Source organism: Thalassophryne amazonica, chromosome 2 (assembly GCF_902500255.1).
Source record: "Thalassophryne amazonica chromosome 2, fThaAma1.1, whole genome shotgun sequence".
Lineage (NCBI taxonomy): Eukaryota > Metazoa > Chordata > Actinopteri > Batrachoidiformes > Batrachoididae > Thalassophryne > Thalassophryne amazonica.
This window is the reverse complement of record NC_047104.1, coordinates 112429004-112501092: the sequence shown is the minus strand read 5'-3', so window position 1 is coordinate 112501092 and position 72089 is coordinate 112429004. Positions and strand designations below refer to the sequence as shown.

At 41.0% G+C, this 72089-nt stretch overlaps 1 protein-coding gene across 1 annotated transcript; it reads right to left on the bottom strand.

Moving 5' to 3' along the window:
• Positions 1-14617: 14617 nt before the first annotated feature.
• On the bottom strand, positions 14618-59149 carry dhodh (dihydroorotate dehydrogenase). The gene is made up of 9 exons (XM_034192050.1): positions 59110-59149; positions 48697-48909; positions 46121-46320; positions 43534-43616; positions 34850-35037; positions 23356-23469; positions 19934-20087; positions 19684-19843; positions 14618-15860 (listed from the first exon to the last, which is right to left on the bottom strand). The coding sequence occupies exons 1-9, from the start codon at positions 59125-59127 to the stop codon at positions 15797-15799; spliced, it is 1194 nt and encodes a 397-aa protein (XP_034047941.1). The 5' UTR covers positions 59128-59149; the 3' UTR covers positions 14618-15796.
• Positions 59150-72089: the final 12940 nt, after the last annotated feature.

Sequence of the window (72089 nt, the reverse complement as noted above, 5' to 3'; positions counted from 1 at the left end):
GAGGTCAGGGTAATGCCATCCAGAGTAAGGATCTGGTTAGACACCATGTTCTAAGATTTGTGGGGCCAAGTACAATAACTTCAGTTTTATCTGAGTTTAAAAGCAGGAAATTAGAGGTCATCCATGTCTTTATGTCTGTAAGACAGTCCTGCAGTTTAGCTAATTGGTGTGTGTCCTCTGGCTTCATGGATAGATAAAGCTGGGTATCATCTGCGTAACAATGAAATTTAAGCAATACCGTCTAATAATACTGCCTAAGGGAAGCATGTATGAAGTGAATAAAATTGGTCCTAGCACAGAACCTTGTGGAACTCCATAATTAACTTTAGTCTGTGAAGAAGATTCCCCATTTACATGAACAAATTGTAATCTATTAGACAAATATGATTCAAACCACCGCAGCGCAGTGCCTTTAATACCTATGGCATGCTCTAATCTCTGTAATAAATTTTATGGTCAACTGTAGCAAAAGCAGCACTGAGGTCTAACAGAACAAGCACCGAGATGAGTCCACTGTCCGAGGCCATAAGAAGCTCATTTGTAACCTTCACTAATGCTGTTTCTGTACTATGATGAATTCTAAAACCTGACTGAAACTCTTCAAATAGACCATTCCTCTGCAGATGATCAGTTAGCTGTTTTACAACTACCCTTTCAAGAATTTTTGAGAGAAAAGGAAGGTTGGAGATTGGCCTATAATTAGCTAAGATAGCTGGTCAAGTGATGGCTTTTTAAGTAATGGTTTAATTACTGCCACCTTAAAGCTGTGGTACATAGCCAACTAACAAAGACAGATTGATCATATTTAAGATCGAAGCATTAAATAATGGTAGGGCTTCCTTGAGCAGCCTGGTAGGAATGGGGTCTAATAAACATGTTGATGGTTTGGATGAAGTAACTAATGAAAATAACTCAGACAGAACAATCGGAGAGAAAGAGTCTAACCAAATACCGGCATCACTGAAAGCAGCCAAAGATAACGATACGTCTTTGGGATGGTTATGAGTAATTTTTTCTCTAATAGTTAAAATTTTATTAGCAAAGAAAGTCATGAAGTCATTACTAGTTAAAGTTAATGGAATACTCAGCTCAATAGAGCTCTGACTCTTTGTCAGCCTGGCTACAGTGCTGAAAAGAAACCTGGGGTTGTTCTTATTTTCTTCAATTAGTGATGAGTAGAAAGATGTCCTAGCTTTACGGAGGGCTTTTTTATAGAGCAACAGACTCTTTTTCCAGGCTAAGTGAAGATCTTCTAAATTAGTGAGACGCCATTTCCTCTCCAACTTACGGGTTATCTGCTTTAAGCTACGAGTTTGTGAGTTATACCACGGAGTCAGGCACTTCTGATTTAAAGCTCTCTTTTTTAGAGGAGCTACAGCATCCAAAGTTGTCTTCAATGAGGATGTAAAACTATTGACGAGATACTCTATCTCACTTACAGAGTTTAGTGCTACTCTGCACTGTGTTGGTATATAGCATTAGAGAACATAAAGAAGGAATCAATCCTTAAACCTAGTGATGAAAAGGGAGCTGACCCGAAAAGGCGAAGCTTTCGATCTATTGGTCAATTTTCATTCCTACTCTCACCTATGGTCATGAGTGTTGGGTCATGATCGAAAGAACTAAATCGCGGGTAACAAGCGGCCAAAATGGGCTTCCTCAGGAGGGTGGCTGGTGTCTCCCTTAGAGATAGGGTGAGAAGTTCGGTCCATCCGTGGGGGTGAGAGCTCGGCTCAGAGTCTCGCTGCCTCTTCGCGTTGAAATGGAGCCAGCTGAGGTGGTTCAGGCATCCTGGTAATGGATGCCTCCTGGATGCCTCCTCAAGGGAGGTTGTTCCAGGGCACGTCCATTCTGGGAGGAGACCCTGGGGAAAGACCTAGACATAGGTGGAGAGATTATATCTCAAACTGGCCTGGGAACGCCTCGGGATCCCCCAGTCAGAGGTAGTCAATGTGGCACGCAAAGGGAAGTCTGGGGTCCCCTGCTGGAGCCCCACGATCCGAACCTGGAAAGCAGTTGAAGATGAGTGAGTAATACTGATTATTTTATGGTGTTTGATTTTTACTGATTGATGATTTTATTATAGCGTTTGATGACTTTTACTATGTTATTTATGAGTTTATACCGTTAATATTTCTGAGTTTTACTATGATACTTTTTAAAATGATGAATGTGTGCTTTTATTGTATTTTTATGCGCGTTTTATAATTCATGATTATGACCATGATTTTCCGCCACAGTTGCTGACAGTCTGCATGCTCTTATCAATAATATTAGCAAGTTTTGTCCTCAATATGATATAAATCAACAAGAACTTCATTCAAGCTACACTTTGAACACACTTCAAGGGAATAACTTGTTGAAGCCATCGTAGAAAAAGCAAGAAAACACGCAGAAACTGTGCTTTAAAAGCACATCTGGTGTTATTGCTGGCAGACAACCATAAGTGAATTACCCCAGCTCTCGCGGCCAAGTGGCTGAAATCGTAGGGTCGCAAGCTCACCAACAGAAGTCAATGGAACGAGATCTTGAGTTGGCATTCCATCTTTCTACTTCTATGGTTAGAGGTTAGAGCCGCTGGCCGAATATCATTGTTCACTTGATTTCTTGGGACTGGAATAATAACTGATCTCTTCCAAAACTCAGGTACCGAATAAGTGTCAATAGAGAACTTGAAGAGTTCATGCCAAGCTGGAGTGAGCTCCTCTGCAAATGTTTTTAAAAGAAAGCAGACATATTATCTGGCCCTGTCGCTTTGTTAGTATGCATTGGTTTAAAAAACTTGAGTGTCTGATTGTGGGTTAATAAAAATTCTGTCCTTATGCACATTACCAACTAATCTCTTAAAATTTCCCTGTACTCTTCCTGGTTATCACTCTCAAAATGCAGATAAAAACTCATTAGTCATTGGCTTTGTAATTTCATCACTGGCAATTACAGGTTTCATTTTCCTATCTCGAGATACCAGCGCTTGAACAACTCCGGGCAGGACACGGCTAACAGCCTCAAGCAGATCAACAACACTGCCCTACCAGGGAAACCGAAGCTGTGGTGTTTCCAGTTTGCCTGCTACCAAAACTGTTGTGGCCTTTAACCATGTACAGGTCTCATTAAGCCATGCCAATTGTCTGGAAAGAATGGTGAGCTCACACCTGAGGAGTGGCTCGGGCTTCCCAAAGCCCTCAGCAGCACTGGACTCTACAGTGATGCAGCTCTGTCACTGCCAATTTCTAGTGTTGTTGAGGTAGAGTTCAAATGTGCCAAAGTGAGGTTGGACATGTCTCTCACTGACTCGCGGGATCCTGTGGTAAGAGCTGCCGCGCCAAACCCTTAGTGACAGGAAAGGCCTGGACCCAGCAACATCAGTGACACAGGCCAAATTGCTCTTCTAGACCGTGATGTGGTGGGTCCCATCCACAAGGGATAGGCGGCTCGGTCTGGGAACATTGACACTGCTCTAGGGAAAGCGTCTCCAGCAGAACATCGAACCTTGCTGGTAGATGAGGCGGCGCTGAGAGGAGGAAGTAACGAGATGGTCCAAGGCCATAGCACAAGCCACAACAGGACATTTGGACAAGGTGGGAGGAGGTCAAAAATGTGGACAACTTTGAAGGCATGGAAATTAACAGGCTGAGCTTTATTGTTTGGGCCACCTATGCTGCCCTCTCCTGCAAATCTGCATCTATGGCTTCGAAAGGACCCATCCTGCCCCCTGTGTGCTACCCCAGCAAACCTTAAGCACATCCTGGTGGCTATAGGACCAGTCTCCACTCAGGGCAGGTATTCATGGAGACACAACAGGTCCCTCAGGTGTTTAATGGAGACGATTGAGTACAAAGTGGGTAGCCATTAAACCCAACCCTGCCACAAACAGGATGCCCGCTGCTGGCAATTGTTTGTCCGGGAAGGGGACAAGCCGTTTGCTGGCCCCTCAACACCTGACTGGGTCCACTACAGGCAGCCAGAGACTGGCAGACATGGAGTCGATCTGGATCAAAAGCTTATTTTCCCCACTGAGATCACTACAACCACCTTGCGACCAGACCTTGTACTCTGGTCTGAGTCCTGCCGACTTGCCTACATCGTCGAACTAACAGGTTCCCTGGGAGGACGTCATCAAGGAAGCTTACGAGCGGAAGATGTTGCGATACTCTGACTTAGCAGCCAAGGCCGAAGACAGAGGCTGGAGGATAAAGTTGTGTCCAATAGAGATGGGATGCAGGGACTTCGTGCCAGCACCACATCAGAGTTCCTCAGGGAGACTGGAGTCAGGGGGCAGGCTCATAGACAGGCCATTAAAAAGCTGGCGATACTGCTGAGAGGACAAGCCACCATCTGTGCTGCTAAAACTAACAGCTAGCCACGGGACCACATCCATGCTTGATCAACCTGTGGTGGGCCTGCCTCAGCAGAGGGTGTCTTGTGATAATTGGCTGAAACACCAAATGATGCTGAAGTACGCAACTGATGATGTGTTCCGTTGGTAAAGCTTTGTACAGCCATCCCTGAAGGAAGTAGGTTTCAGAAGCAGCGAAAAAAGAGGGATATAGAACAGCTAGTCCTTGCAGTCGATCTTGTGTCCATGTTTGTCATGCCACGAGTGGAATTTCCATAGTCTCGTGTTGTCTGCCCCTGTAGAGGTCCCGTTCTGCACACTCCTTATGTTTCAGTCGAGAATCTCTCCTCCTCTGATTCAGGTCTTTTTGTGTGACCCTGGCCCCTATGGAGCTAAATCAAGGCCAAAAGTTTTGTAATATGAAAATAAAAAAAGATTGAAAAAATAAATTTTGAAGCTGAAAATTCAATGTTTGTTCTTGAATTTTAGAATCATTTTAAAAAGTATTATCAAAATCAAAATAAGTGTAAGATATATATTTTTCAGTTTAAATAAATTTTGATTCAGCTCTGTAATTTTTTTTGATCAAATAATTTATTTTCATTCATATTCTTTTTTTCACCTTCAGATTTTTTTTTTCACTTTCAGATCTTATTTTTTCAGTTTCAAACTTTTGGGCCCGTTCTGGTGTGGCTTCGATTGAGAGGGCGTGGAATTGTGAGTGAGAGGAGAGCAATCAGTCCTCACATGATGTTGCTTTCAGGAAATGTGGGTACTTTGATAGATAATGACAACACTTTCTCTCCACTGTATTGTCTTGATACCTGTAAATAAAGTGATGCTAAAGATGTCTATACAAGACATTCTAGACCACGTTTGGTCATTTTTGATGTTTAAAAACTGGAAAATATGCAAGATTGTAAAGTTTAACACCGATACCTAAAAAACCGATATGTCCCAAATCCACACAAGACCGTGAACGCAGCGCAGCATTGCCGCATGAAATGAGGCAGGTCGCTCATTTTACAGGCTGCATTGGAGTGTTATGAGCTTTCTAAGTGACACACAGAGAGACCAGGCTCAGCAGATCTGAAGAAAGCTTTAATATGGACAGAACCAAACAGACCGCCGGTAAATCCAAATCCAAAGCCACCCAGAAGAGCGCTCTGGCTACCGGCGGTGTGAAGAAGCCTCGCGGTACAGGCGCAGCACTGTGGCACTGAGAGAGATCCACCGCTAGAAATCCACTGAGCTGCTGATCCACAAACTGCCCTTCCAGCACCTGGTGAGAGAAATCACTCAGGACTCAAGACCGACCTCCGCTTTCAGAGCTCCGCTGTGATGCTCTGCAGCAGGCCGGCGAGGCTGACCTGGTCAGCAGCTTGTGGATCAGCAGCTTGGTGGATTTCTGGTAGCGGTGGATCTCTCAGAGCCATGGCATGGTGCCGGGCCTGTAACGGTGGGGCTTCACACCGACGGTAGCCGGAGCGCTCTTCCGGGCGGCTTTGGATTTATGGGCAGTCAACTTTGTTACATCGTCATTAAATTCACTATCCGGTACAACATACGGATCAACTGAACCAACTGCTACACATCGATCACAATAAACAGCTTTATCTCGAGGGTTTAAAGCCTCGTAATAAGCTTTCTTTCTCTCTATTTTCTTTCACGCGCCAGCGGCGTAGTAATCCACGATGGAGACGGGAGCAGAGTCATTATCTATCAAAGTACCCATGTTTCCTGAAAGCAACATCATGTGAGGACTGATTGCTCTCCTGTCACTCATAATTCCACGCCCCTCTCAATCGAAGCCACGCCCTCCCACACCAGAACGGGGCCAAAAGTTTGAAACTGAAAAAATAAGATCTGAAAGTGAAAAAAGATCTGAAGGTGAAAAAAAGAAATATGAATGAAAATAAATTATTTGATCAAAAAAATTACAGAGCTGAATCAAAAATTTATTTAAACTGAAAAATATATATCTTACACTTGTTTTTATTTTGATAATACTTTTTAAATGATTATAAAATTCAACATAGAATTTTCAGTTTCAAAATTTATTTTTTCAATCTTTTTTTATTTTCAGATTACAAAACTTTTGGCCTTGATTTAGCTCCATAGACCCTCCAGTGTCCCTTGATTTAAAAGCTGCTTTCTTCCTGTTAACACATTCCCATATTTCCCGTGTGATATACAATTTATTATTGGGGTATTTCTTAATGATTTTTTGGGGATTGATTTGAGTCAACACAGAAGGAGATGTAACTAGTAATTACTTCTGTGGCAGTGTTGATATCTGCATCTTGGAAAGAAATGTCCCAATCTGTACAAAAGAAACGTCCTTTCAGCTCCTCTGTCTTGTCAACAGACCACAGTTTGACAGAGTGGACCTCAGGTTTACTGGATTTAAACGCTGCTCGACAGGTGGGGAGAAGCTGGACTACATTGTGATTCGAATTGCCATGGGGGGGCTCTGGCTTGTATAGGCATCTCTTATGTTCCCATAGCACTTATCAAGAGTCTTATTGTTCCTGGTTCTACACTGAACATATCGATAGAAATCAGGCATAAATCAGGGACTTACTCAAACTGCAGTCATTTAGATCACCAAGAACAAACGTGAGCAGTCGGTTTGTTTTGAAGATGAAAGTGGACATGGTCTGAAACCTGGCTCGCTGCTCTGGTGGAATATAAACTACACACAAATATATTTGTGAATTCTCGAGGAAGGTAATAAAGTCGAAAGGTTACACACAAGAGCTCAAGGTAGGAGTTACATACGCTGTCTCTGACAGCAAAGTTTCTACACCAGCTGTCTTTAACATATAAACAAACTCCACCCCCTGTGTTTTGCCAGAGTTTTTATTCCTATCCAGGCAGATGTGTGTAAATCCATCCACTTGTATGAACCTGTCCGGTTAAAACCCATTAATCCAGACTCACAGAGCTCGTAACAGGCTCCAGCTTGTAAGCGCAACTCCTCCAGTTTGTTTTTAAGTGAGAGTGAATTGCAGAGCAGGATTACCACAGCTGTAATTCTACAGTGAGGTATCTTCCAGATGTTTTTAATCATTATTACATGGTATGGGATTTTGCCAACTTTTAATTGGCCCATTTGCCACTTTCTGAGCTGTACCACATGCCACGTTGACCGCTGGTGGAGCCGAGTAGACTGCGCGTGCGAAACAAGTACACCTCGCGTGCAGGGTTGGGTAGGATTACTTTGAAATGTAATCCAAAAGTAAGCAGATTACAAGTAATCCAAATGTATGTACATACATACATGTAATCCACATGTATTCTTTCAAAGTAATCCAACCCAACCTTGCTCGCGTGCAGCGTAGCGCTAGCTAATCGAGCAACGCCTTCTATCGATAATGACCAACCAGGTAATGCTTTACAATGCCTACTTTGGCTGTCAGTTTGTTGACAAGATGGCAGAAGACAGATTTGCGTATGTTAGCAACACCGACTTAAAACAATTTTTACACGAAAAAGATGCGAAGAACACCCACAGAAATACACAGTCAGCAGCCAACCTGTTTTGCAAGCACGTCACTGAAAAGGGACATGCGCCCAACTTTGAAACTTATGACAGACGGATACTTGATGGAGTGCTCGGTCGATTTTAAGCTAGACAGGTGAATGGAGAACTTTGTAACAAAACAACCCTGATGACTCTTCGTCACGGACTTAACAGGCATCTCCAGTCGATCGATGGGATGTCAGTTGATGCAGTATGACAGTAATAATAAAGAGTTGAAACTTGAGATTGATTTTTCAGTTTTAGTATGTTTGACAAACTCCCAATTTTCTTGTTTATGATATAATAAAGCAGTTATAGACTTTTGATGAGGTGTACCCGTGATGATGCTGACCATCCTGACCAGGTCTGCATCATCACGGGTACACCGAAATTAAAAGTCTATAATTGTATATAATAGGCTTTAAAACATTATTTGACATAGGATTCACATTCATTTCTTTGATTGTATAAATGTGGGGCAGTGTGAACGGAAATCACCAATAGTGGAAACATTGCAGAGGTTAGATGTTGGCTGGCTGATGCCTTTCAGCCTGTTTGTTTCACGCTGTCTTGGACTAATGAAAGCTGAAGTCACATATGGCTTTCCAGAGAGTGGATGTGTGTCTGCTTACGTTATTTCAAGTAGAAATTATATTTGGTCAGTGTCTGCAGTGGTTTCTTTTGAAATTTTGCTTTGCTTTTTGTGGGGACAGCTTTATGCAGCCAGTAAAATAACATTTCGCGACATCCCTACAGTAGCAGATGTTGGGCTTTAACATAGAAAGTACAGTACAGCAACTGGGAAATTTGTTGGAGTAGAATATATGTACACATTCAAGGTTCTGTTATTTGTAACAGATGTAAGCGCCATTTAAATCTACTTATTAAAAGCGAAGTGGCCTCTGTGTACATGTAACTTCGATCACCCAAAAACTGCCCTTTGGTATGCTTATGTATTTTGGGTAAAGGATGAATACCGCAAAAACGGAAAGTTGATATGACTAATTTAATTTTTTGAGAAATTAGGGATATTGGGTAACAACAGCAGTTTTGCCACAGTAACTTTGAAAAGTTACTTTGTTACTTTTTAGGTACTTTATTGGACACCGCAGTCTCATTTGAGGGCAGACGCTAAAGAGCTAAAATATGACGCATATAATTTCTCTACTTCTGCGGACAAAAACACTGCATTTTCTCTTGAGCTTTTGGGCAAATTACACAAAAACAAAGTGAAAATACGAGGAAAAAGTGACGACACGGTGGAAAGTGGACGTGTTACGATTTATTTACAGCCTGGAGCGCAAATGTGTCGAGGCAGTTTTGCAGCCGAGAGCACGTAGCTACTCTGGGTAGCTGTGTAGGCTAACACTTACCGACACGACAGCTCTCTTTTGCGTCTTCTCTTCTCCACAGGAAACTGAAAAAACTGTGCTTTTTGTGACTGTTTGTGATTGCAACTGAAAACAAAAGAATACATTTTTTTTTCCCCCGTGAGAAGTTATGCTGTGTATATATTACGCAATGGCAGCGGCTGTCCCCCTAATGGTCAAATCATGCGATATCACGCAGTGTTCAAACGAGACTGCACTGCCCTATTAGCAGTTGCCAACAGCTTGTCGCTAGCTGCTGAATGTAACTTGTAATCTAACTTGGTTCCTCTTAAGATTGACTACTCAGCAAAGTAACTAGTCAATAAAGTAACTAATAGTTACTTTAGATCACTAGTTACATTCAGCAGCTGCCAACAAGTTATCCACAGCTGCAACAGTGAACAAAAGACATTGGTTTCACCATTAATCAGTCTCAAGTAACCAGACAAGCTCTGAATAAAGGAAATATCTCAACCTTGCCAATTGTAAAACTAAATCAACTAAAAATACAATTATTCATAAATCTTTCTCATTTTAATTTCCTGGACTTTGTTAAAAACATTATAGAAACTTTGAATAATTTAGTACCACCCTTAAAATGCCAGCTATACCTATTTTATAAACACTACCCAATGTAAAATGGGTGTTATGGGGGCTTCCTCTCACAACAGCCAGAGAACACTGAAGGACATACAGGCTTTAAAACCATACTCTACCAAGCGCCAGTAGCTTATGGCAAGCTAAACGTGTACGCTCTCGTTTTGATCGAACAACCTATAGTTTTTGTAGATTCTATGTTAGTACATGCCCGCGGCAGACGTGCTTGATGAATGCTGTATTTGCAATGATAGTGTATTTTCATGAGTAACAAAAACATATGTATATTTGGCACAAGAACTTGTGTATCTCAAGTGTTTTTACACCTAAATGATCATAAGTCAGCATACTCACACTCATTCAGCAGCATCTTCTCATGTCGGCAAATTCAGCGCCGGGTCAGGTGAAAGTAGTCCGGCAAGCTATCCCACAATGCCAAAATAGCAGAGATGTCACTCCAATGAGAGCAAAACACTGAGCGGGGTGGATTTAAATGAGTCAGACACACCCCAAATGGACTTGCATTATGCCCAGTAAATTGTGCACTACTAATCGTTAAGATATGTCTTTTATTCCATTTAACTTCTGTGACGGAGCCACAGGATGTTCTTGTAAAACAATGTGGAATGTTCATCATTCAGCTAAAGGTAGATAGTAACAGAAGATACTTGTATCAGTTTTTCATGATTAGCACACTTCATCATACATTGACATTTAGAAATGTTTAATTACTTTTACAACATCTTTTACTCCTGTGCACCAGCATGGACTCCCAATATTTCCTGTATATTTGTATTGTTAATTGTGTCAGTAGCATGGCCCAAGCAGAGGGTCACCCCTTTGACTCTGGTCTGCTTGAGGTTTCTTCCTCAAATCATCATGAGTTTTTCCTTACCATTGTGTGATTGCTCTAGGGGTTGGTAAGGTTAGACCTTACTTGTGTGAAGCGCCTGATGGACTCTTGTTTTGTTTCACAGATCTAATGATGGTGCACAGAACGTAGTCACACATTTACCAAATTTGAATTAATAATAAATTTGGTTTTCTGTCTAACAGATGTCAAGGATGAATATTGTTTTCAATATGAATCAATATTTAACTGAATCATGCAAGACTGCCCTTTTTAGAAATGTCCCCATCACTTATATTGCACTTTAGCAATTCAAAAAAAAACAAAAACAAAAAAACACGTAACACAGTTGACAGGATTCACTAAAACAAAAAGAGAAACCTTTAAAATAGTTTATTTTGATGCAAATTATCAATTACTGTCAGAAATACAATAATTGTATTATGACACTTTTGTATTACCGTTATCACTGTTTCTTTATAAAGTAAACAAGACAAGCTATGCTGTTTCTGTGTAGGTGTATGAACACAAGAATTGGTGGTTAATTAGCTGTGATGTAGGGGCACCACATAAAAAATGATCTTGCCTCAGGCACCAGATTAGTCAGGGTCGGCTTTGGGAATGATGTCAACTCCCTGTCCACTGAGGGGAAATTCAAGCCATGTAAAACATTAATAATAATAATAAAAAAAAAAACAATCTAGCCCCAGTCTATTTGTTTTCTTATTTGTCATTTTTCATGAGCACTATTTTGGTTATGTTTTGCACTGATTTCACAAAGACAGAATGTACATTCTCATTTCCTATTCCATTCCCCCCAAATCTTTGTGTCTGAGTCAAGCATGGACTAATTCCTTCCTCTTCACTGGCTAAAACATCTGTGCTCCAGCAATACCAGATTAATATTGCAGTTTTTGCCACTCTTTAAATACAAGAATACAGTGTAAGAACCATACCAATTCTCTCAATATATTTAGGACATTAATGTAAATAAATGTACACTGCTCATTAATACATGATAGTACAGACCCTTTGTTTAAAATTACTTTTCACTTTTTGAAAGCACTAAAAAAAATAACTTTGTGGACAAGTTCTGCTTTCAAACTAAAAGGCTTATTATACAGGAAAAAGCAACATATACAACCCCTGGCAAGAATTATGGAATCACCGGCCTCAGAGGATGTTCATTCAGTTGTTTAATTTTGTAGAAAAAAAGCAGATCACAGACATGACACAAAACTAAAGTCATTTCAAATGGCAACTTTCTGGCTTTAAGAGACACTATAAGAAATCAAGAAAAAAATATTATGGCAGTCAGTAACAGTTACTTTTTTAGACCAAGCAAAGGAAAAAAATATGGAATCGCTCAATTCTGAGGAAAAAATTATGAAATCACCCTGTAAATTTTCAACCTCAAAACTAACACCTGCATCAAATCAGATCTCGTTGACATTGACCCTGTGCCATGACATTGACCCTACGTGTCTTCTTGCAAGGAATGTTTTCGCAGTTTTTGCTCTATGGCAAGATGCATTATCATCTTGAAAAATGATTTCATCATCCCCAAACATCCTTTCAATTGTCCAAAATATCAACGTAAACTTGTGCATTTATTGATGATGTAATGACAGTCATCTCCCCAGTGCCTTTACCTGACATGCAGCCCCATATCATCAATGACTGTGGAAATTTACATGTTCTCTTCAGGCAGTCATCTTTATAAATCTCATTGGAACGGCACCAAACAAAAGTTCCAGCATCATCACCTTGCCCAATGCAGATTCGAGATTCATCACTGAATATGACTTTCATCCAGTCATCCACAGTCCACGATTGCTTTTCCTTAGCCCATTGTAACCTTGTTTTTTTTTCTGTTTAGGTGTTAATGATGCCTTTCGTTTAGCTTTTCTGTATGTAAATCCCATTTCCATTAGGCGGTTTCTTACAGTTCGGTCACAGACGTTGACTCCAGTTTCCTCCCATTCGTTCCTCATTTGTTTTGTTGTGCATTTTTCGATTTTTGAGACATATTGCTTTGTTTTCTGTCTTGATGCTTTGATGTCTTCCTTGGTCTACCAGTATGTTTTCCTTTAACAACCTTCTCATGTTGTTTGTATTTGGTCCAGAGTTTAGACACAGCTGACTGAACAACCAACATCTTTTGCAGCATTGCATGATGATTTACTCTTTTTTAAGAGTTTGATAATCCTCTCCTTTGTTTCAATTGACATATCTCGTGTTGGAGCCATGATTCATGTCAGTCCACTTGGTGCAACAGCTCTCCAAGGTGTATTCACTCCTTTTTAGATGCAGACTAACGAGCAGATCTGATTTGATGCAGGTGTTAGTTTTGGGGATGAAAATTTACAGGGTGATTCCATAATTTTTTCCTCAGAATTGATTCCATATTTTTTTCCTCTGCTTGGTCTAACAAAGTAACCATTACTGACTGCCACAATCTTTTTTCTTGATTTCTTATAGTGTTTCTTAAAGCCAGAAAGTTGCCATTTGAAATGACTTTAGTTTTGTGTCATGTCTGTGATCTGCTTTTTTTCTACAAAATTAAACAACTGAATGAACATCCTCCGAGGCCGGTGATTCCATAATTTTTGCCAGGGGTTGTATACATTTAAACAACTGTCATGTTTAATGTTCTGTTTGTCTGCAAGCCGTGTCTCGCCCCTCTGCCCCCAGAGATACCATATATGGGACATTAGACAGTGTAGACTTTGCCTTAGGAGAGGGAGAAGGACACGCTCAGCACTTCACAGCTGATCCTCACGCTTTGCCTAATGACTGCCACGGGATTAGCAGGCACAGAACACGAAACAAGGAAAGCATCACATCTCTCCATATTCATGACATGTGAGTCTGGCTGACAAAGTGTGACTACATACACACACACACACACGTCTTGATTTCAGTGAGGAGCTCTACGAGTTAATTTGGGCTCGTGAACTTTGTTTTGTGTTATTTGGCCATAAGTTGTCATGATACTTGTTAACAGATGTACATACATCTATATATTAAAAGCCAAGTGGCCTCTGTGTTCGTGCGTGCGTGTAACTTTGACCACGGAGAAACTGTGGAGGGCTGACATTCACCATTTGGTATGCTTTTGTATTTTGGGCCGAGGACAAACACTGCCAAAACAGAACATTGATAGAACTAATATTTTTGGAGAAATTACAGATATTACATAATAACAGTGAACAATGGACATTGATAATTACATTTTGGACTCTCACGCCATTCCAAATCATTATAAATTCTGCAGAATTTATTACTACCACCCTTGAAAATATCAGCTACCTATTTTATAAACACTACCCAATCTAGAGCCTGTAGATCCCCACAGGCAATGCGCTAGTTTTTTTTTTTTTTTTTTTATACCTGCCAATACCAATCAAGCATCACTGGGGGTAGGGTGAGTGTTTATGTGGCACAATTCTCTGAACGCAATCCAGCACAGTAACTGGTAAAGGTCAACGGGATGCACACATTTCACATGACTGCGGCAGATTGATGGCTACTTTCATGAGGTGGAGCTGGAACAGTCTTCTGCCTCAGTGGTTGCCCTCCAGGACCTAAGGTGGTTACATAATGTGGTGGATGCGGATGCACAGGACCAGTGCATGCTCCCAGACCTAACCTGACCCATTGTCTCTAGTTTGTGGAAGAAGCGACAAAGTATTAAATGACCAAGGTAGATTTATTTATCCTGCCCTAAAACAAGTATTTCATTAAATATTACTCCGTATGCTCACCCTCTAAGTGTTGAACACATTTAGATTCACACTTGTGATTTGCATTCCAAAAGCATGAACCTATATGGCCGTTTGCACAAACTCAGTCAATATTATGTTTGTTGGACCGCCCATTTCAGTAATACGTCTGACTTCCTCCCAAATAAAGAGTAAATCACCTGTCTGAGTCTGTTTTTGTCATTTATTAAATGTGTTCCTTGTCACCTGATGTCTCTGGCTCTTAAAACTGCTTTTTCATCTCGGCAGAAAAAAAAAGTGACATGACGTGCACAGTCAGTTTTCAATATTAACCATGTGGACAATAATTTACTTCACTGAAACATTTTGCACAGCATTTATATTAAAGCAGAAAACTCTGGAACTCATGGAAGCTTCAAAAGCTCCTACCTGTTTAAATCCAGGTGACTCTGTAGAAATTAATCCATTTGTTGCTGTCCGTGATTCCTGCTTATTCAGATAAAATGTCCATAATGTTCCTGTAAGCCTTACTGAAAACAGTGGAACATCCAATCTGCCAACGTGTCAAAACTCTCTCACACTCAAAATGGCAAACAAACACCCAGACAGCAAGAAAGCTCTGTCTGGTCTCCCCTCCAAGTTTTGAACATGCACAAAACTTTCTGACAAACTCTGTGGACATCAGCTGACAAGGAATTCATTTTTCTTGATGGAAAAAGGACTTTTGTCACACAAAACAAACTAAAGATAGCTATTTCACTGTGTGACTGGGGCTTGTACAAAGCCACATTGTGACAGAACTCCTCCTGTTTCTTGACAAGAGTCTTTCACAATAAGAGCACAGGCCAAACAGATGACATCACAAGTCAGATACAGAAGAGATAAGATAAACAGTGAAAACTCCATTTTTGGAGTTGGTGAGGGTGTGCTGGGGGTCAGAGAATTAATTTATTTTAAGTGGGTGTTCAATTAAAAAAATATTTTGGGTGGGTGTTTAACAACTCTCTTCAAAAATATAGAGTGGGCTAATGCTCCGCCCTCAGACGTGCAAATACAGTATTTACAAGACAATACTGAGATTGCTTCCTATAGGCAGATTTGATTTTAGAAATCCCAAAATGTATTAACCCCTTCTAAGTCTGTATATCCCATCGATGGGAAATTTCACTTTTTATTTGTGAGATACTGACAAGCCAAAATGATCCGGGTGGTAGGGGATTAAAGGTTGTGCACAAAGTTCTTGGTAGATAGTTTTCTATTTAATCTGTGTGTTGAACAATCACTTTGCCCCAGAAAAAGAACAGTTCAAAGAAATCAATGAAATGAATCAAGGTGTAGAAATGCTGCTCAACACTGTGTTGACTTGTACTATCCTCCTTCAAAAACCTACGCTTATGAGTCTGCTCTTCTGTGATCTGCACCAACTGCCTCTGACACGCTGCTGAAGCCTTGATCTCTGTGAAAACAAGATTCACAGTGACACTTTATTTTTCTGTTAAGACGTAGAATATGTAGTATTTGTCACAGCTGAAATATGAAATATTGTATGAATAGAGTGAAATGAATGTTGTCTTTCAAGAAACTCCTAAATCAACCTTAACCTGCAATGATAAGACTGTTTATTCTACTCCTTTTTACCAAATCCACCCACCCACATTTAACAGCATCTTTTCCTGCCTGACCTTTTAACTAAATGTGATGTAATCCTGGTTGTTTCTGAGTAATCCTGGCAATGCGACAAGAGAGGAAATATGACCTTGTTGGCAGATGTAAAAATTTGCATTATTACATACAGCCACAGATAACAGACTCATCCATGCTACATCAAAGTCAAAGTCAGCTTTATTGTCAAATATGCTATACATGCTCGACATACAGCACAGATGAAATTTCAGTCATCTCAGACCCACGGTGCAGAGTATAGAATAAAAACTACTACTAAGCTAAGTAAAAAATTTACCTTAGATATTACTGATTTACAAAATAAAAATAATATACGAGTAAAACAGTGTAAATAGTGTAGGTCGTGTAAGTATAACAGTATGATGCCGTTGTGCAAATGGCAAAAGTGTACTATTGTAAACAGTATGACATTAAATACTATAGTGCAATGGATAACAGTGTAATACAGTATAACAGTGGTGCAAGTGGCAGTATGCTGATGATAGTGCAATGACTGTGTACTAATGTACCAGTATCAGTACAGGCGGCCCTGATGTGGATGCAATAGTGCAATGGGGGAGGATAAAGTGAGGTGTGTGTGGGCATGAGGGTTGGGGAGGGCAGAGAAGGGAGGGAGTTGAGCATCCCGACAGCCTGGTGGAGGAAACTGTCGTTGAGCCTGCTGGTTTTGGCCCAGAGATTCTGCAGTCTCCTCCCCAACGGCAGAAGGGTAAAAAGACTGAGTTGGGTGGGTGGGGTCACCTGCAATCCTGGTGGCTTTGCAGGTGAGGCGGGTGTGGTAGATGTCCAGCAGAGAGGGGAGAGGAACACCAATGATCTTCCCAGCTGCTTTCACAGTGCGCTGCAGGGTCTTGCGGCAGGATATGGTGCAGGCACCGTACCACACAGTGATGCTGCTGGTCAGGATGCTCTCCTGCTTTCCTCAGTTTCCACAGAAAGTAGAGTTGCTGTTGGGCTTTTTTTGGCCAGATATGTGGTGTTGATGTTCCAGGACAGGTCTTGGGAGATGTGTACACCCAGGAACTTTGTGCTGCTCACCCGCTCCACTTCAGTGCCATTGATGATTAGTGGAACATGCTGAGCGGGCTCTCTCCTGAAGTACAATCGCCTTCGTCTTCTCCACGTTCAGGTGGAGACTGTTGTCCGTGCACCACGTGGCCAGGCAGCTCACCTCACTCATGTAGCTTGTCTCATCGTTGTTGTTGATGAGACCCACCAGAGTCGTGTCGTCTGTGAACGTGATGAAGAGGTTGGAGCTGGATGTAGGTGTGCAGTCGTGGGTCAGCAGAGTGAAGAGGAGGGGGCTCAGCACACATCCTTGGGGGGCTCCTGTGTTCAGCGTGTGCTGCTGCCGACCTGAACTGCCTGTGGTCTCCCCGTCAGAAAGTCCAGCAGCCAGATGCACAGGGAGGTGTTGAGTCCCAAACGGACTAGTTTGTGGATGAGCTGCAGGGGGATGATTGTATTGAATGCTGAGCTGAAGTCGAACAGCATTCTGACGTGCGAGTCCTTGGTCTCCAGGTGAGTGAAGGCTGAGTGGACAGCGGTGGAGATAGCATCGTCAGTCGAGCAGTTGGACCGATATGCAAACTGGTAGGGGTCCAGCGCGGGGGGAGGGCAGATTTGATGTGGTCCATGACTAGCCACTCGAAGCACTTCATAATGATGGGAGTGAGTGCGTCCGGGCGGTAGTCACTGTAGCAGGAGGGAGACGACTTCTTCAGGACCAGGATGATGGTGGTGGATTTGAGGCACGTCGGGACAACAGCTTGTCTCAGCGAGATGTTGAAGATGTCCGTGAAGACATCCGTGAGCTCCTCAGCACAGTCTCTCAGGACCCTACCAGGAATATCGTCGGGACCAGGGGCTTTCCTCGCGTTGATCCCTCTGAGAGTTCGCCTCATGCTGTCCGGAAGTAGTGACAGCACCTGAACGTCAGAAGGCGGAGGGATTTTCTGTGCTGGAATGTTGTTTTCTGCCTCAAAGCGAGCGAAGAAGTTGTTCAGCTGATTCAGCAGAGAGGGGGAGTTGTCGCAGGTCTGTGGGGTGGGCTTATAGTCTGTGATGGTCTGAATACCCCGCCATAGATTCCTGGAGTCTCTGCTGTCCTTGAAGCGGTCAGCGATTCTCCTGGAGTACTGTCTCTTAGCCTCTCTGATTCCTTGTGACAGGTTGGCCCTGGCTGTTCTTAGGCCCACCTCATCCCCAGCTCTGAAGGGAGCGTTTCGAGCCTTCAGGAACCTGTGGACTTCCCCTGTCAACCAAGGTTTCTGATTGGCCCGAATGGTGATGGTTCTGGAGACCGTGATGTCATCCATGCACTTCCTCATGTAGGCAGTGACGGTCTCCATGTACTCCTGGAGGTCTGTGGTGTTGTTGTATGTGGCTGCCTGTCTGAACATGCTCCAGTCAGTAGTGGAAAAACAGTCTTGGAGCACTTCTGATGGCCCCTCTGGCCACACCCGAATCACCCTTTTGGCTGGTTTTGTGACTTTAACCAGCGGTCTGTATGCAGGCATTAGCATAACAGTGGAGTGGTCAGAGGACCCAAGATGGGGGAGGGAGGAAGCTTTGTAGGCTTCCTTGTGTGTGGTGTAAACATGTCCAAGATATTGGTGCCTCTAGTGGGAAAGTTGACATGTCCATGTAGTTGTGGAAACACGCTCTTGGGGTTGGCATGGTTGAAATCCCCAGCCAGGATGAGGAAGGCTGATGCCCTCATCAACTGTTCACTGATGTGCTGGTAGAGTTCGTTCAGTGCCTCACTCCTGTTGTTGTTGGAGCTGGGAGGGATGTATATAGCTGCCAGCAGAATAGCAGTATATTCCCTCAGCAGGTAGAATGGCCGGCATTTAATAATCATCAGCTCCACCAGTGGTGAGCAGTGCTTGCAAACAACAACAGCATTGCAGCATCAGGCATCGCTGATGTAAACACAGAGTCCTCTGCCACGGGACTTTCCCCCCTCGACGAGCGCTCTGTTCCCCCGATAGCATGTTAGCCGCACTAGCTGGATACCATGGTCCGGGACACTGTCGTTGAGCCATGTTTCCACAAAAACAAAGACACAGCACGCACCCACAGTCTTGGAAGATGTCTGGAGTAAGGGAATATGGTCCAGTTTATTGTCCAGCGAGCGTACGCTGGTCAAGGTGATGGAAGGGATAGCCGGCCAGTAAGGTCTGGCAGCTAACCTAGCCCGGATACCTCCGTGCTTGCCCCTCTTCTGCTTCCTCAGGTTCCGTCCATGGCGCCTCCACTGTGAGCTGGATGCAGGAGTGGGGGTCGGGGATTGAACAGGCCTCCGGAGTAATCCGTCCTCACGTAACTCGTCCGCTGTAGTTAGATCCATGATTCTGGCTGTATTTGTGCAGATGTCGAGCAGAAACTCCCGGGAATAAGTGCGCCTAGAGATGTGAGGGCGCGACGAGTATGATGACGAACAGACACGCTGTTTGTAAACACAAAAAACACGAAAACACTATTGTGTTGGGAGCGAGAGGAGCCGCTGCGTGTGCACGCGCCACCAATCAAAGCCAATGTAGAGTCCTCAATTTAGATCTATAAAAACAATTTCCTATAACAGTGATACTCACTTAAGAAGTTGTTCTAATTCCCGCTTTATCTTTGTCACAATAGGTGGACCCTGGTATGTGAAAGCTGTGTAAAGTTGAACCAGTGATGCACCCGCACGGATCTTATCCAGAGCATCTTGCCCATTGGCTACACCACCAATTCCAATAATCGGTATTTTACCTGCAGAAATTATCACAAGTATAAGTCTTCATGCTTATTTTTTTTGTTCAGGTCAGCAGGAATGGACAAAAACGTCTGGTGAATAAGTACCTCCGGTCAGGCAGTACATCTCTCTGACAGTCCGTGTGGCGAGGTCTTTGAGAGCTTGGCCGCTCAGGCCGCCAACTTCCGATCTCTGTGGGTCCTGTAGCATCTCTGGCCTGGACACAGTGGTGTTAGACACCATCAAACCATCCACGCCCAGCTGCAGACAGACATAAAAAGTGCATAGGAGAGGAATCTGTGTATGGCTCCAGCCATAGTGAACTGAAAATGTGCAAGCAAGCAAGCAAGCAACCAATTACATTTTCAGACCTAAGATTTCATGTACTGAAACAGAGGGAAGACAAGAGAGGCCGTTAAAATATTTGCCTTAGCTGTCTTCTGTCTGTTCTGTTAAAAGCAAAGTGTTTTACTGTGCATCCAGAAAGTATTCACAGCGCTTCATATTCTTCATCTTTTTACCCTCAGAGTTCTACACACAATACCCCATAATGACAATGTGAAAAGTTTTGAGATTTTTGCAAAGTTACTAAAAATACAAAAAAACTAAAAATCACATGTACATAAGTATTCATGGCCTTTGCCATGAAGCTCAAAATTGAGCTCAGGTGCATCCTGTTTCCACTGATCATTCTTTAGATGTTTCTATGGCTTAATTGAAGGGTTGACTGGACATGAATTGGAAAGGCACACACCTGTCTACATATAAAGTCCCACAGTTGACAGTGCGTGTCGGTGCACAAACCAAGCATGACGTCAAAGGAATTGTCTGTAGACCTGAGACAGGATTGTCTTGAGGTACAAATCTGGGGGAGGGTACAGAAACATTTCCGCTGCTTTGAAGGTCCCAATGAGCACAGTGGCCTCAATGATCTGTAAATGGAAGAAGCTCAGCTCCACCAGGACTCTTCCTAGAGCTGACCGCCCGTCTAAACTGAGCGATCTGGGGAGAAGGCCCTTAGTCAGGGAGGTGACAAAGAACCTGACGGTCACTCTGTCAGCGCTCCCACATTCCTCTGTGGAGAGGGGAGGAAGACAACCATCTCTGCAGCAATCCACCAATCAGGCTTGTATGGTAGAGCGGACAGACGGAAGCCATTCCTTAATTAAAGGCACATGGCAACCCGCCTGGAGTTTGCCAAAAGGCACCTGAAGGACTCTCAGACCATGAGATTCTCTGGTCTGACGAAAGAAACAGTGAAGTTTGGGCATGAATGCCAGGGATGATGTTTGGAGGAAACCAGGTTTCTCAGCAGCAGTAACTGGGAGACTAATCAGGACTGAGGGAAATGTGAATGCAAAAATGTAAAGACATCCTGGATGAAAACCTGCTCCAGAGCGCGCTTGGCCTCAAACTGGGGCAGCGGTTCATCATTAAGATGGACAGTGACCCTAAGCACACAGCCAAGATATCAAAGGAGTGGCTTCAGGACAACTCTGTGAATGTCCTTGAGTGGCCCAGCCAGAGCCCAGACCTGAATCTGATTTAACAACTCTGGAGAGATCTGAAAATGGCTGTGCACCGACGCTCCCCATCAAACCTGATGGAGCCTGAGAGGTGCTGTAAAGAGGAATGGGCAAAACTGCCCAAAGATACATGCGCCAAGCTTGTGGCATCATATTCCAGAAGACTTGAGACTGTAATTGCTGCCAAGGGTGCATCAACAAAGTATTGAGCATTTTATTTGTTTGTTTGTTTTTTAATAAATTTGCAAAAAAAAAAAAAACTTTTTCATGTTGTCATTATCAGTGTTGCCAGTTACTTTGAAAAAGTAACTTAGTTACTTTACTGATTACTCAATTGTAAAAGTAACTTAGTTACTTTACTGATTACTCAATTGTAAAAGTAACTAAGTTAGATTACTAGTTACTTTTTTAGTTACTTTTCCCAGCTGCCGACAACAACCCTCTGCCACCTCAACATGACAATGATACCTGTTTTGCCAAAACTCACTTTATAGTCACCCTTTCTTGACTTCAATGAAAATAAATACTTGTTTTATAAAAAGTAAAATAAAGACGTCTTTCTTGACCTCATATTTAACTGTTGACAGCACTGTAACAGTAAAACTTGCAATTTCGAGCCTACATTGTTTATAAAGGTAACTATTAAATTCTAACATTTTTCTAACATTTAAATTCTCTCTAAACATTTTACTTGTCGAAATTATTATTATTTTAAGCAATATTAGTTGTAGTAAAAAACGGCTTCAAAATTGCACCTTTAATCTAGGGGTGTTGTGAGGGGGGCACATCCCTCCCTCACGCCCCCATTCCATCTAGATTCGCCCCTGCTTTGGCGTTTGAGCACAAAGAATGGATAACATTTATTTATGCAGAAAACAGGACCAGATTTACAGGTAAGAAAGTTTTATTGCGTTTTCACATCATGTGGTCCTCAGAAAGAGAGTTTAGGTGCATTTGAGTGGAAAATAGTGTTAGTTGTTGACGCGTCGCGGAGGATCAGCTGTTTTTAACGAGACGATACAGAGCGGCTCAGCTCAGAATTCTAAATAAAGGAGGAAAAAAAGTATAAAAATGTCTTTGTAAAGCTCAGTGCAGGTGTGCTGATCACCGCCCTTTAAGAGGTGAGGACGAGTCGAGCAGCTGCAAAAAAACGCGGATTAAAAGCTCACAGCTCACTGAAAGTGGGCAGTTCAGTCGAACCCCGACCTCCTGCCCACAGACCAAGTTTAATGCTGCTATCGACCCACAATGAAAAATAATAGTAACGCACAGTGACATGGAGAAGTAACTTTAATCTGATTACTGATTTGGAAAGATTAACGCGTTAGATTACTCGTTACTAAAAAAAGTGGTCAGATTAGAGTAACGCGTTACTAAGTAACGCGTTACCGGCATCACTGGTCATTATGGGGTGTTGTGAGTAGAGTTCTGAGGAAGGAAAAAAAATTACTCCATTTTAGAATAATGCTGTAACACAAAATGTGGAAAAAGTGGTGTGAATACTTTCTGGATGCACCATATATTCTAGCTGGAGCAGAAGACATTATGCAATTCTTGAAACTGTTAGTAATCTGCTTTAAGAAGAAAAAAAATCATGCTATCAAAAATAAGCTTAGCAGGGTCAGCTTATTTTTGATAGCATGATTTTTGCTACAATTGTGGAAAAACCAAGATCAATAGCTTCTGATCCATTTTAAGCACAGTCACTGCTCAGCAGCCACTGGATGACCTCACAGAGGTCAATTCAGGTTAAATGTGAACTTACAATGTGAATTCAAAGTGTCCGTGAAATGGGTCAAAACACACCCACATATGCAAGAGTAGAAGCATGCCCAAAACACATTTTACTGGTCAAAGAAAATGTTTTTCAATAAATGCAATAACTTAGGAAATCAATCAAACTTGGAGGAGTGAAACCTTGACAGCAAAGAATACTGCAGGAAATTTCAAGGCACAGTTTGGAAATGATTTGCTGTTTGTTACAGTAAGAAATTGCTTCCAACCTCCATAACAACTTCAGCGATATCTTGTTTGTCCTGGGCAGAGAGATCTGGAGCAATTTTGACTAGCACTGGAGGTTTGCATTTTCCCTCCAGAGCATCACGCTGCTTCAGGACCTGAGAAGATCAGGTAGGTGGTAAGACGGCAGAGACTCTGAAGAGCCACTGAAAACAAAACTACAAAGAATGACATATGACAGAGACAACAATCATATAGAAAATAATAAGTAAATTCACATCATGTTTACTGTGCAACCCTGCAACTGCATCCAGTTATTTTGGTTTATTTTATTTGTTTATTGAATTGGGTTAAAAATTATTGTTAGTGTGACAAAGCAAAGCTAAAACCTGAGACAGAAATGCAAACTTTCTAGTTTGAAATTTGCATGAAATTACCATTTAAAGAATTTGCCAGCAGTTCTCTGCAAACTGCAGTGTCATTTTAGTTAATAAAGTTAAAACAAGATTTGGCCACCTTGTGCATCATTTTGCACAACAAAGTAAAAACATTGTCCGCAAATGACAGCTGATTTGATGTATTTGATTATGAGCACTATTTAACACCTGCACAAGTGTCATTGCTTGTTTCCAATAGATGCCGTGGTCATTTTTACACCCAGCGTGTTCTTGTATTTTTTTATTTTTATGGAAACAGTGCAGTCCTCTAATTATTTTGAACTATATATGAATTACTATTTTAGGTGACAAAATATAATAAATTACACTTTGCAGTGCCACAATAGACCATTCTTACATTGTTTGGCGCATGCTCACCGAGTACTCCACCAAGTCAATCATGTAGAACGATGCTGGGGGGGGCTTTTAATGCAGACATGCAGGCTCCGTGTAAATATACAGATATGACTGAATCTATGGATAACACTGTGGCAAATAACTTGCCCAAAGAAAGGTGGACAAAGTACCTTAAACATGTCCCAGACATGACAATCTAAATGATAAAACAATATCTAACAGAGAACACTTCCGCTGTAATCCTGCACACACATTTCTGTGATGATTCAATTTTACAACAATATAAACAGCTAGTGTGAAACTGAAATGTGCTTTGCACAAATGATAGTTGTTTGGGAGGAAAGCTGGAAAAACAGTGGACTTTTCAGTGTTCTCCGGCAGACTGTGGAATGCTATAACAACATTCCATTCATTCCTCAAAAAAATTCAACCGTACTGCTCCAGCCATCATGAAAGGAGGAAAAAAAAAAAAAAAAACACCACCAACTTAAGCCTCGGTCCCACCGAATAATGAAGGCTGAAGAAGGAGCCACGCATGAGTGTGGTGTGATTATTTGAAGAATGACCCACGTTTTCATCTATCACGTATCCACTATGAAGGTGCCTCTATGTGCCTCTCTGTACCCCGCATGTGCCACGTAGCAGCCTCTAGTGAGCCACGACCACCTGTCATTACAGCCTCGAATGGCTCGCATCAGCCACACTAAGCCACGTAGTGCCATGATAACGCCATGTTGGTGCACGTTTAGGCATGAGTTTGGTCCAAACCTCCAGCCCTCTCACACCTGGTCCCTTTAAAGTGTGGGTTTTCAATTCATAGATTCACAGCAGCATTTAAAGATGTCCCTTCTTTTTTTTTAAATGCAGTCCAAAAATAGACACTCCATCACAGTTCCGCAGTTGTGCGCTGTGCGCCAGGCTGCTGTCCACCTGTAATGCACCAGACCAGCTAGACCCGAACCACGGGTTCCTGGACAGCCGCCTCTGTGCTCCTCACTGGCTCCGCGGCTCTCTGGCTTTTTTTTTTTTTTTTTTTTGCGCCTTTAAACACACAAAACTTTATGTTTATCCAATTATTTCTGCAAAATTGCTCTTTGCGCACGCACTGCTGTTATCCTTTCATGGACAGCCGTCTCTGTGCTCTGGCTTCCTTTCCGTCTGTGGCTTGCTGGCTTTAAACACAATCATTTTTACAACGTGAATCCACTTTTGACTATGTTCGTCCGTTTATTTCTGCAAAAGCGCTCTTTTGCGCACGGTGCCGTTCTGCATACAGAATGAGGTGGCCGTTTTATTATATACACCTCTCTCTCTCTCTCTCTATATATATATATATATATATATTTCTTTATTTCTTCCACAGCTTACAAGTCACCATGATACAACTTTTAACTTTGTGTTATGTCTTCAAAATCGCTCTTTTGTGCGCTCTCCCCGTGTTGCCGCACAGCTCCTGCTCTTAGCTGCTCCACTGGAGTTATTATCTTCCATGGCTTTAAACACACATCCACTTTCACGCAGTCACCCAAATTTTAACTTTGTGTTCGTCCAATATTGACTGAAATATCACTCTTTTGTGAGCTGGCGTTCTGCCTAAATGCTCGTATGAAGCGTGATGATGAGTCACTGCCCCAGTGCGCACACACAGCGGAGTGATCCATTAATTCCAGAAGTGAGTAGAGGTATTTTCGGCATCCAAGGTTTGACAGAAAATGATTAATCCACTACAAAATAATTATTTTATATAGAGTCCAGCGCACAGAGCCGGTATAATTGTGTGCGCAAGAGCCGCTCCAAAAATAGCCTCTCAGGTCCTGCCTCAGTGCGCACACACAGCGGAGCTCATGTGATCCATTAACAAGATATTAAATTAACATACGTTTACATACAACAGACATCAACATACAGACATACTTTTACAGCTAGGAACTGTTTTATCAATCTATAAAAAACATTAAAAATAATTACCTTAAGCTGTTTAAAATACAACCCACATGGAGCAGGAAAGAAAGGAAAAAAGTGTCCAGAAGAAACAGTTCTCTGTGATGCCAGAAGTGATTAGAAGTGTTTTCAACATCCAAGGTTTGGCAGAAAATGATTAATCCACTACAAAATATACAGAGTCCAGCGCACAGAGCAGGTGCAATTGTGTGCACAAGAGGAGGAGCCGCTCCAAAAATAGCCTCTCAGGTCCTGCAAAGGTGCCAGGCGCACGGATAATGGACTTTTTGCAGACTTGTAAGCACCACGCAAATGCCTCTAAGCCGTCGCAGTAACTTGAACACAAACTGCGCCACGCTGTTGTTGCTAAATTTTGAACATCTTGAAATTAGCGCCACGCTCAGAGAGGAGCCTCGTTAACTGAAGATAATGCCTCTAAGAGCCACTCTGAGCCACTATAATGCCACGATAGCTCACGAAACAAAAAAAACAGGGTGCGTGGCTCCTTCTTCACTCGGTGGGACCGAGGCTTTAATATTTTTCGGGGTGTCTAGAAACAGGCGTATTCTACCCAGGTGAACTTGACCAGATTTTGGCCCTGTGCTCAGAGGTCTCAGGGTCACTCTGACTGTCTTTGTCTGTCCGCAGCAGCTCTCAGACAACTTCTGGATTTATGATAAACTAAAGTGTCTGTATCAGAGGGCTGTCAGGCTTGGATCTGAATTAAAGTTCAGCTCAAGCCTCATATTCCTGTTTTAATGTTTCTGTCAAAATCTGTTATTTCCATCTAATACAAATTCCTGCAAACAGGAATAATGCCAGTAGATCCTGTATTTTCTCTGTTTTTAATGAACAAAAACAGACATTTGCCTCATGTGAAGTGAACCAGACCTGTCAGCAGCACACAGAATAAATCAAGTCTTTGAATCTGATCTGTTATTGCCTCCTTTCATCCAGATCCATCATCACAGACACACTGGTGTCCAAAGAAGACATCCTTGTTTTGGAAATAATTTAATTCCTTATTGTAGGAACTTCTTGGGGAAAAAAAAAAAATCTGCATTTTTTAAGCAGTCTCTGTGTAATACGGTGCTCTGGGTGCAATTTCCGTCCTGCTGCCACTTTGTCACACCACTGACAAAAATCACCTTTTTTTTTTTAAAGCAAGAGATAAATGTGTATGGATTCAGAGAATCAGGTTTCACTTATCCTAAATCGAGCAATTATTAAAAAACAAACGAGTGCTTTGAGAGCACAATACTCCCCCCCCGCTGCCAAATGCTGCTTTGATACAAGGACTTGCTACATTCTAATAACATTTCAAGGAATCGTACCAAATTTCCTGAAATTCTTCTTAAAGCCCCTCTCATATTGGTGTATTCATAGAGCTACTCATTGTGGCGTATCATATACGCCGCGTTGAGCAGCTCTCCGCCCACTTTTCGTAGCTCTACATCAAGTTTTTGCTCCCTACGCAGCAGTATGTTGAGGGCTATGCGCATAGGACGGAAGAAATTAAACATGCTTAATTTTCTTCGGCACAGAGCGTTGGACACAGTTTTAAGCAGGTCTGTGCAGTACAACGTTACTGCATGCAAGTCTGTGTAACACGCCGCGCCTGTACAAACCAAAAAATAAGTGCGTGAATCCAGAGGAATCGGCTGAGAACATGATCACACAGCCCACAGCGCCTGTGTGTGCTGAGAACAGGGAATCGAACCTCAACTCAGAAATCCAGAAACAGCAGGTCGGTCGCTCGCTCTCCCTCGCGCGCGCTCTCCCTCACTCTCATTCTCTCTGTGTTTGTGTGTGTCCAATCAAACCTGTGACTTTAAAATAAAAGCACACTTGCTACACGTTGGTGCGTTCATCAAACACCCTGATCAATCAGGTTTGATCAAACCTGAAAAGAGCTGTGACTCTTTAAAATAAAAGCCTCACTGCTGCATGTCGGTACGCTCATCAGACAACCTGATCGGTCAGGTTTGATCAAATCAGCGGACCTGATCGGAGCAACCGGAGCTTTAAAAGTTTAACGAGTCACAGCGCTTCATTCACGGCAGCCTTTACCGCAGCCAGACTCAGCAGCATCTGTACACAATGAAAATGATCCACCAAGACAAATAATAATAATGATGTTTCTGAGCCGCACCACACTGTGCAGTAGAGAACAGAGCGCACTTCCACAGAGGCAGAAAATCGCAGCTTTGGCTACATATGTGGCTGTAATGAAACTGTAATACAGTCCACTGTTTTCCAAATGCAGTGATGTGTTCTGCACAGCTGACAGGAGGAAACTGGTTTTAAAAAGCGACTGTGTGCACACATTAAAAAGCGAACACACGCAGCTGCAAGCATATCTATATACCAGTCCCAGCAGAAGACTGCCCCTCCCTGAGCCTGGTTCTGCTGGAGGTTTCTTCCTGTTAAAAGGGAGTTTTTCCTTCCCACTGTTGCCAAGTGCTTGCTCACAGGCAGTCGTTTTGACCGTTGGGGTTTTTCTGTAATTACTGTATGACTTTTGCCTTGCAATATAAAGTGCCTTGGGGCAACTGTTGTGATTTGGCGCTATATAAATAAAATTGATTTGATATCTACAAACATGGAAAAAGGCTGAGTACGCACGCATTTCGGGCGTATTTAAATGAAACACAACGCTGCAATTTGCAGCTCTACGAATACACCAGTGTGAAAGAGGCTTAAAAGTATGAGGAGTTGATTTCACAATGCAGGCACCCAAACATGAAACTGATGGAATCTGCATTTGTTAATCAATGGCCATAACTCAGGTACAATCGAGCCCATGTGGAACAATATGAAAATCTGCGTATTACCAACCTATATGAACAAAGGATGGGCAGACAGACACAGCCGTGACATAATACCCCTTTGGGCCTTTGGCCAGCAAGAGATACTAAAAATGCCTATGCACCAGAATCATCACTGAAATATGCTGACTTTTGTCCAGATTTCTTGCTAAATGGGCCTGAAAATTAACTCACCTCATCAGGTGAACTAGAGGAATGGAGTAATAGTCAGATCACATCATTCACTCACCAATGTCAAATGGGCAAGCCTTAAGGTGCCTTGACACTTGCACGACTTTGATCCGCGCACTTGCACACAAGTCATCGTGACGATTAGAGCCCGACCAATATATTGGCCGATATAAGCCCTTTTCAAAGTACTCACCATTGACCGAAATTTTGCCGATAAAACGCCAATAAAAATGTACTTGCACCGTTTGTCCAGTAGATGGAGCTCTGACTCCATTCAACTGAGAGCTGCTTGCACCCCTGTGTTAATTACCGGCCCAGTAGTTCGCCGTCACACTGCACACTGTTTTACTGCTAAGAGGTTGAAACATTCAGATTCACTCGTCGTCTGGGAATTACTGCTGTTCACCTTGCGTTACGGTCCGTTACGATATAATTTTGGACCGTTACGCTTATTTTGGACCGTGTGATCAACCTTTTCTGCAGCGCGACTCCAGTTTGAAGTGTGACTCACTGAAGCAATGCTTCGATTCAATGGCTCGTGGCTCTTTGATTTGCTGCTTTTCAGAAGCGGTAAGTCCGCTTCTTAACCCCTCTCAAAGCCATTAAAATATCAGGAGTCATTTTTGTGTGTATTAAAGTCATTAACTGGAGCTCTTGTCTTGTTGCAGTCAACAAACGAGAATCGTCCTCCGTTCCGTTTGCACAGCTCTAAACGATGCGCGGCTCTCTGCTGAGATGGAGTCCGCTCGGAATTAATAATTTCAAAACGAATCGCCGCTTTAAATAAAATGACACCTCTTACAAACATTGCAATACAGACAATAAACTACAATCGACTAAAACATTTTTTCCTCCAAAAATGAGACGTCCGGCATTCTTTATAAATCTGACGTGGAGCGCAACGAGCTGTAGAGCTCAGCTCATAATGTCTGAAAGGAAATGCTTTTGACAAAAACTAACAGATTTTATTTCTGTTTATGTCCAGAGATCAAGGATCCACCATGTAGAGTTTATTATGTCCATAGTTTAAGGGTCCACTAACCAATTTCATATTTATTTACTTTAAGACTCAATAAAATGTTCAATTTCAATTTAATCAACTTATAAAGCGCCAAATTACAACAAAAGCCGTCTCAAGGTGCCTCACACAGAACAGTTCAACATAAAAAAATTAAAATAAATTAAAAAAAAAAAATTCAGATCCCTAATTAAAAACAGAAGTAAAAGAATAAAACATAAAATAAAAACTACTCATAAGAAAGTGAATATAGGTTTTTTTGTACTAGACAGTTCTTTGTTACTGTTCTTGAAAATTGCACAAACATACTACAGGGTCTTGTGAAAAGAATCTTATTTTACTGTTATGTGATAGTTTCCTCACATGTTATATCATGGTCCATGTTTTCTTGTTAAAATGTTCTACCAGCACTAAAACCAACCTCTGCTTGCATTAAGGTTGTTTGAAAGTTTTTTGTTCTTGAAAGTTGCAGAATAGAAAAATAAAGGAGTCTTGTGAAAATAATGTTTCCTTAGTGTTTGTGTTTCTTTCCTCTCACAATTACTTGTCTGCAACTGAAAAAGTTTTTCTACCTGTAATATAACCTATATCTAAGTTGCAGCAACAAGAGGTACAGGTTCAGATGTATTTCACAACTCTTTTACAGGATATGTATTTGCTAATTTCACAAAGGTTTAATTCTTGATTGCATTTTTTGAACTTGAAAATTCTTCTGTTATAAAGTTAATCAATATGAGGACAAAGCTTCAGCTTTTAGCTCATACCTTTTTTGTTAAGGGTCCAAAAAAACATTTTATTCATTAAAATAATAATAATAATATCGGCTGATTTATTGGCTATCGGCAATTAGCCGATTTATCGATTATCGGCATTTTTTTCATCTAAATATCGTTATCGGCATCGGCCTCAAAAAATCCATATCGGTCGGGCTCTAGTGACGATCCCATCCACTTTGGCTCCAGCTGGACGCCGTGCTTTGTTCCACCAGCTGCCACGCACTCTGCGCTGGACGCTGCATATATAAAATAATTATTTTGCAGCGAATTAATCATTTTCTCTGAAAGTTGGCTGCTGAAAACGGCTCTAATCGCTTCCTGAATCACAGAGGACGGCTCCAGCCAGAGCCATTCATGTGCACGCTAAATGAGCTGGAGAAAGCCTTTGGAGCCGTCTATAACCCCAATTCCAAAATGTAATTAAAAACAATACAATGATTTGCAAATCCTCTTCAACCTATATTCAATCAAATACACCACAAAGACAAGATATTTCATGTTTAAACTGATAAATTTTATTGTTTTTGTGCAAATATTTGCTCATTTTGAAATGGATTCCGGCAACACATTTCAAAAAAGCTGGGATGGGGCAACAAAAGACTTGGAAAGTTGATGAATGGTCAAAGAACACCTGTTTGGAACATTCCACAGGTGAACAGGTTAACTGGAAACAGGTGGGTGTCATGATTGGGTATAAAAGGAGCATCCCCAAAAGACTCAGCCATTCACAAGCAAAGATGGAGCGAGGATCACCACTTTGTGAATAACTGCTTGAAAAAAATAGTCAAACAGTTTAAGAACAATGTTTCTCAACGCTCAATTGCAAGGAATTTAGGGATTCCATCATCTACAGTCCATAATATAATCAGAAGATATAGAGAATCTGGAGAACTTTCTACACGTAAGCGGCAAGGCCGAAAACCAACACTGAATGCCTGTGAGCTTCGATCCCTCAGGCGACACTGCATTAAAAAACGACATCATTGTGTAAAGAACCTTACTGCGTGAGCTCAGGAACACTTCAGAAAACCATTGTCAGTTAACACAGTTCGTCGCTACATCTACAAGTGCAAGTTAAAACTCTACCATGCAAAGTGAAAGCCATGCATCAACAACATCCAGAAAAGCCGCTGCCTTCTCTGAGCTCGAGCTCATTTGAAATGGACAGATGCAAAGTGGAAAAGTGTGCTGTGGTCTGATGAGTCCACATTTCAAATTGTTTTTGGACATCATGGACGTCATGTGCTCCAGACAAAAGAAGAAAAAGACCATCCAGATTGTTACCAGCGCAAAGTTCAAAAGCCAGCATCTGTGATGGTATGGGGGTGTGTTAGTGGCCATGGCATGAGCAACTTAAACATCTGTGATGGCACCATCAATGCTGAAAGGTACATCCAGGTTTTGGAGCAACACATGCTGCCATCCAAGCAACGTCTTTTTTAGGGACATCCCTGCTTATTTCAGCAAGACAATGCCAAGCCACATTCTGCACGTTACAACAGTGTGGCTTCATAGTAAAAGAGTGCGGGTACTAGACTGGCCTGCCTGCAGTCCAGACCTGTCACCCACTGAAAATGTGTGGCACATTACGAAGCGCGAATTACGACAACGAAGACCCCGGACTGTTGAACAACTGAAGTCGTACATCAAGCAAGAATTGGAAAAAATTCCACCTACAAAGCTTCAACAATTAGTGTCCTCAGTTCCCAAACGCTTATTGAGTGTTGTTAGAAGGAAAGGTATGTTAACACAGTGGTAAACATACCGCTGTCCCAGCTTTTTTGAAATGTGTTGCAGGCATCCATTTCAAAATGAGCAAATATTTGCATAAAAACAATAAAGTTCATCAGTTTGAACATTAAATATCTTGTCTTTGTGGTGTATTCCATTGAATATAGGTTGAAGAGGATTTGCAAATAGTATTCTTTTTTTATTTACATTTTACACAACATCCCAAGTTCACTGGAGTTGGGGTTGTACAAAGTCATGTCAAGTTTACATTGTCATGGCTTGGTAAAACAGTTGCATGTTATTTCCTTCTTGTGTGCAGCTGTAAAAGTATGTTTATGACAGATTTAACATCTCCTTATAATCGTTCAGATGAGCTGCTCTCTAATGTGGTGCGCTGACGCAACCACTCGCTATGTTCACTTCTATACTCGACTTGATGAGCTGCACGTAGTGTTGGTAAGCAGATCGCGCCACATTGCACAACATTTATGCGTGAAAGATTTTTTTGAACATTGCGGTGCCCCTCTCACATTCAGTCTACAGCAGTTAAAACGAGTTTACTCTCCTGCATGACACAGGGCACGCAAGCGCGTGCATCAAAGTTGTGCAAGCGTCAGCGCACCTTTACTGTCATGCCCTGTCAATCAAAGTTAAGACCTAACAAAGCACAGTATTTATAGCATTAAAATAGTGGATAGACCAATACTGTATTGCAGTACTATACAGACTATCAATAGTGCAAGGAGGCATGTTAAAGTTGAAAGGTTAAATACAACGCAGGAGTACTGTTGAATGTCAGGCATATCCTAACTGAAACTCGGAATGGCCTTTATTGTCATTGTAATTTGCATTGCAACGAGATTTGAGTGCAACTCCTCCAAAAGGTGCTTTTCCGACGTGCGAGTAATTGTTAGCCAAATAGAAGATATTAAAATTTAACAATAAGTTTTTCAAAGTATATGTACAACTAAATAAAATAAAATGTGGACCACGTAAAATGTAAAACGAGAATTATATACAACTGTGGGATAATTTTGCACGGGAAATATCACACATGGTTTACAGATATTGCACAAGAAACTTGAAAAGTGTAGATAAAAGTGGCTTGTTATTGTTCAGTGCAGTGATTGCTCTGGGGAGAAAGCTGTCCCTGAGTCTGTTTGTCCTGGTTTTGATTGACCTATACTGTCGGCCGGAGGGTAGTAGGTCAAACAGGTGGTTGCTGGGGTGGGATGTGTCTTTGCTGATGCTGGCAGCTCTGCTGAGGTAGCGAGAGCTGGCAATGTCCTCCAGGCTGGGCAGAGAACAGCCAGTGATCCCCTGGGCCCTTTTGATCACCCTCTGCAGCGCTCCCCTGTCTGCTAGTGAGAACCCCCCGTACCACGCTGTGATGCAGTATGTTACGAAGTGGAGTCACTGCTGGGCTTTCTTCACCACCAATGTGGTGTTGGCAGTCCAGGAGAGGCTGTCAGACAGATGCACTCCCAGGAACCTGATGGAGCTGACCCTTTCCACACAGTCTCCATGGATGTAGAGTGGGGCTGGGTCCGCCCTGCCCTTCCTGAAGTCCAAGATTATTTCTTTTGTTTCTGTGGTGTTCAGTGGCAGGTTGTTAGCTGAATACCACACTGTCAGTCGATTGACCTCATTTCTGTAATCGGACTCATCCCCCCCTGAGATAAGCCCAACCACGGTTGGGCTTTATGATTGTGTTTGAGAGATGGGTCAGAGAGCAGTCGTGTGTGTAAAGGGTGAACAGGAGGGGGCTTAGTACACAGCCTTGAGGGGAGCCGGTGCTGAGTGTGATGGTGGAGGAAGGGTGGAGGCCAAGTTTCACGGCCTGTGGGCGGTTTGTGAGGAAGTCCTTGATCCACTGGCAGATGGGAGTGGAGATACCCAGATGCATCAGTTTCTGGACCAGCATCGGCTGAGCTGAAGTCCAGGAAGAGCATCCTCACATAGCTCCCCTGGTGCTCCAGGTGGCTTAATGAGGTGTGGAGAGCTGTGGCGATAGGCTAATGACCTGAGGATAAAAGCTCCTCTTGAGCCTTTCACTCCTGGTGAGATAAGATCAAAGATCTCTGTATTGCAAATGTTGGTCCTCAGTATGTGTATGTACATAAATGCCACCCAGACAGTTGTGTTTTATAGGTATTTGTAATATATTTGGTGAGTAATAAGACCAAATGAATTACTTATAAAATTGTGCTAGTCTGTCTACTACTGCAACATCACAATTAATGTAAAAGAAGTACATGTGTATGTCTGAACAACTGTACCCTTTGTAGGAGCAGACGGAGTGCTGTCTTCCCCTGTAGATCTCTGAGACCTGGTGTATTGGGACTGCTGATGTTGACCACTAGGTAGTCAGCCAATGGGCCCAATATTTTTACCCCCTCTGAATAATCTTCCCCTGCATCCTCAGATAGTTTGTTCTTCCCCAGATTGATACCAAGGGGAAGGCCAGCTATAAACAAAGACAGACAGACATATGCAAACACAAATACACAAATAGCAAAGTTCAGTCACAAACTCAATCAGACATCAGTGACAAAATCACTACATCAGTGAGTTCACTGATGCAGCGGCTGCAAACAAGGTAAAAGGAGTTAAGTGAAGTTATATGAAAGGTCAATTACAACAATAGCCAAGTGGCCTCTCTGTGCGTATGTGTATGGGTTCAATCACAGAGAAACTGTGGAGAGCAGACATTTGCCGTTTGGAAGGCTTATGTATTATGGGTCAAGGATGAACACTGCGAAAATGGAAAGTTGATACAGTTGTGCTCAAAAAGTTTACATAACCTGGTAGAATTTTTGTTTTTTTGCCCATTTTTCAGAGAATATGACTATAACACAAAACTTTTTTCCCCACTCATGGTTAGTGGTTGGGTGGAGTCATTTATTGTCAAACAACTATGTTTACTCTTTTTTTAAAATCATAATGTTAACAGAAACTACCCAAATAACCCTGATCAAAAGTTTACATACCCCTGTTCTTAATACAGTGTGTTGTCTCCTTTAACATCAGTGGCAGCTTGGAGTCTTTTGTGGTAGTTTTGGACGAGGCTCTCTAATGGTAAAGCTGCCAGAGAATATGTCTTGGACTTGATTTACATCAATTACGAAGAAATACAAACAGTATAGCACTCTAAGGTAAATCTGCATGGAGCAGACAGTTCTCAAAAACAGAGTGACTGTACAAGAAGGGGCAGAGTGAGGGAAGCCACCAAAACACGTGGAAGAAGTTATAGGCTTATGTGGCTGTGATTGGAAAAATTGTGAAATGTGCAAGCTTTGCATTTTATATCACCAGTTATGCAGCAGCTTCATGACGAAGTGTTACACAGAGGAGGATTTTCTTAAAAGACCCGAAAGTTTAGCTACAAATTTCCAGAAGGAAAATACAAAATAAATAAATTATTCGAACCTTTATGGTATTACCTGGTAAAATAAATAATACACTTAAAGACACTAAAAGACATGATAAGTATTGCCAATGAAAAGTCTTTTTCCCCATTGCTGAAGCTTATCTCTTCTTCTGCCATGTAGGGCAAATGAAGTTCCTTCAAGTGGCATCCCACTTCCTTGGTCATAAACTCCCACACTTCTGGCAAGTACTGATCATCAACCCTGTACATGTTCACCTCTCTCCAAAGAAATGGTGTGCGGATGGACGGCATGTGGCCGTAGGCCTTCTCCACATTGAGTAGGTCCACGATACCTACATACATCAGCACCTCAACCTGCAGTTCTACTGGCAGCAAGTCCATGGCTGTTATTACAACCCCTGGCAAAAATTATGGAATCACTGGCCGCGGAGGATGTTCATTCAGTTGTTTAATTTTGTAGAAAAAAAGCAGATCACCACATGACACAAAACTAAAGTCATTTCAAATGGCAACTTTCTGGCTTTAAGAAACACTATAAGAAATCAAGAAAAAAAGATTGTGGCAGTCAGTAACGGTTACTTTTTTTAGACCAAGCAGAGGAAAAAAATATGGAATCACTCAATTCTGAGGAAAAAATTATGGAATCACCCTGTAAATTTTCATCCCCAAAACTAACACCTGCATCATATCAGATCTGCTCGTTAGTCTGCATCTAAAAAGGAGTGATCACACCTTGGAGAGCTGTTGCACCAAGTGGACTGACATGAATCATGGCTCCAACACGAGAGATGTCAATTGAAACAAAGGAGAGGATTATCAAACTCTTAAAAGAGGGTAAATCATCACGCAATGTTGCAAAAGATGTTGGTTGTTCACAGTCAGCTGTGTCTAAACTCTGGACCAAATACAAACAACATGGGAAGGTTGTTAAAGGCAAACATACTGGTAGACCAAGGAAGACATCAAAGTGTCAAGACACAAAACTTAAAGCAATATGTCTCAAAAATCGAAAAATGCACAACAAAACAAATGAGGAACGAATGGGAGGAAACTGGAGTCAACGTCTGTGACTGAACTGTAAGAAACCGCCTAAAGGAAATGGGATTTACATACAGAAAAGCTAAACAAAAGCCATCATTAACACCTAAACAGAAAAAAAACCAAGGTTACACAATGGGCTAAGGAAAAGCAATCGTGGACTGTGGATGACTGGATGAAAGTCATATTCAGTGATGAATCTCGAATCTGCATTGGGCAAGGTGATGATGCTGGAACTTTTGTTTGGTGCCGTTCCAATGAGATTTATAAAGATGACTGCCTGAAGAGAACATGTAAATTTCCACAGTCATTGATGATATGGGGCTGCATGTCAGGTAAAGGCACTGGGGAGATGGCTGTCATTACATCATTAATAAATGCACAAGTTTACATTGATATTTTGGACAATTGAAAGGATGTTTGGGGATGATTAAATCATTTTTCAAGATGATAATGCATCTTGCCATAGAGCAAAAACTTAGGAAAACATTCCTTGCAAAAAGACACATAGGGTCAATGTCATGGCATAGGGTCAATGTCAACGAGCAGATCTGATTTGATGCAGGTGTTAGTTTGGGGGATGAAAATTTACAGGGTGATTTCATAATTTATTCCTCAGAATTGAGTGATTCCATATTTTTTTCCTCTGCTTGGTTTAAAAAAGTAACCGTTACTGACTGTCACAATCTTTTTTTCTTGATTTCTTATAGTGTTTCTTAAAGCCAGAAAGTTGCCATTTGAAATGACTTTAGTTTTGTGTCATGTCTGTGATCTGCGTTTTTTCTACAAAATTAAACAACTGAATGAACATCATCCGAGGCCAGTGATTCCATAATTTTTGCCAGGGGTTGTAGATAAAAAAAAAAATGGAAGTCTATGGTGGCATTCTGCATTCATGTTATCTGTGTGGCACTGCTGAGTTTTCTTTTTTAATGTTTTATTTAATTTGGAGATTACTTTTTGGGGGAAATTGTAAATATATTTAGGTATTGTAAATTAACTGCAGTTGTATTTACTGTCAATTAAGCAACCACTGAAGATATGTGCACTGGGGTGGGATTTTTACTTCTTCCCACTCCCTTTCGAACTTTCTTGTCATTTTTTGATTTGCTTCTTTTTTAATCTTGTTTATTTTTTCATATGAGTGTAGAGGTACAGAGAGTACAAAGAAGCTTTGTTCATTTGATTTGCTTATATTGTGAACTGCCATGATACTTGAACTGACAACTAAGTTCGAAATAAAAAAAAAAATTGATTGATTGAACCACCAGACCAACTGAATTTTAAATAAAGTCTTGTGAAATACTGTCACCACAATGATAAAAATCATAACCAATGAACACTTTTACAGTATTAGCATTTTATTTTACTTCAAAATATTTTATTTTACAAAATATATATTGTCATTTTTGAATCGATTAAAGAGTAAAAACTTAATAAAGCAGTTGTAAGTACTAAAAGAAGTTTATGTAGAAAGCAATTTAGCCAGAAGATCGAGAGGGGTAAGTGTTGACTTTTTAAGTACTTGAAAGACACTGGACTCATCGAGAGGATTTAGTACTGCTATAATGGACTGATGTAGCAGGTGGCAGCAGTGCGATGCCATTAAATGCCGTAGAAGAAGAGAGGAGTAAGTTAGATTTCATCACCGGGACACACGTTTGGAGAGGATTGCAACGGAAGAAAATCAATTCTAAGGCCTGAAAGGAGTTTCTGTAGGAAGTATTTTAGCAGTAAAGTCCAGTGAGAGGAGGAAGTGTTGCCTTTTTAAATACTTGAAAGACACGGGACTCAATGAAAGGATTTAGGGTTGCTTTAACGGCCTGGTACAGTAGGTGGCAGCAGTCCAACAATAAGGATGCCGGCTGCCATTAAACGCCGTAGAAGAAGAGAAGGGTGTTTGATTTTCTCATAGGGACACCCGGTTTGATAGGAGAGCGTTTTGTGTCGAAACAAAGCCATAAAATATATATTTTTTTAAGTTAGCAGTTTTATACGACAATATGTATGCACCACTCTGCATTTAATCATTAGTGATCGATCTCTGCTCCCCTCCACAGCATGTCTTTTTCCTGGTTCTCTCCCTCAGCCCCAACCAGTCCCAGCAGAAGACTGCCCCTCCCTGAGCCTGGTTCTGCTGGAGGTTTCTTCCTGTTAAAAGGGAGTTTTTCCTTCCCACTGTAGCCAAGTGCTTGCTCACAGGGGGTCGTTTTGACCGTTGGGGTTTTACATAATTATTGTATGGCCTTGCCTTACAATATAAGGCACCTTGGGGCAACTGTTTGTTGTGATTTGGCGCTATATAAAAAAAAATTGATTGAATTGATTGATATAAACGGAACATGGAAAAAAAAATTGGACGGAAATCCATAAACGGAGGTTTTGCTCACATGTTTACCTTCAGAAAGCAATGAGCGCGGTGACAGAGTCGCTGCCCAGAACACCACTGCGCACACATGACCGCTTCCTGTAATGGCGGCCTCCGTATGGAATACATTTTAAAGCAAATTCCGTCCTCTCCCGTTTTGTGTCGAAATGAAGCAATAAAATATTTTTTTCAGTTAGCGATTATAAATGACGGAATAAAGGGAACCAGAAAATAAAAATTGACGGACATCCGTATACAGACGGAGATTTTGCAGCCATGTTATTAAGTGATTAGTAACAGTGGTTTTAGAGATCCATCTAATCCATTGTTTATTAAGTATAGGGTACTTAAATTTCATGATTTAGTCGATTTGAAAATATTACAAACGATGTACCAAGTTAATAAAAATACTTTACCAACAAACATTTAAAATATGTTTGAAAAAAGAGTACGTAGTTATAAATTGAAAGGAATAGATGTCTTTAAAAAACCAAGATTTAGAACCAAAGTAAAGGAAAGGAGTATTGCAGTAAATGGTGTCAAATTATGGAACAATCTTAATAAAGAAATTAAAGAATTAAGGTCGCTTAAATTATTTAAAAAACATATTAAATTAGATATATTAAGTAAGTATGAAACTATGAAGTAAGTCAGTGGGCTGCAAGAAAGTCAAAAAAAAAAGTAAACTTAATAATGTTTGGAGTGTCTTAAGTTTAAATGTAACCTATCAGTGATGTAATCTATTAATTAATGGTCATAATTATGAAATGGGTCAGTGGTATGTGACAAGTTAAAGAAATGCAATTTGTTAAATAATGTTGACTATGATGCTGTATATTGAAAGATTGTATTGTTAAAAGGGGCAGAAATCATAAGACTTGTTCTTCTTTCTGCTCCTTTTCATTCTGGTATTGTGGTGCTTTTGTTTTTTGCTTTTCTGTTTTTCTTTTAAATGAATGAAATAAATATATTAAAAAAAAAAAAAAGTGCGCAGACGCACTTCCGGCTTGAATTCATCTGATTTTGACGTTCACTGGGGCAAAATACGCTATGTATTTCCCTCAAATTATGTATGTTCCCACGAATTAAAAATTCCCCCAAAATGTTTATGGGTTCTAAATATGATGTAGTTTATATATATTAAATTTCAGACTATATTTTATCTATTGAAGACTGCTGATATTCCAGCTTTAGGAGAAACATTGTAGAAAACAAGCAACCCTAGTTTCTAACCTCAGGAAGGTAGACAACAAACTACAACATTATGTTTATTTCAATTTCAATTTATTTTCATTTATATAGCACCAAATCACAACAAGGTTGCCTCAAGGCGCTTCACACAAGTCCATATGAATCATCCTCTGAGGTGCAAAATTGATCTGAGCAAGCACCTGAATTTACTGAAAATATTTCTGGTGTCTCTTCATTTTTGCACTTTGCAGACAGTCCCTACACTTCCGTTTCTCAGCCGCCTGTTCATTCAGATCAATATTATTTTTCAAAATAAGTTTGTAGCTCATCGACTACCTTGTTGAGGTTAGAAACTAGTGTTGTTTGTTTTTCTACAATGTTTCTCTTAAGGTTGTTGAGCTGTGAACATAGAATCTGTGAATAACTTTACCAGAGTCTCCAGCGGAGGTTTCTGTCCACCATGAGTTTGACGCCTTCGTTCCCGTTTGACAGGTGTACCGTCCAAGTCAAACTCCTCACCTGACACTGTCCCCGGAGCGGGACATGCCCAGTGGGGCCGGGTGCTTGACACCAGAAGTGAGAGCTGCTCGGATCACCTCCCCACCTCACAGGCTGTAGTGACCTCCCCCCACCCTAAGCCCCCCCAAAAAAAAACATTTTTGCGGTGATAGGGTTTGCAATCAAGATTTCCTACAGTAATTGATCTGTAGATTGAAATCTGCAAACTACTTAAACTGAAACATACATACAACCCCTGGCAAAAATTATGGAATCACTGGCCTCGGAGGATGTTCATTTAGTTGTTTAATTTTGTAGAAAAAAAGCAGATCACAGACATGACAAAACTATGCGTAAAGTCATTTCAAATGGCAACTTTCTGTCTTTAAGAAACACTATAAGAAATCAGGAAAAAAAATTGTGGCAGTCAGTAACGGTTACTTTTTTAGACCAAGCAGAGGGAAAAAAATATGGAATCACTCAATTCTGAGGAAAAAATTATGGAATCATGAAAAACAAAAGAACGCTCCAACACATCACTAGTATTCTGTTGCACCACCTCTGGCTTTTATAACAGCTTGCAGTCTCTGAGGCATGGACTTAATGAGTGACAAACAGTACTCTTCATCAATCTGGCTCCAACTTTCTCTGATTGCTGTTGCCAGATCAGCTTTGCAGGTTGAAGCCTTGTCATGGACCATTTTCTTCAACTTCCACCAAAGATTTTCAATTGGATTAAGATCCGGACTACATTTGCAGGCCATGACATTGACCCTATGTGTCTTTTTGCAAGGAATGTTTTCACAGTTTTTGCTCTATGGCAAGATGCATTATCATCTTGAAAAATGATTTCATCATCCCCAAACATCCTTTCAATTGATGGGATAAGAAAAGTGTCCAAAATATCAATGTAAACTTGTGCATTTATTGATGATGTAATGACAGCCATCTCCCCAGTGCCTTTACCTGAAATGCAGCCCCATATCATCAATGACTGTGGAAATTTACATGTTCTCTTCAGGCAGTCATCTTTATAAATCTCATTGGAACGGCACCAAACAAAAGTTCCAGCATCATCACCTTGCCCAATGCAGATTTGAGATTCATCACTGAATATGACTTTCATCCAGTCATCCACAGTCCACGACTGCTTTTCCTTAGCCCATTGTAACCTTGTTTTTTTCTGTTTAGGTGTTAATGATGCCTTTAGTTTAGCTTTTCTGTATGTAAATCCCATTTCCTTTAGGCGGTTTCTTACAGTTTGGTCACAGATGTTGACTCCAGTTTCCTCCCATTCATTACTCATTTGTTTTGTTGTGCATTTTCTGATTTTTGAGACATATTGCTTTAAGTTTTCTGTCTTGACGCTTTGATGTCTTCCTTGGTCTACCAGTATGTTTGCCTTTAACAACCTTCCCATGTTGTTTGTATTTGGTCCAGAGTTTAGACACAGCTGACTGTCAATCAATCAATCAATTTTATTTATATAGCGCCAAATCACAACAAACAGTTGCCCCAAGGCGCTTTATATTGTAAGGCAAGGCCATACGATAATTACGTAAAAACCCCAACGGTCAAAACGACCCCCTGTGAGCAAGCACTTGGCGACAGTGGGAAGGAAAAACTCACTTTTAACAGGAAGAAACCTCCAGCAGAACCAGGCTCAGGGAGGGGCAGTCTTCTGCTGGGACTGGATGGGGCTGAGGGAGAGAACCAGGAAAAAGACATGCTGTGGAGGGGAGCAGAGATCAATCACTAATGATTAAATGCAGAGTGATGCATACAGAGCAAAAAGATAAAGAAACACTCAGTGCATCATGGGAACCCCCCAGCAGTCTATAGCAACAACATCTTTTGCAACATTGTGTGATGATTTACCCTCTTTTAAGAGTTTGATAATCCTCTCGTTTGTTTCAATTGACATCTCTCGTGTTGGAGCCATGATTCATGTCAGTCCACTTGGTGCAACAGCTAAGGTGTGATCACTCCTTTTTAGATGCAGACTAACGAGCAGATCTGATTTGATGCAGGTGTTAGTTTTGGGGATGAAAATTTACAGGGTGATTCCATAATTTTTTCCTCAGAATTGAGTGAGTCCATATTTTTTTCCCTCTGCTTGGTCTAAAAAAGTAACCGTTACTGACTGCCACAATTTTTTTTTCTTGATTTCTTATAGTGTTTCTTAAAGCCAGAAAGTTGCCATTTGAAATGACTTTAGTTTTGTGTCATGTCTGTGATCCGCTTTTTTTCTACAAAATTAAAAAACTGAATGAACATCCTCCGAGGCCGGTGATTCCATAATTTTTGCCAGGGGTTGTATATTATGAATGATATTCATCGTTTGCGAGACCTGCGTTTACATTTTGGGAGATATTTTTTCAGTATTCACATTTTGCAATTAACGGTTTGCGGATAATTCATGATTTGCAGCGGATTCACGTTTTAACAAAGCAAATATTCAGAAACTTGACACTTGCCTTTACTTTGTGCTTGCTGTGTTTCTTCCCTGATTTTCAGCCTCTGCTGTGCAACTGCCAGACCACAGCTATTGAATCCATATCTACACAGGAAAAGAGTATATGAGTGGTTCCACATCAATTCAGATTGGGATGTTGCCAAACAATCTTAGCTGTAGAATTAAATACGAATTTTAAATATTTTAATTTGATGTTTGACAGTTTACTATATTCCCCACATGGGAATATTTGCATTTTCACTGACATGCATGTATTGTACCTGAGAAGACAATTGTAGCCCGCAACTCCTACAGACAAATTTGTGATTTCCCATCACAGATACAAATGAATGAAATGCTAATGTGTAGACCACATTTTGATCAATGAAAATTGGGGAACAATGCAAACTGCCAATTCATATTCATATTGTGATCTCAAATCAAACTGTCATGAGTATACCCCCCCCCCCCACACACACACACACACACACACACACACACACACACACACAAAAAAAAGAGTTCTGTGTGTAAGATCATTCCCCCCAGTGGTTGTACCAGTAAATATTTTCTGATTAAAATACCTAAAGTAACAAACAGGTTAAGTTGTATATGATTTAAAATAACACCAAGGCACCATGCTTATAGCGCACAAACCTCCACCAACACTAGTTTACAATTCCACAAATTTTACCTTGGAAAACGTTTAACCATCTGGAGCCGACGCCGTCATATACGACAGCTAAGACCAAGCTTTACTAAATTATAAATAACTTTTGAATGATATGAGATAGAAACTTACTCTTTTTTTGCTGAAAAGTTAACTCCGCGGACTTTCGAGCCAGCCCTCGGCCATCTTTGTACTCCTCATAGAAGCTGTGCGATGACGTGTGCAGTGTGAGTGTCCAATCAGAATTAGTTCACCGTCACATGGTTTTCCAAAATCCAATCGTAGGGCAGATTTACCTCACATGAAAAGCCAAAGATCGTTTTCAGGAGTGATGTGTTACTAGTTGGCCCGTTTGAATAGCCCCCTGGGTGCTCCAATGAGTACATACTATTAGTACATACTCAGTGCCCTGCACCATTACGCACAGCGATCAGTGAAAGTAGGAGCACACGGAGAGCCTCTGATGACAATCTCACGTGCTCAAACAAAGAGTGTGTAACTACCAGGATTGCTCCACTAGTTTGCATGTGAATGTTACTGGATAACTCTGTTGCTTTCTCTGCGTAAAGCACTGTTTACCATATCAATGGACAACAAAACGCAAAGACCATTTTGTATATATTGTTCAAAATGTGCATTTGTGTTTATTGTTTGAACCTTTTTGTTGTTCAGTCTTTCACACAAGACCTCAAATTACCTTTATAAAGTGGCAAAACAGTTGTTTATTATAATGTGTGTGGAAAATTATTTTTCGCTTTATTTTTTCCTTGCCTATTTTTGATTGTAAACCTTTATTACACTTATAAAACACAACAAAAACATATATATTCTGAAAGCACAGGTTGTCCTGAAAAAAAAGAGATATAAAACTTGATTGTGGGATGCAGGGAGAGCTGTTATAGAGAGAGCAATAATAAAACATTTATGCCAGGCGAGTGAACTGTCCAAAAATTGCCCTCGGACCCCAGAGGGTTAAGATCAAAGTCCTGTTAGAAGTGGCTTTTCAAAAGCTAAAATATAATACAAAATATAGATCAAAGGGGCTTTACATCAAATAGCCACTAAATCCGCAATGCGGATCAAACACTGAGTGCCAGTTTGCACCTCATTGTCACAAATGAGTGATTGAGGTACTTTTGATTGAGATATAATGCAAAATGTACATCAAATGGCCTTTTCAATATTAAATTAAAATGGCCGCAAAATCTGTAATCTGGATCCAATCCGGATCAAACTTTGTCAGTTGATAAAGCATAAAGCTTTCAAATATGAAAAAAATGATATTTTTTGACAATTATGAATTTCTGAAAGTTCATTCAATGTTAAAGACAGTGATTTTTCCTGACTATGACCTTTGACCTTGAAAATTGAATCAATTCTTGCCTATGAGGCTATAAATCTTCAGTAAAAATTTCATAATATATGAAAAATTGTGGGCTCCAGGCTGTTCACAATCAAATAAACAGGGACAAAAACATAACCTCTGTCCGACTTCATTAGTGGCGAAAAAGTCCAATTTCCTCCCCTTGAAGATGTTATACCAGAATTATTTTCTTTCATGCATATCTTCATATCGTGTGCTTCTATTTTGTCATGTTTAACTGAAATCCAACAAACGATATATGAGGAGCTGTGCTTACAAAACAGATAGTAGCGGTGGTGCATATACAGCTGATCATAGGCTTTTGATACATCAAAGACTTAAAATGTGTCTGACCATTCTAAATCCATTTCGCCATTCCTCTGGTAGGGTCTCCTGCCAACACATCTCTCACTGTATCCATCAGTAAGTCTCAAACATACAAGCACCACTGTGCATTTAGCAGTTATTTGGTTACAGTAATCTCCATGACTGATAAACAATTTTTCAATTACACACATCAAAGAATATTTTTAAACTGTAGTTGATACTGCTAACAGCACACAGGTTGATAATTACCTGTTAATAATTGTAAGATCTGAAGTGAGCCGAAACACACGTGGTTTGGGATTTCCCTCCTGAGGTTTCGGTGTGATTGTACCCACTTCAACAAAGCCAAAGCCCATTTTGTACAAGCCATCTATAGCCTCTGCATGTTTATCAAAGCCAGCTGCAATCCCAATAGGGTTTCTGAACTTTAACCCCAGAACATTCACTTCCTGTACATATATAAGGAGACAGAGAGAAAATTAGCCATGGTCTCACAGTTCACAGGATTATTTCGATGTTATGAAAAGCGATGCACACAGTAAAAGCTGGATTTTACCATTATGCTGCTGCACATTGGTGACATTTTGACATGCACAGACAACTGCAGTACTACATGCAGTACCAGGAAGACCAACACATAGGATGTCTTGCATGGAAACAGTTTTCAGTTGAGAGGGGTGCATGGCAGCCTATCAGAAAGCTACTGCACCACTGGCTCCTCAGTCAGCCAGAAGTAATGTAATTGTGTGGCAGCACAGTGGTAAAAATCAGCCTTAAGACAATGCACTTACCAAGAGTGGTGGGCAGCATACCAACTGAACTGCTATACCACTTCAACATTTACATTCAGTTCACAATTTGTAAATACTGTTATGAGTTTAAAGCAGCCAACCAGAAGTTACATTTAACAACTTCGCACTTTCCCTTCATTCAATTTTCATTCACCTATTGACATTTGAAACCAGACCAAAACTTCATGTTCTAGAGTACAGCATCAGGAACAAGCTAACTGAAGTGTTAATATCACAGTGCCTCTTTCCTACAGTCCAGTGAAAGTCAGTGAGGTGTGGCGTCTTAGACACCAGTTTGGTGGACTCAGGGTCTCATCACTGCTTTTTGCAGATGATATGGTCCTGTTGGCTTCATTGGCCGATGACCTCCAACACTCACTGGATCGGTTTGCAGCCGAGTGTGAAGTGGCTGGGATGAGGATCAGCACCACTAATCTGAGGCCATCGTTCTCAGCAGTAATCTGATGGATTGCCTACTCCGGGTAGGGAATGCGGCCTTGCCACAAGTGAAGGAGTTCAAGTACCTTGGGATCTTTTTCATGAGGGTACGATGGAGCATGAGATTGGCCAGAGAATTGGCGCAGCAGGGGCGGTATTGCATTCGCTCTGCCGTACTGTTGTGACGAAAAAGGAGCTGACCCAAAAGGCGAAGCTCTTGATCTACTGGTCAATCTTCATTCCTACTCTCACCTATGGTCATGAGTGTTGGGTCATGACCGAAAGAACTAGATTGCGGGTACAAGCGGCCAAAATGGGCTTCTTCAGGAGGGTGGCTGGTGTCTCTCTTAGAGATAGGGTGAGAAGTTCGGTCATCCGTGGGGAGCTCGGTGTAGAGCTCCTTCATGTTGAAAGGAGTCAGCTGAGGTGGTTCGGGCATCTGGTAAGGATGACCCCTGGGCACCTCCAAGGGAGGTGTTCCAGGCATGGCCATCTGGGAGGAGACCCTGGGGAAGACCCAGGACTAGGTGGAGAGATTATCTCCACACTGGCCTGGGAACACCTCGAGATCCCCCAGTCAGAGGTGGTCAATGTGGCACGGGAAAGGGAAGTTTGGGGTCCCCTGCTGGAGCTGTTACCCCGCGACCCGAACCCGGAAAAGCGGCTGAAGATGAGTGAGTGAGTGAGCATTATTAGCGTTTTAGAAAACAAATTCCATTGTATGTATGTACAATGACAAATAAAGGAAATTATGAATGATCAAATTATTAATTAATTAATTATGAATTGGCTAAGAGATACAAGTCAGGAAACTACATATGTGGTGAGATGGAGCAGGAGATACAGTCACTGGGCAAATCTTTCTCTCAATCTGCCCAGGCTATCTGCAGAAAGTCTGCACTGGAGAGGACCCACTCCAGACACCACTTCTGCAGATGTCCATCTTTCAAAGAATCAAGCATGGCAAAGACAAAGTGAAAGTCACTCTGTAAGTAGTGAACACTTTTAAATTATATTTTTGTGATTATTATCATCTGTGGAGTGTCACAGACATCTGAAAAATATAACTGAGGCACACTTGCATTTTATGTCAAGAGGTGACTCATTTGACAGTGTGTTCTCACAGAAAATCAAACTATATAATGTGCGGAATTAACATTTGGTTCAGATATTTGGCCCGTGGACCCAAAAAAACATGATACACTTGAAACTGGACTAAGCAGTCGGTCTGCTCTGTGTTAGTCTGATCCCATCAGATCTCAGAAGCTAAGCAATGCGGCATCTGGTTAGTATTTGGATGGGAGACCTCTTTGGAACACCAGCAGCTGTGTGTGTTTCTCCAGCTAAAACTGGAGTTGCATCCGGCGCAAAACTTGTGCCAAATATCAATGCGGATCTGGCTCTGCGGATCTGTGGCGACCCCAAACAAAAAGGAAGCAGCCGAATGGACAACAACTTGAAACTGGACCAAGTGTCACCTTATCAAATTCAACTTGGCAAGGTTTAAATTTTTTACATAAATACAGATTTACCTACCACCAAGTGTTTAAAATACTGTGATATAGGTTTGTGATCATACCACCCACTACTACTTACCAGTGCTGCAGGGTCCTGGTAGCGGTTCAGAGGAACCAGACCAAGACCAATCATCTTCACAGCTAAAACATGGGCCATCTCTGGCGCCACAATCTTCTGCAGGACAGGCATTAAATGGTTGGCATAGAAACGCTCATCTCCAACCACAGTGAGGTAGGAGGCAAATAGAAAGCCACCAGAAGTGATGACCTTCACTGCATCCTTTAACTGCTTCTGTTAAAATATATATATAGAAAAAAAACAAAGTATAACATTATTACTGTGACTCAGTTATTGCAACAGTGAGTTCAAGCATCTGTACTCAGCTGAGTTCCCCAAAGTTTTTTTTAAATTAGGTTAATATGAAGAAACACATTCGAAACCGCAAAGTGTCCTTGATGAACTCAGGAATCTACATTGTTTATAATGTGTACATTTAAGTAGCTGATAGCAGGAGTCGTGGCCAAGTGGTTAGTGCGCTTGCTTTCAGTGCAGAAGGTTCCCGGTTCACACCCCAACCCTGACACATTTCTGTGGCAGTTGTGTCAGGAAGGGCACCCGACGTAAATCATAAACATGCAGATCCACCTGGGACCTACTGTGGCGACCCTGAATCGCCAAAGGGACTTACTTTACATTGGATAGCTGGTAGAACTAATGATGAATAATTGAGTAACACAAAAATAATTGTTAGGTACTATGATAACTGACACATTAAGTAATTCTTCCATAAGAAAAGCTAGCATAGACTGGCGTCTGTCCAGGGTGTACCTTGCCTCTCACCACTGGGACCACTGGGATAGGCTCCAGCCCCCCTGCCCATGACCCATGATTAAATGAATGAATGAATGAAAGAATAATTACAGTTAAACACAATCCAAACACTAGAACCAGTGGGCTGCCACAGTCCAGGTGCACGGGGGCCAACTCCAGACAGACAGATATAGATTTTTAAGGGCCGATATGATTATTGGCAAGGTTTGGAGGCTGATACCAATATTTATGGCCGATATTTGCTTGCAGCAAAAAATGCCAGAAAGGTGTCAAAATTTCGTATACAGTGGTCCCTCGCTATAACGCGGTTCACCTTTCGCTGCCTCGCAGTTTTGCAGATTTTTTTTTTTTTTGTGCAATTTTGCATGCTTTTTTTTTTGTTTGTTTTTTTTTTTTTTTTTTTAACAGCGCATTGTGTTCTGCGTCCTTATCAGGCAGGCCAGTCGCGGCACTGGTCGGCATCACCGCGATTGCTCTCACTGCCTCAGCAGGCCACTCACACCGCCCTCCTCTCTGCTGTGCGGAGCTGCGCCAAATCTGGCAACAGGTCCAGAGACTACGCTCGCTGTTTTGATGCGGATGCTGACCACAGCCGCAGAGCTCCGTGGCCACCGAGGGAGGACTTGGATTCTTTGCGGGTCCCGGATCCGTACCTCCGGAGGCAGTGAGTGAAGGGAGAGCACGCGCATTGTGTTTTGCGTGTGTCTGTTTATAATCTTCTCGCCCAGAAGAAAAAAGAGTTTTTACACAGGAGAGAAAAGTGAGAAAATGTCAATGCCTGTTTGAGAAAAGTGTATAAAGTGTGTAGTGAGGGGTTTTACAGCCTTAAAACATCTATAATAACTACAAAAAATAGCGCTGACTACTTCGCGAATTTTGCTTATCGCGGGTTATTTTTAGAACGTAACTCCCGCGATAAATGAGGGACCACTGTAACGCAGTAATAACACAAAACTTTCTTTAAATGTTTTGTAGCACGTTTAATTGACAGAACCTTTCATCGTGATCTTCACAAAAAGTGCAAGGAGGAGCTATAAATAACGTTACGAACTTGAACAAATAAATAAATACAGCTGACACAGCTCCACTCTGCACACTGCTACCCTCTTCTATGCCAGTCTGTGGGTCAGCGGCCTTCAGCACTGACAAGCTGAACTTCTCTAACAAATCAAGTAGTGTTGTGGGCAGGACTTTGCTACAAACCAGAAAGCAATGATTCATATTTTAAGAGAGAGGTATGGGCTAATGGCCCATCAGTGCCTGAAGTAAGTAATTTGCTCCATATTATGGGTACTTCTCAGACATCAACTGGTACATGTGAAGCAGAATAAATTAAAGAAAGATTTATAATGTTTTGTAATCTACTGTAAGAGCCACAAATTGAGGCAATTTAACTTAAATGATGTAAATTTCATATTTCTATTATTTCACATCTATAATTTGTCAAAACTCTTTTATTTTCATGTGATGAGTGACCCCCCTCACACTCTTACCCATCCCCTCTCCTCTCCTTGATTCAAACACTGTCTCTACGTTTTCTCCTGTTGAGGAAACACTGAGCTTTTTAGAAACACAAAGCCTTCAATCTGTAAATAAACCGTTGATTGCTGAACCTAACAACAACTGCGGACGACGGAAAAACTGTGGAGTATTTAATGAAGGATTTTGATGAAGTTTTTTCTTTTATTCAGATGAAGAGAGATATTTTCAGCTGTGCAGCTCGAGTGAAGCTGTAGCACACAAAGGCGTAACTTGGCAACCACTGAGTCGCTACATGCAGCACTGCAAAAATAAACTGCCACATCGGCCAGTATAAAGGCCAATACTGATATCTGCAAAAATTCTGAATATCAGCACAGATAATCAGTCGATCAAATCAAATCAATTTTATTTATATAGCGCCAAATCACAACAAACAGTTGCCCCAAGGCGCTTTATATTGTAAGGCAAAGCCATACAATAATTACAGAAAAACCCCAACGGTCAAAACGACCCCCTGTAAGCAAGCACTTGGCGACAGTGGGAAGGAAAAACTCCCTTTTAACAGGAAGAAACCTCCAGCAGAACCAGGCTCAAGGAGGGGCAGTCTTCTGCTGGGACTGGTTGGGGCTGAGGGAGAGAATCAGGAAAAAGACATGCTGTGGAGGGGAGCAGAGATCAATTACTAATGATTAAATGCAGAGTGGTGCATACAGAGCAAAAAGAGAAACACTCAGTGCATCATGGGAACCCCCCAGCAGTCTAAGTCTATAGCAGCATAACTAAGGGATGGTTCAGGGTCACCTGATCCAGCCCTAACTATAAGCTTTAGCAAAAAGGAAAGTTTTAAGCCTAATCTTAAAAGTAGAGAGGGTGTCTGTCTCCCTGATCTGAATTGGGAGTTGGTTCCACAGGAGAGGAGCCTGAAAGCTGAAGGCTCTGCCTCCCATTCTACTCTTAAAAACCCTAGGAAGTACAAGTAAGCCTGCAGTCAGAGCGAAGCGCTCTATTGGGGTGATATGGTACTATGAGGTCCCTAAGATAAGATGGGACCTGATTATTCAAAACCTTATAAGTAAGAAGAATTTTAAATTCTATTCTAGAATTAACAGGAAGCCAATGAAGAGAAGCCAATATGGGTGAAATATGCTCTCTCCTTCTAGTCCCTGTCAGTACTCTAGCTGCAGCATTTTGAATTAACTGAAGGCTTTTCAGGGAACTTTTAGGACAACCTGATAATAATGAATTACAATAGTCCAACCTAGAGGAAATAAATGCATGAATTAGTTTTTCAGCATCACGCTGAGACAAGACCTTTCTAATTTTAGAGATATTGTGCAAATGCAAAAAAGCAGTCCTACATATTTGTTTAATATGCGCATTGAATGACATATTATGATCAAAAATGACTCCAAGATTTCTCACAGTATTACTAGAGGTCAGGGTAATGCCATCCAGAGTAAGGATCTGGTTAGACACCATGTTTCTAAGATTTGTGGGGCCAAGTACAATAACTTCAGTTTTATCTGAGTTTAAAAGCAGGAAATTAGAGGTCATCCATGTCTTTATGTCTGTAAGACAATCCTGCAGTTTAGCTAATTGGTGTGTGTCCTCTGGCTTCATGGATAGATAAAGCTGGGTATCATCTGCGTAATAATGAAAATTTAAGCAATGCTGTCTAATAATACTTCCTAAGGGAAGCATGTATAAAGTGAATAAAATTGGTCCTAGCACAGAACCTTGTGGAACTCCATAATTAACCTTAGTCTGTGAAGAAGATTCCCCATTTACATGAACAAATTGTAATCTATTAGATAAATATGATTCAAACCACTGCAGCGCAGTGCCTTTAATACCTATGGCATGCTCTAATCTCTTTAATAAAATTTTATGGTCAACAGTATCAAAAGCAGCACTGAGGTCTAACAGAACAAGCACAGAGATGAGTCCACTGTCTGAGGCCATAAGAAGATCATCTGTAACCTTCACTAATGCTGTTTCTGTACTATGATGAATTCTAAACCCTGACTGAAACTCTTCAAATAGACCATTCCTCTGCAGATGATCAGTTAGCTGTTTTACAACTACCCTTTCAAGAATTTCTGAGAGAAAAGGAAGGTTGGAGACTGGCCTATAATTAGCTAAGATAGCTGGGTCAAGTGATGGCTTTTTAAGTAATGGTTTAATTACTGCCACCTTAAAAGCCTGTGGTAAATAGCCAACTAATAAAGATAGACTGATCATATTTAAAACCGAAGCATTAATTAATGGTAGGGCTTCCTTGAGCAGCCTGGTAGGAATGGGGTCTAATAGACATGTTGATGGTTTGGAGGAAGTAACTAATGAAACTAATGATGACCACTCGAAGAGACGCTGCCTTAAAGCAGGTGATGATCAAATAATTAAAACGGTGGGCTTGCGACCAGAAAATCATCTGTTCAAAACACCGTCAGACTGGAAAATCACGCCAGGCTCTTGGGCAAGGTCCTTCATCCCAAAGTTGCTCCCAGTGTGTAGTAAGCCCCTGCATGGCAGTACTCTGACATCAGTGTGTGTGAATTTGAGGCTTCACTGTAAAGTGCTTTGGCCATGAATGCACTTGATAAATGCAGTTCATTTATTTACCATTTATTTACTGGGTCAGGGGCAGAGAAAGGAGCAGACCTTAATAACAGACTTGGTGCCAAATACAAAAGTATTTGTATTTGAAAATACTTAAGTACATTTTTCATAGTATTTGTATTTTCTGATTTTGAATTCAAAGTATTTGTATTTCAAATACATCGCCGATCCCAAGTTTTTCCAAATACTTTTCCAAATACTTTTCAAACTTGGGAATCTCTGTGACACCGTGTTGAGGCACACCAGAAAACTATAAGCTCCGCGTTATTGTGATTGAGATACAATAATACAATATGCTGAGACGAGAAGATATGACATTTTATATTGTTCTGTGATATGGTGGATACAAAAGGATGCAATATTGATGGAAACAGAATATATATTGTGATAGTTTGATTATTGCCTGTGATATTATAATAGTGAATTTGTGATAAAACATTCAATCCTTTACTTAATAGTATTTGGTCATGCTATTTTCACAATAAATTGTCACCGGTTTATCAGTTTTTGTGTTGATTTGTTGTTTATAGTTCATAGAAAATATTTGTATTTGAAATACTCAAAATATAAAGTATTTGTATTTGGAATTCGAAAATCTAAAGTATTTGTATTTAAATACAATGCAAAGTATTTGACCCCATGTCTGCTTAATAAGCATGTTTTAGATAGTGGGAGGGAACCGGAGTGTCCAGAGGAAACTCACACAGGCACGGAGAGAACATGCAAACTCTGCACACTAAAGAACTGGGCATGAGAGGAATTGAACCCCAGGCTTTCTTGCTGTGAGGCAAGAAAGAGGAGGGAGAAGGGAAAAAAAAAAAACACTTGTATACCTTTGTACCCCAAAGACAGATTGGATCAAAGTAATGGTTGACTGATGTGTTTTTCCAATGTCAGATGCCAATATTTAGAGAGCAGAATACAACAACGTAATAACAAAAAATGAAACAATACTGCTAAAGTTGTGTTGACATTTATTTAACGGATATTGTCTGCACTGCAGGGCATCACAGTGGTTACCACTGCTGCCTTATGACAAGAAGGTAGTGCATGGGTTAAAGCAATAAATTTTCATCTGACTGAATTTTTTTCCTGGCAAAAATCAATGCCAGCAATTCCCTAAAATGTGGTGTAGTGGGGGCACACACTCTTTTTTCCTCAATAAAAATAATAAATACATTATACAGTATACAAATCTATTCTAAATAGCCTCTAAGGAGAGACAGATAAAGCATAAAAAGAGGGTGGGGGGGGGGCATGTAGTCTTGATTCTGAGGGGTCTAGGGGTGCTCCCCCAGAACATTTTTAAAAGAGCAAGTCAAATTTTGTGTATTGTGGTGAATTTCAATGGGTATTGAATGGGTAACACTGTCACCTGTTTTGAAAACGCATGCGCACTGAGAAATTCAAAACTGGCTTATTCACATTTAATCAGTAAAATGCTCTCACTCGTAAAACAAACTAGGGCTGCAACTAACGATTATTTTAGTTAACGATTAATCTGTCAATTTTTTTTTTTTGATCATTTTTTGTTTTTTACTTACATGTGAGTTTTGCCATTATTTATTTAAGTTAGTTGTTAAAAGGCCTTTATCACGCAACATCAATGTTTGACCTTGTAACAAAGTTATGAAGCAAGATGTCATGAAACAGTAAGGCACCGTTATGTATGTTTAATAATAAATGTTTCAGGCGGATCATGGAAATTTTGACTATATTTTTCTTTAAATACATTAATAACATACTTGTAGTAAAATAGTTTAAAATAGCTTTCACAAACATCTTAATATCTATTGCTTGGATTTAAACAATAATAATGAGACAGCTTCTCATGGGGCTGTGCATATTGTAATGGGATTTTAATTTAATTTAATCTTTATTTAATCAGGTTAGTCCCATTGAAATAAAGACCTCTTTTGCAAGGGAGAACTGGACAATTATAAAGTTTCCATTTCACATAACCAGCATGTCTTTAAATGTGGGAGGAAACCAGAGCACCCGGAGGAAATCCACGCCAACACAGGGAGAACATGCAAACTCCACATAGCAAAGCCACAGGTGGGAGTTGAACACGACCTTCTTGCTGTGAGGCAACAGTGTTAACTATGAATCCACAGAGCCGCCCAAAAAATCCTTTAAAAATCCTTTTCTGACACTTCCTCGAATTACCTATTAATCATAAAAATAATAAATTAATTGATAATAAAAATGATTGTTAGTTGCAGCATTACCAGGTGGCTTATTGTGAAGGAAAATATTTATTGTTTGAGCACTGTGTGATTACTGCATTAACAGAAAATGCAAATAACGGAAATGAGCAAATTTACACTCAACAAAAATATAAACGCAACACTTTTGGTTTTGCTCCCATTTTGTATGAGATGAACTCAAAAGATCTAAAACTTTTTCCACATACACAATATCACCATTTCCCTCACATATTGTTCACAAACCAGTCTAAATCTGTGATAGTGAGCACGTCTTTGCTGAGATAATCCATCCCACCTCAGAGGTGTGCCATAACAAGATGCTGATTAGACACCATGATTAGTGCACAGGTGTGCCTTAGACTGTCCACAATAAAAGGCCACTCTGAAAGGTGCAGTTTTGTTTTATTGGAGGGGATACCAGTCAGTATCTGGTGTGACCACCATTTGCCTCATGCAGTGCAACACATCTCCTTCGCATAGTTAATCAGGTTGTCAATTGTGGCCTGTGGCCTGTTGGTCCACTCCTCTTCAATGGCTGTGCGAAGTTGCTGGATATTGGCAGGAACTGGTACACACTGTCGTATACGCCGGTCCAGAGCATCCCAAACATGCTCAATGGGTGACATGTCCGGTGAGTATGCCGGCCATGCAAGAACTGGGACATTTTCAGCTTCCAAGAATTGTGTACAGATCCATGCAACATGGGGCCGTGCATTATCCTGCTGCAACATGAGGTGATGTTCTTGGATGTATGGCACAACAATGGGCCTCAGGATCTCGTCACGGTATCTCTGTGCATTCAAAATGCCATCAATAAAATGCACCTGTGTTCTTCGTCCATAACAGACGCCTGCCCATACCATAACCCCACCGCCATCATGGGCCACTCGATCCACAACATTGACATCAGAAAACCGTTCACCCACACGACGCCACACACGCTGTCTGCCATCTGCCCTGGACAGTGTGAACCGGGATTCATCCGTGAAGAGAACACCTCTCCAACGTGCCAAACGCCAGCGAATGTGAGCATTTGCCCACTCAAGTCGGTTACGACGATGAACTGGAGTCAGGTCGAGACCCCGATAAGGACGACGAGCATGAGCTTCCCTGAGACGGTTTCTGACAGTTTGTGCAGAAATTCTTTGGTTATGCAAACCGATTGTTTCAGCAGCTGTCCGAGTGGCTGGTCTCAGACGATCTTGGAGGTGAACATGCTGGATGTGGAGGTCCTGGGCTGGTGTGGTTACACGTGGTCTGCGGTTGTGAGGCTGGTTGGATGTACTGCCAAATTCTCTGAAACGCCTTTGGAGACGGCTTATGGTAGAGAAATGAACATTCAATACACGAGCAACAGCTCTGGTTGACATTCCTGCTGTCAGCATACCAATTGCACGCTCCCTCAAATCTTGCGACATCTGTGGCATTGTGCTGTGTGATAAAACTGCACCTTTCAGAGTGGCCTTTTATTGTGGGCAGTCTAAGGCACACCTGTGCACTAATCATGGTGTCTAATCAGCATCTTGTTATGGCACACCTCTGAGGTGGGATGGATTATTTCAGCAAAGACATGCTCACTATCACAGATTTAGACTGGTTTGTGAACAATATTTGAGGGAAATGGTGATATTGTGTATGTGGAAAAAGTTTTAGATCTTTGAGTTCATCTCATACAAAATGGGAGCAAAACCAAAAGTGTTGCGTTTATATTTTTGTTGAGTGTATTTTAAAATAAATTTGCCTAAGGAAACCAACAATATTTGAGAAGTTATAACCATCAACGCTTGTATTTTCTCTCACACACACACACACACACATGGGTGATTCTTAGACTACGGGCACTTATTATGTCCTTTGATCATATTGTATGAAAAACAGAAAAAAGGGGAAATTTCACACTTTTATAGTTATCATTACAATGAAAGTGTGTTAAGAAATTTGTTCTAGTAGTCTATGATGACTTTTTCACCTTTTTTCAGCATCATTATATGCAAATATTGCCATTTTGTGCTTGTCCCACACCAACACTTTTGATCTTCAATGATAAAAATGAATGGTAAAGAAATGTTTTTTCTAATGTTTTTAAATATCTCTGAATAAAATACCAGTAAAATAATCAAAACATAATTGGGGTATTCAATGTCATACAACTGTTGTGATTTTTTTTAAACAAAATGTAGTTGTCCCACACAATTGCCGTAATTTCCACCACAACACTGTAATGTCCCTTTAAACAGTTTGTATGAAAGATTGTTTGGGTAGTTTCTATGGAGATAAACAGTGACATCAGAGTACATGTATATAGCACCAAATCACAAGAAACAGTTGCCCCAAGGCGCTTTATATTGTAAGGCAATGGTGTGGTGGAAATTACATTTACAAGGCCAATAGTGCCCGTAGTTAAAGAATCACCCACCTACAATTTAATTCCATAGTATGTGGTGAGTAGCCTACTGCCTCCTTACGGATTTGGTTAATTCAATAGCAATTGAATGAAAATGTGCTGCTTTGAATCCGTACTGAGGCAGTAGGCTACTCATAATTGTAGGTTATGTTCAAGTGTTCTGGGGTACCTCAACTCCTAAAAACCTGAGCTTACTGCCCACAGCATTTCCACCAAAAACTGAGGCACAACGTGCGTCATCTGTACTGCTGGTGAATCCGCAGCCTGACCGCAGCGAAAGTTCTGCATGCAGTAAAACCTCTACCTGCGTGCTCCTAAATTCGTGCTGACGCAGTACTTACGACGTACGCATCTCCAAATTTAACACACGTTTTTGCAAGTAGACTACACGCACGTGCAAGTACGGCGGGTTGTGACCACGGCTTGCTACTTCTTAGAGATCGTCACTTTCTCACTTGCAGTGAGAAAAAGCGCGCACACCACCGAGAAGGAATGTTTTGATTCCTCAGCTGATCACAAGGATTTCTGGATCCGGTCGAGTTTGTGGTCGTTTATAGATAAAACATCAGTCCTTTCATTGGTACCAAGTATTAGCTTATTCGCGCTGATTACGAGAAACGGCGGCGCAAATACTACAGCAGTGGTCCGGAACTGGGCAAGTGACTGTACATTAAATTTATTTTATTGACGAGTCTGACACCTTTGAAAAGTGACCAAATTACATGTATTTGTATTGAGCTCGGCGATATTTTCATCGGCCAAAAATGGCCACCAAGGGGCGCTCGGTGTAAAGTCCGCGGCAACCGCTTTAATTCTTTAAAGTTGTTTGATACCAGCGTCGACAAACATGTCCTCTTCTACGGCGTTAATTTTCGACAGAGCTACGAAACAGAAACACACGTTTAACGCGAGTTATTATATTAATTAGTTTGGATAAAAGACTACCTTCAGATGTACCGCCATGACACGCGGGGCCGCCCATAGACTTTTTTTTTCTTTTTTTTTTTTTTGCTGCCCATATTACTTCCTGTGTATCATCTCGCGATACTTCCGTCTTTAAGAGGGAACGTCGTCTTCTTCTTCTTTATATTTCCGGCAGACTAGACGCCTCCAGGCGTGTTGCTGCCTTTCACAGATTGCTGAGAGTACTACGCTGATTTAGATGGATATTTGTGCCATACTGTAAATAAACGATACAACAGCGGCCACAACTTCATCTCTGTGGTTTTCTGGGCCAAGAAGAGTCGTCAGAGAGATTTTTTTTCAATGCCTATTCTTTTATAGAGGCGCCTTCTCTCCACTTTATAGGTGACACACTCCAACCACACGAGCAGAGTGCATCAGTCCTTTTTCCAATCAAACACAGGTCAGGAGCCAGGCCACAATGTCCCAGCCTTAATGTTAGCAGAGGGTAGTTATGGGGCAGCGTTCACTTTATCTTCGTATCGCGCCCATGAGAAGTGGCACGTCCACACTTTATTAGATTCACGTGTGTCAAATTAGACACGTCACATGAACAGCAAGCCGTGTGATTGGCTGCACAACAAGCCAACAGAAAACTGGATTACAATGATAAATGTGAGCACCCCCCAACACAGCACCCCCCAACACAACAACACCCAACACTTGCTCACATTTGAATGAGTCTCTTATCATGGATTTGACATAAACAGTTCATACACCAAACATAAACATTTCATATTTTTTCAACTTCAGCTTCGTTGCTGCTTTGGTTAGTATATCTGCAACCATATTTATTGTTAGTCGAACAATATTCCAGGCTAATTCTGCCTTCATTTACCACAGATCTCACAAAATGATATTTAATGTCTACATGTTTACACCTTTGTCTATACACAGGATTTTTGGCTAAGGCTATGGCACTCTGATCTTCATAGACCTTAGATACATATTTGACACCATCAGTGTTAAATAACAACTGTTCCAAATACAAGCATTCCTGTATACAACCCCTGGCAAAAATTATGGAATCACCGGCCTTGGAGGATGTTCATTCAGTTGTTTAATTTTCTAGAAAAAAAGCAGATCACAGACATGACACAAAACTAAAGTCATTTCAAATGGCAACTTTCTGGCTTTAAGAAACACTATAAGAAATCAGGAAAAAAAAATTGTGGCAGTCAGAAACGGTTACTTTTTTAGACCAAGCAGAGGGAAAAAAATATGGAATCACTCAATTCTGAGGAAAAAATTATGGAATCATGAAAAACAAAAGAACGCTCCAACACATCACTAGTATTTTGTTGCACCACCTCTGGCTTTTATAACAGCTTGCAGTCTCTGAGGCATGGACTTAATGAGTGACAAACAGTACTCTTCATCAATCTGGCTCCAACTTTCTCTGATTGCTGTTGCCAGATCAGCTTTGCAGGTTGGAGCCTTGTCATGGACCATTTTCTTCAACTTCCACCAAAAGATTTTCAATTGGATTAAGATCTGGACTATTGCAGGCCATGACATTGACCCTATGTGTCTTTTTGCAAGGAATGTTTTCACAGTTTTTGCTCTATGGCAAGATGCATTATCATCTTGAAAAATGATTTCATCATCCCCAAACATCCTTTCAATTGATGGGATAAGAAAAGTGTCCAAAATATCAACGTAAACTTGTGCATTTATTGATGATGTAATGACAGCCATCTCCCCAGTGCCTTTACCTGACATGCAGCCCCATATCATCGACTGTGGAAATGTACATGTTCTCTTCAGGCAGTCATCTTTATAAATCTCATTGGAACGGCACCAAACAAAAGTTCCAGCATCATCACCTTGCCCAATGCAGATTCGAGATTCATCAGTGAATATGACTTTCATCCAGTCATCCACAGTCCACAATTGCATTTCCTTAGCCCATTGTAACCTTGTTTTTTCTGTTTAGGTGTTAATGATGGCTTTTGTTTAGCTTTTCTGTATGTAAATCCCATTTCCTTTAGGCGGTTTCTTACAGTTCGGTCACAGACGTTGACTCCAGTTTCCTCCCATTCGTTCCTCATTTGTTTTGTTGTGCATTTTCGATTTTTGAGACATATTGCTTTAAGTTTTCTGTCTTGACACTTTGATGTCTTCCTTGGTCTACCAGTATGTTTGCCTTTAACAACCTTCCCATGTTGGCTCTGGTGGTTGGCTCTCACTGCGGTATTGTATCACTTCCTGTTCCGGAGCACAGCGGTGTTTTGCTGTATCTGTTAGCTGTTTAATCTGCGCAGTTAGATTGATCTAGATAACTAGATAACGATTTGTTTCACAGTGTAATCTTCACATGCCTTAACTAAAGCACTCTCTCTGCTGAATCACCTCTAAATTATTTTCTCATTATTCACTTTGTGTGTTTTTAGAAATCCGCTAGCTTAGCGCAGCTTAGCCGGTTTAGCATGGCGGCTTCTCCTGTCTCTCCCACACTTTTCTGCTCTGGGTGTGAAATGTTTAGTTATTCCTCGGCCTCCTTTAGCAGTAATGGTACTTGTAATAAGTGTAGCTTATTCGTAGCTTTGGAGGCCAGGCTGGGCGAATTGGAGACTCAGCTCCGCACCTTGGAAAATCCTACAGCTAGCCAGGCCCCTGTAGTCGGTGCGGACCAAGGTATCTTAGCCGCCGTTAGTTCCCCTCCGGCAGATCCCGAGCAGCCGGGAAAGCAGGCCGACTGGGTGACTATGAGGAGGAAGCGTAGTCCTAAACAGAAGCCCCCTGTATGCCACCAACCCGTTCACATCTCTAACCGTTTTTCCCCACTCGGCGACACACCCGCCGAGGATCAAACTCTGGTTATTGGCAACTCTGTTTTGAGAAATATGAGGTTAGCAACACCAGCAACCATAGTCAAATGTCTTCCGGGGGCCAGAGCAGGCGACACTGAAGGAAATTTGAAACTGCTGGCTAAGGCTAAGCGTAAATTTGGTAAGATTGTAATTCACGTCGGCAGTAATGACACCCGGTTACGCCAATCGGAGGTCACTAAAATTAACATTGAATCGGTGTGTAACTTTGCAAAAACAATGTCGGACTCTGTAGTTTTCTCTGGGCCCCTCCCCAATCGGACCGGGAGTGACATGTTTAGCCGCATGTTCTCCCTGAATTGCTGGCTGTCTGAGTGGTGTCCAGAAAATGAGGTGAGCTTCATAGATAATTGGCAAAGCTTCTGGGGAAAACCTGGTCTTGTTAGGAGAGACGGCATCCATCCCACTTTGGATGGAGCAGCTCTCATTTCTAGAAATCTGGCCAATTTTCTTAAATCCTCCAAACCGTGACTATCCAGGGTTGGGACCAGGAAGCAGAGTTGTAGTCTTACACACCTCTCTGCAGCTTCTCTCCCCCGGCCATCCCCTCATACCCCATCCCCGTAGATATGGTGCCTACTCCCAGACCACCAATAACCAGCAAAAATCTATTTAAGCATAAAAATTCAAAAAGAAAAAATAATATAGCACCTTCAACTGCACCACAGACTAAAACAGTTAAATGTGGTCTATTAAACATTAGATCTCTCTCTTCTAAGTCCCTGTTAGTAAATGATATAATAATTGATCAAACTATGATTTATTCTGCCTTACAGAAACCTGGTTACAGCAGGATGAATATGTTAGTTTAAATGAGTCAACACCCCCGAGTCACACTAACTGCCAGAACGCTCGTAGCATGGGCCGAGGCGGAGGATTAGCAGCAATCTTCCACTCCAACTTATTAATTAATCAAAAACCCAGACAGAGCTTTAATTCATTTGAAAGCTTGACTCTTAGTCTTGTCCATCCAAATTGGAAGTCCCAAAACCAGTATTATTTGTTGTTATCTATCGTCCTCCTGGTCGTTACTGTGAGTTTCTCTGTGAATTTTCGGACCTTTTGTCTGACTTAGTGCTTAGCTCAGATAAGATAATTATAGGTGGTGATTTAACATCCACACAGATGCTGAGAATGACAGTCTCAACACTGCATTTAATCTATTGTTAGACTCGATTGGCTTTGCTCAAAATGTAAATGAGTCCACCCACCACTTTAATCATACCGTAGGTCTTGTTCTGACTTATCGCATGGAAATTGAAGACTTAACAGTATTCCCTGAAAACTCCCTTCTGTCTGATCATTTCTTAATAACATTTACATTTACTCTGATGGACTACCCAGCAGTGGGGAATAAGTTTCATTACAGTAGAAGTCTTTCAGAAAGCGCTGTAACTAGGTTTAAGGATATGATTCCTTCTTTATGTTCTCCAATGCCATATACCAACACAGGGCAGAGTAGCTACCTAAACTCTGTGAGTGAGATAGATTATTTCGTCAGTAGTTTTATATCCTCATTGAGGACAACTTTGGATGCTGTAGCTCCTCTGAAAAAGAGCTTTAAATCAGAAGTGCCTGACTCCGTGGTATAACTCACAAACATCGCAGCTTAAGCAGATAACCCGTAAGTTGGAGAGGAAATGGCGTCTCACTAATTTAGAAGATCTTCACTTAGCCTGGAAAAAGAGTCTGTTGCTCTATAAAAAAAGCCCTCCGTAAAGCTAGGACATCTTACTACTCATCACTAATTGAAGAAAATAAGAACAACCCCAGGTTTCTTTTCAGCACTGTAGCCAGGCTGACAAAGAGTCAGAGCTCTATTGAGCCGAGTATTCCTTTAACTTTACTAGTAAGGACTTCATGACTTTCTTTGCTAATAAAATTTTAACTATTAGAGAAAAAAATTACTCATAACCATCCCAAAGACATATCATTCTCTTTGGCTGCTTTCAGTGATGCCGGTATTTGGTTAGACTCTTTCGCTCCGATTGTTCTGTCTGAGTTATTTTCATTAGTTACTTCCTCCAAACCATCAACATGTCTATTAGAGCCCATTCCTACCAGGCTGCTCAAGGAAGCCCTACCATTAATTAATGCTTCGATCTTAAATATGATCAATCTATCTTTATTAGTTGGCTATGTACCACAAGCTTTTAAGGTGGCAGTAATTAAACCATTACTTAAAAAGCCATCACTTGACCCAGCTATCATTGCTAATTATAGGCCAATCTCCAACCTTCCTTTTCTCTCAAAAATTCTTGAAAGGGTAGTTGTAAAACAGCTAACTGATCATCTGCAGAGGAATGGTCTATTTGAAGAGTTTCAGTCAGGGTTTAGAATTCATCATAGTACAGAAACAGCATTAGTGAAGGTTACAAATGATCTTCTTATGGCCTCAGACAGTGGACTCATCTCTGTGCTTGTTCTGTTAGACCTCAGTGCTTGCTTTTGATACTGTTGACCATAAAATTTTATTACAGAGAATAGAGCATGCCATAGTATTACAGGCACTGCGCTGCGGTGGGTTTGAATCATATTTATCTAATAGATTACAATTTGTTCATGTAAATGGGGAATCTTCTTGTACGCAGATGATACCCAGCTTATCTATCCATGAAGCCAGAGGACACACACCAATTAGCTAAACTGCAGGATTGTCTTACAGACATAAAGACATGGATGACCTCTAATTTCCTGCTTGTTAAACTCAGATAAAACTGAAAGTTATTGTACTTGGCCCCACAAATCTTAGAAACATGGTGTCTAACCAGATCCTTATTCTGGATGCATTACCCCTGACCTCTAGGTAATATTGTGAGAAATCTTGGAGTCATTTTTGTTCAGGATATGTCATTCAATGCGCATATTAAACAAATATGTAGGACTGCTTTTTTGCATTTGTACAATATCTCTAAAATTAGAAAGATCTTGTCTCAGAGTGATGCTGAAAAACTAATTCATGCATTTATTTCCTCTAGGCTGACTATTGTAATTCATTATTATCAGGTTGTCCTAAAAGTTCCCTGAAAAGCTTCAGTTAATTCAAATGCTGCAGCTAGAGTACTGACAGGGACTAGAAGGAGAGAGCATATCTCACCCATATTGGCCTCTCTCATTGGCTTCCTGTTAATTCTAGAATAGAATTTAAAATTCTATTCTACTTATAAGGTTTGAATAATCAGGTCCCATCTTATCTTAGGGACCTCATAGTACCATATCACCCCAATAGAGCGCTTCGCTCTCAGACTGCAGGCTTACTTGTAGTTCTAGGGTTTATAAGAGTAGAATGGGAGGCAGAGCCTTCAGCTTTTCAGGCTCCTCTCCTGTGGAACCAGCTCCCAATTCGGATCAGGGAGGACAGACACCCTCTACTTTTTAAGATTAGGCTTAAAACTTTCCTTTTTGCTAAGCTGCTCCCCTCCACAGCATGTCTTTTTCCTGGTTCTCTCCCTCAGCCCCAACCAGTCCCAGCAGAAGACTGCCCCTCCCTGAGCCTGGTTCTGCTGGAGGTTTCTCCTGTTAAAAGGGAGTTTTTCCTTCCCACTGTCGCCAAGTGCTTGCTCACAGGGGGTCGTTTTGACCGTTGGGGGTTTTTCCGTAATTATTGTAGGCTTTGCTTACAATATAACGCGCCTTGGGCAACTGTTTGTTGTGATTTGGAGCTATATAAATAAAATTGATTGATTGATGATTGATGTTGTTTGTATTTGGTCCAGAGTTTAGACACAGCTGACTGTGAACAACCAACATCTTTTGCAACATTGCGTGATGATTTTACCCTCTTTTAAGAGTTTGATAATCCTCTCCTTTGTTTCAATTGACATCTCTCCTGTTGGAGCCATGATTCATGTCAGTCCACTTGATGCAACAGCTCTCCAAGGTGTGATCACTCCTTTTTAGATGCAGACTAATGAGCAGATCTGATCTGATGCAGGTGTTAGTTTTGGGGATGAAAATTTACAGGGTGATTCCATCATTTATTCCTCAGAATTGAGTGAGTCCATATTTTTTTCCCTCTGCTTGGTCTAAAAAAGTAACCGTTACTGACTGCCACAATTTTTTTTCCTGATTTCTTATAGTGTTTCTTAAAGCCAGAAAGTTGCCATTTGAAATGACTTTAGTTTTGTGTCATGTCTGTGATCTGCTTTTTTTTCTACAAAATTAAACAACTGAATGAACATCCTCCGAGGCCGGTGATTGTAAAGAATTTCTTTTAAAAAAAAAATGCAGTGTCATCTGCTAGCTGACTTATTAGAATATCCTCTCCAGCAATAGAAATGCCTTCAGTACTGCTTGTTTTTATAAATCAACAAATAACTTGTGCAACCAAAAGGAAGAGATACGCGGAGACAGGGCATTCTTGTCTTATCTCCCTTTCAAGAGAGAATCTAGTGGTAGTGCCATTACTTAATTTAACAGAGCTATTCCCATTTGCATAGAGTGTTTTAACAGCATCACAGTGTCCTCCAAAACCTAACTTTTCAAGACAGTTAAAGATGAATGGGTGCTCGATAGTGTTGAATGCCTTAAAGAAGTCAAGAAATAACACTTGCTAAAATCTTGTAATTGTTATTTTCTAGACTGAGTGGTCTTCACTTGTCTATTAGAAAAGTATCTTTTTGAGATTTAGGTATTAAATAAATTGGCAGGGGTGGTGGCCAAGTGGTTAATGTGCTTGGTTTCAGTGCAGAAGGGTCTGGGTTCAAATCCCACCCCTGCCACATTTCTCCATGTAATGTGGAGTTGCGTCAGGAAGGGCATCCGGCGTAAAACCTGTGCCAATTCAACGTGCAGATCCACCTTGGATTTGCTGTGGCGACCCCGAGTGCAAACAAGGGAGCAGCTGAAGGGACTTACTAGGTATTAAATAAATTACACTTTGAGTCATACTGGCAGAAAGAGTCATATTTGTAATACTTTCTATATAAATCTTATCTAGAAATGATGCTAATAATTCTGAAAAAAAGTTTATAAAATTCTGATGTACTTCCATCGTTGCCGGGTGATATGTTATTTTTTTTAAAATGACTACTAGCATCTGCTACTTCTTGTACAGTAATTAAAGAAACACAAGTTGATTGGTCCTCTTCACTAATTGTATCAAGACAGGTTAAATAATTACAAAAAGTAAACACTGCATCCTTACTAAATTTAGTTTTGTATAATTCAGAATAAAATTTATAACAGAATTTTGATATTTACTTTTTATTATTTGTAACTTACATTTATTTTTAGTTGTAAGACTGAGTTAAATCTTGCCTGTGACTTCTCAAGTTTAAAGCAGTAAGCTGTCATTTGTTCTTGCTCTAACTATTTTTGCTGTGATCTTATTAAAGCTCCAACTGCTTTGACTTTGTATATATCATCTAATTTGTTCTGAAGTTCTGTTCATTTTAAATGCTCTTGTTCATTTAGGCTATCTGGAGGTAAAGTTGTAAGTGCCGTAATTTCAGATATGACTTCTTCTAATATACGTTTGAATTTAGCATAGAGGCTCCCATATCTTCTTAAATATTTAGAAATTTCCCATTTAAGGAATCCCCAATTAGATCCATAAATATTTTCTTTTTGGCATTGTCCCAATAACATTTATAAGTCTCTTTATTTCTAGTTTTACACAATTGTGGTTTATTAGTGAGCTGTTCATTTTTCCAATAATAACACATTTCAGCCAATAAAAAAAATGTCATTGTTAAAGCTCTGTGATCAGTTAGAGGCCTCGTTAATATGTTAACATAACCTTGTTTTTTCTATGTTGTTGGGAATAAGCCAGAAATCTATGCGTGATCTTCTGGAGCCGTCTTTATGACCTCCATCGTGTATTCCTTACGATCAGGGAATTTGTCTCGCCATATATCAGTCAATTCAAACTTGTCTATCATTAATTTCAATTTTGGAAACTGATTTTGGAGGGTGCTCTGGAGGAGGCCATCTATCTATCCTTGGATCAATTACAGTATTAAAATTTCACCCTATCAACACACAAGCATTAGGAAATTTAGATAACCAAAACATTCTTCCTTCCAAAATTTCAGTTAGCTGGTTATTTTCAGAATTGGCATTGCAACCATACACATTTACTAATATACAGATGATGTTGTCCACTTTTACAGTTAAAAGAACAAAATGACCCTGAGTATCACATTCTCCTCTAAAGTTATTTTTCATATAGCATACCCCTGCAGAAAATTCTGTACCATGGGAAAACCAAAGCTCATTCCCCCATTGACCTTTCCAAAAACTGTCCTTGGCAAGTGAATGAGATTCTGGAAAAAATCAAAGTCTGTTTTTTGTTGTTTGGCAAATAAGAAGAAGGCTTTACGTTTTACATTGTTTCGCAACCCCCTGGCATTTAAAGAAAAAATAGACAAAGACATAAACATGTTACGGTTCAGGCATGAATGGACGATGAACCCAGAAGCAGAGAGCAGAAAGGAATGTCAAACACGGATTTATTACAATCAAGGAATGTCCGGAGTGTTCAGAGTATGTAATGCTTCCTATCCGAGTGGAGACGGGCCCGCACGGTGGTGGAACTAAAGATAACTGCAGCCCCAGAGAACTCAGTCCTGGGATGGATCCGGAGCCAGGTAGCACCCTGCAAGCTGTCGAAGCCGTCTGGAGGAGACACCCAGGGATGTGAGATCTGAGCTTAATTGGTTCTTCCAAAAAATAACCACAGTCAAAATGTATTAGTTGTCTTAGCTGCATCCAGGAGCTGAAGGAAGTTGAAGCTGACAAAAAGCTGTGACAGAACACTGTTAGAAAAAAAATCTCTAAATCAGATGCAGATCAAAAAGGCAGCTGAGAGCTAATCAAAAGCTTGGAAGCTTAAGGCAATCCAGAATAATTTTGCTTAGGAACACACAGGGGGAAAAAAAAAAAAGGCCAGTTACCATGTGAGGTTAGCTGACTTTCTGGCGAGGATGGAGTGAAGAGACGGGGTTGATATACAGGTGCTGATGGAATGTGGAACAGGTGTGTCGATCAGCTTGAGGCGCACCACCTGTGCAGAAAGGAGAGAGAGCAGCAGCAGCAAACAGAGCAGGCAGCCCACAACAAAACAAAAAATGTAGAACAAGAAAGTATGACCTTTTCAATTTCAGTTTTCAATTTATTTTCATTTACATAGCGCCAAATCACGAGAGTTGCCTAAAGGCTCTTCACACAAGTAAGGTCTAACCTTACTAACCCCCAGAGCAGCAGTGGTAAGGAAAAACTCCCTCTGAGGAAGAAACCTCAAGCAGACCAGACTCAAAGGGTCTGCTTGGGCCATGCTACAGACACAAATTACAGAACAATTCACAAAACGAATATACAGGAAATGCTGTTGATCCACAGGACAGGAGGGTCTCCAGCACAATTACCACACCCATCTCTGGATGGAGCTGCACCTTAAACAGAGAAAAAAACAGAATCAGACATCAGAAAGACAAGAAATACAGTATAATTTGCCAGCATTAAACAACAAGAAAAAAAAACAAGAAAACAGGATACTAAGGTGATCGCCGGCCACTAGCCCTAAGCTTCACTAAAAAACCCAGAATGTAGGTAAAGTTGAGGCCGTGACATGCTCCGTTTCCTAATAAAATGAATTAAAAGAGTAAAAAGCACAGAACCATACTATGCCAGTATGCTAGCCATACGAAAGGGAAAATAGTGCGTCTTAAGTCTGGACTTGAAAGTCTTAGTCACCCTAGGGACACAAAGTAGTCCTGCACCCTGAGAACGCAAAACCCGGGCCGGTACGCAAGGTTTAATTTGGTCAGCTAGGTAGGGAGGTGCCAGTCTGTGAACAATTTTATAGACTAGTAGCAGAACCTTAAAATCTGATCTCACTGGGACAGGAAGCCAGTGAAGGGATGCCAAAATGGGTGTAATGTGGTCAAAACTTTCTGCTTCGTGACAGAAGTCTGGCTGCAGCATTTTGAACCAATTGGAGACCCCTAATGCTAGAATGCGGTAAACCAGAAAATAGAACATTGCAGTAGTCCAGTCTAGAAGAGATAAATGCATGGATCACCTTTTAAAGTTGTTATTGAAAAAAGTACACCAGAAAAAAAAAAAATAGGTGAAACGCAACGCAGCTGCACCTTTTCAGTAATATAATATGTGAAAAGTTATCACTATGAGAACACAGAGCATTAAAGAACAAACCTTCTAATGAGAAGGGTATAACTGGAACCAATTCGATTTTTTAATATAGTATACATACATAAGAATATCTAAAGTAGATTATTTTAAATTTACCTGACTTTTTTAATTGTCTCTTGAACTGTTTAAAACTTTTAAAGTATGAAGTACATTACTGATCACAAAGGATAATTTCATTTCATTTATTTGTTTATTTGACAGGGACAATGCAATCAACATAGATCGAGCAATGTCTGCAACTGATGCGATGCCAAAGACTTTATACCTTCTCCTTGAATAAATGCCCTGGTGCCAGCGTAGTAGGCGACTTTTCCAGCTTCACGAGCCTTCTGCACATCCGGCCACAGACAGCGTAGTCGTTCCGTCTCCTTTTGAAAAATCCTCTTTGAACTGCAGTCCTTGGTCCTTCAGGTAGGTGGAGCCCTTGGCTGCCTTCCACACAACATCCCTGCAGACACAGGAGATGAACTGGAGAATGATGGGTCTGGTTCTTGTGCTGTTGTTGTTGTTGTTGTTGTTAGCTTGCCGCTTACTGCCAATCCGATGAATCTGTGACAGATTGACAAATCTGTATCACAGCAAGGAGAGTGTCTTCGTTTTCAGATTCAGGGACTCCTACGAGCTTCAGGTTCCATCTTGTGTATGATTCAAGATCATCCATTCTTTACTGTGCTTGTTTAATAGGCTGTTCTAATGAGTTGACCTGTTTTTCCAGATTAGCCATCTTAGCAGTGACAGCCTGAAGGTCTTCAGCCATTGCATCCATCTTGTTGTGGAGATCAGAAATTTTGTCTTCAATATTGTCCGATCTATTGTTGATGAGTAGTGTTATGTTGGTAAGCTGGGTGTAGATATCATTATTAGGAGATGAAGTGACGACATCTTGTGTCTTTTTCATGGGCGCTGGTGATTTACTTGGAGTTAGCAGCAGTGGCAGGAAGTCCTCCTCCGAGAAGCAGGTTTCCATGTTGTTTCCTTGAACATAATCATGCCCACTGCTGGCTAGCGTACTTGCAGATGCGATATTAGCATCTTCGACGATGGTTGAATGTTCGTGTTTTCTAACCATTACTGTATCCACAAGCTGAAAAAATAACTGAGGAATGTCTAGATAAAAGTAAGGTACTTTCTAAATGAGCTTTTCACAGTTTTATCCAAAAATGGTGTGGAGCGTTGAAAAGTTAGACTGCTTAGATCGCCACCTTGAACCGCCCCCACACTTCAATAAACCTTGGCAACATTGAAAGAAGTTCCCAGATAAATGGTGATGTCGGTCAGGTTTTTTCTTCTTCTTCTATTGAGAATTTTGACGGTTTACAAACAGACACGGTGCATTACCGCCACCAACTGTTAGGGTGGCGAGCATCAGAGGAAATGGAGAGATAAGGAAGGGAGGGAAAATTACACAGTGCTATATTTTCTGTTGGATAACCTTGTTCCCAATAAATATGCAAAAGAAAGGAATCCCTGGAGTGTTAAACTGTTCTGTCCTAGTGTTCTGACATCGTCTAATAGAATTCTTCTTTGTTATATGCGTTACTGATTGTATGAATTGCTCTAAATGTAATTTCATTGTTATCTTGACAATGACAATAAACTATTAAATCTTGACTCTTGAATCATTCCATTAACACGTGCTCAACAGTCTCCCTTCTGCTGTCTCTCAATCATTGCACGGTGGCTTAGTGGTTAGCGCCGTTGCCTCACAGCAAGAAGGTCATGGGTTCCATTCCCACTTGTGGCCTTTCTGTATGGAGTTTGCATGTTCTCCCCCTCTTTGCGTGGGTTCTCTCTGGGTGCTCCAGCTTCCTCCCACATCTAAAGACATGCCGGTTAGGTGGATTGGAAATTTTAAGTTGTTTAACCTTGACATCTCAAGGTTAAAGGAAATCCTCCAACCTCTACCTGAAGAGCTGGGATTGATGACATCTTGAAAGCTCCACAACATACACGGAGGGTCTGAGCTTGTAATCACAT

What these genes read in the sequence shown, in the direction of transcription:
- dhodh (XM_034192050.1), bottom strand. An exon ending in TCCGTCTGCTCCTACAAAGG is followed by an intron (nt 23,470 to 34,849) that starts GTACAGTTGTTC and finishes TGATCTTCTCAG; the next exon opens with GTCCTGAAGCAGCGTGATGC. An exon ending in GATGTACTGCCTGACCGGAG is followed by an intron (nt 19,844 to 19,933) that starts GTACTTATTCAC and finishes TAATTTCTGCAG; the next exon opens with GTAAAATACCGATTATTGGA.